Genomic DNA, 72,089 nt, shown 5'->3' with positions numbered 1-72,089 from the left:
AGCACATCTGGTACACAAACGCGATCACGAAACATCACAACACCGTTCTCATCCAATCTAAAGTCTCCACCTTTACCTTGATTAACCAAACACGTACTTCAAACTCTTGTAGTCACTGAACACTTTAAACTTAGAACCATATAGATAATGCCTCCAAATATTCAACACATACACAACGGCCGCCAATTCCAAGTCATGAGTCGGATAATTCTTTTCATGCACTTTCAACTGCCTCAACGCATAAGCCACAACCTGAAGATTCTGCATAAGCACACCACCAAGATCCATCTTAGAAGCATCACAATACACAACGAACGATTCCTTCGGATTCGGCAAAATCAAAACTGGAGCTGAAATCAACCTCTTCTTCAACTCTAGGAAACTCTTCTCACACTTAGCATCCCAAACATAAGCTTGTCCTTTCCGAGTCAACTGCGTCAATGGCAACGCCAACTTAGAGAATCCCTCAATGAATCTCCGATAATACCCTGCTAATCCAAGAAAGCTTCTAACTTTAAAAACAGACTTAGGTGATTCCCACTGCAACACTGCATCAACCTTCGACGGATCCATGGCAATACCACCCTTAGAAATCACATGACCAAGGAAACTCACTTCCCGCAACCACAACCCACGCTTCGACAACTTAGCAAACAACTTCTTCTCCTTCAAAACACCCAACACAATCCTCAAATGCTCGGCATGCTCTTCTTCCGACTTCGAATACACCAAAATATCATCTATAAACACCACCATAAAACGGTCCTGAAAAGGATGAAATATTCTATTCATATATTCCATGAAGACACCTGGCGCATTAGATACTCCAAATGGCATCACAGAATACTCATAGGGTCCATACCTTGTTCAGAACGCGATTTTGGATATATCTTCCGCCTTTTCCCTAATCTGATGATATTCTGACCTCAAATCAATCTTGCTGAACACCTCCACACCAACTAACTGATCCATCAAATCATCAATCCTCGGAAGCATATACCGATTCTTAATCGTCACCTTGTTCAACTGCCGATAATCCACACACAACCTCATGCTTCCATCCTTCTTCTTAACCAACAACACTGGAGCACCCCACAGAGAAACACTCGGCCTGATAAACTGCTTCTCAAGCAACTCTTCCAACTGCTGCTTCAACTCACCCAACTCTGATGCAGACATCCGATACAGCGCAATCGAAATAGGACTCGTTCCCGGTACCAAATCAATTGCAAACTCAACTTCCCTCTCCGGCGGTAATTCGGCAATGTCGTCCGGAAAAACTTCAGGAAACTCTTGCACTACCGGCAAATCACCAACTCCTTTCTCACTACTCTCCTTCAAGGAAGCAAACATCATGAATACACTAGCTTCACCGTCCAAAGACTTCTTCACTTGCTCCGCGGTCAAGAACTTCCCACCTTCCTCAGCTACCGGCTTAGAAAACGTTATACTCTTGGTTAAACAATTAATGTTAACACCAAAAGTCAACATCCAATCCATACCAAAAAACACGTCCATATGCTTCAACGGAAGACACACAAGATCCAACTCAAAATCAGTGTTACCAAAACTAACAGGACACTTAGCACACACTAAAGAAGTAGTCACCGAACCACTAGCCGGGGTGTCAATGACCATCCCTCGCAACAACGGAGTCACAACCAAATTCAAACGCTCAACACAACTAACCGAGATAAAAGAATGAGTAGCATCAGTATCAATAATTGCAATCAAAGGAGTACTATTGATAAAACACATACCTCGGATGAGATTTTCCGAATACTCCACCTCTTCCACATTCAGTGCAAACACCTTTCTCGCCGCCTTCTTCGGCATGGTACACTTAGTACTGATGTGACCCTTCTCACCACAATTGTAGCAAGTAAACTACTTCTCAACATAAGTACACTCAAAAGCCTTGTGACCCGCTTTTCCACACTTGTAGCAACTATCACCCTTCTTGCAATCATTAGCAAAATGACCCAATGTGCCACACTTGAAGCATCTAACCTCAGCAACATTCAACTTAGAGCCTCCACCACTTTCTTTCTTCTTTCCTTTGTCCTTGTTATATGGTTTCCCAAATCCATGACCTTTTCCCTTCTTCTCATTCATCGCCTTATAATGGTTCACCTTGACCCTTCCAATATCATCAAACATACGACACTTGTGCACCAAAGTGTCAAAGTCTCGGATCTCCTGAATACACATATATTGGTAGATATTGGGCCTCAAACCACTCTCAAACTTCACACACTTAGAAACCATCGCATCCTCAGCATTGATGTACGGGCAAAACCTCGAAAGCTCCTCGAACTTAGCCGTATACTCAGCCACTAAACGGTTCTCTTGCTTAAAGTTCAAGAATTCCACTTCCTTCTTGGTCCTCAAATCCTCAGGAAAATACTTCCTCAAAAACTCAGTCTTGAACCTAGCCCAAGTCACAGCTTCTCCACTAGCCTCAAGCCTTCCCTTAGCATTGGTCCACCAATACTCAGCTTCCTCAGCAAGCATATGAGTAGCCAACCTGACCTTCTGATCCTCACTAGTCACCATAGCACGAAAGATCCTCTCCATGGCTTGCATCCATGTCTGAGCTCCATCCGGGTCATACCTACCCTTGAACGTCGGCGGACTGTTTCGCAAGAAACGATCAAGCGTCTGCTCCTCAACTTCTCCAGGATCACGATGACCAACCGCCGCCTGCTCTTTAGCCTGAGCCAACACCTGGGCCATCGAAGCCAAAGCCTGCGCAATCACAGCATCATCTCTACCACCAGCCATCTCACTTCTACGCCAAAACCAAACCAACAGATAAGAACAACAGCACAAAAAACAAGTATCGAAGGTAACTCATTACCATTCGCATACTAACAGGAAAATTCAACGGATGCTAGTTCGAACAAGACTAACCAGGCTCTGATACCAACTTGTAACGCCCTATTTCTATTAAAGCGATAAAACACGCGAATATAGCAGATATTCAAGAAATAGACTCTACGTCTCAACAGTAATCCGACAAACAGTATATATAAAACATCTCAATAGTTGCAGCGGATACAAATCATATATCTCCAACATATACATGCCATGGTCAAAATATATCATAATATAACATCCTCCAAGTCTCGACAAATGGGAAAATCTCAACAAAATAAAACAGAATCCAACAATAACATAAAGACACGACAACCTAATCAGATCCTAAACCTACGACTCCAAACGATAACGGAGAAAGCTCCCGCTATCCAAGCACTCACCAAAAGCAACTATTCCTGCACAACGTCTACCCATCCATACAGACAGGTAGGTGGCAAAAACCACTGGGGGTAAGCTTTACATTAATCATAATCAACAAATAATAAATTGACATAAAGAAATCAATTCAATTCTCAAATAGTTTACATAAATACTTAACTTTCATATATACATTCATACAACCAATTCAAGTATCACAATAACACTCATCAAACACCCTTATCACCAACAAACATCATTCACATACTACAACAAGATAATATTTCAATATGCAATGCGCCTATACTCGACACATATATGCATGTGGTACCAAATCTCCTCAAGGTCGTCACCCATGATGCAACAAAAACATCATATGTAAGAGTACAGCTCCTCTTACAATTCACCTATGTAAAAGTACATCTCCTTTTACATTTCAACATATGACTCAATGTGATCATGATGCATGGACATATAACACGACCCGATAATGCACAACTCCAACATAACAACTACCAACGACAATGTAAAAGTACACCTCCAATTACATTGACTAGCTCAACAACATTTACATTATCAAGTATTCATGTCCACACATTCAACAAAACACACTTTAAATAAGAGTCATCATCATGGATCAACATACATCAACATCAACTCACAATAGATCTCCACATTCCAAATACTTTCAAAAATCAAGTAAAGTGGAACAATACAACACTTTATGACAAACACCACATTCAACCATCAACAATCATCCACATATCCTCAATTAACCATATGAAACCATTCACGAAAGATTTATAAAGTAATTGGCTCAAAGGAACCATTTTCAACCAAGTTCGTCTATCGTTATCCCATTTTCAAAATAATTGAGCTATTGAACCAAAACCAAGTAAACAAGATCCAATGCCTCAACTAAGTATACCTCTAGGCCACATATAAGTGCAGTAGAGAATACTTTGGCGTTTCACACGCTAATTATAACGGAATCATGAGATTCACCAAGTTCGTCTCTTGGTAGCATTTCACAAAACCATACATTTATAAAACAAAACCAAGTTAGAACCTTCACACCATAAGTTGAATACTCTAAAACACCTTAATTGAACTCATAGAACATAAGTTTGAAGTTAAGAAACAATCCATGAGGTTTGGGTCGACTTAGAAATAATTATGCGGATTTTTCGTAAAATTTCACTAAGACCTCTTAGGAGTATTCTCCTCATAACTCAACAACCAAAAATCATTTTCAATTCAAACCAAAGCCACTAGAAAGCTAACAAAATTATCTACAACTTTCATGTTTACACCAAACGCCAATTCAAAGGAGAAATGGGTGAAAAAGCACAAAAAACGCAGAAATCTAAGTTCTGTCAGCACGCACGGCCGGTGCCATGCACGGGCACGGGCGTGCCAAAAAGGGCAGAAAGTACGCACTGCCCGTGCCGTGCACACGCACGGCCGTGCTCGACTGACAGCACAGCTTTTTCTTCATTTTTTCATTCTCACCATATCGCGCATAAAATTCAAACCGTTAATCGGATTTCTATGTCGTTTTCACCTATACGCTCCTGACACTTAGCTCTATCATAATCTACAAAAAAATTCAAGTTTCAACCATCCCAAAATCATTTTCCAAAACCTCACATAATCACTTATTTGCAAAAATGCTTAAACACCGACATCTCACACGAAAAACCTGTTTTCTCCCAAACGACTCGACTAACACGATCACAACATGAAAACAGAAATTTTACCAAGTCCAATTCATCCAACAACATCAAAAACTCATTCAACAACTTCATGTTTCAAAAGTTCATTTTGGTCCTTCACATGAACAACTTAGCACAACTTCACCAATTCAAACAACAACTTCACAAAATGGAATACCCATGCTATAAATCAACAACAACAACAACATATCTAATTCAACAACTTCATTCAAACATGAATCCATCACAAATCAACCACAACAACACTAATTTATACCATTTTGAGCAAAATCAACAAAGTATACTTATAAACATATATTGAGCATGTAATTTCATCAACAACAACTTGATTATCAACAAATTCACATACCCAAACATTACATCAAAGCACAAGCACGAATTTCATCAATTAAATTCATAATAATCACTTATCTCAATTAAGCGCTTATGCATAGAATTAGGGAAGAAACTACAACTAAGTGATTATGATTAAAGTCTAACCCCCTTACCTTAATTCTTCACCAAATCAAGCCTAGGCCTCACTTTAGCTCTCTCTAGCTTTCCTTCTTCAAACCCTTTCTTCTCTTGTCTTTCTCTCTCTACCTCTTATCTCAAAATTGTGAAAATGATTATGTAACCTTATTTTCTCTAACAACTAGAGTTTGTATAGGCTCTACATAATTGGGCTCAACTCACAATGTCGTAATGGGCCTAACTCATTCACTAAATCAATTCAAAATGTTTCTACCCACTTAACGGTAAAATGTAATAATAACGGTCACCTACCGGTAATAAAACAATTACTACATCCTCTAATGCTTAGTAAAATAATAATGGCTCTCACTAAGCACTAAAAATAATCCTCAGCAAAATTACTAAATTACCCCTACTCACAAAATGACCAAAATACCCCTGAGTCCAAAATGACTAAAATACCCTTCTAACACCGAATTCTACAAATCCCAACCAAAATACACACAGAGGCAAATAATCACATATGAGCACATATAAACACACATAAAAATAATTAAATATAAATCTAACGAAAAATCGGGCTGTTACACAATTCATACATAAGGCTTCAATTGTTTCTGGTCTCGAACTAACACATAAGCCTTCCTTCAATTATGATTATTTCCATTATGGCAAATCTGATTGCTTTCAAATAAGGTTTTCCCAATATCTAGAGCTTAAGGGATTTTATTTTCTATGATGAAGAAATGCTGCAAATATGTGTTTAGTGATTACCACTAATATATCTTAATACGTTAGCATATAAGCCATAAGATAGATAGGACTCCCCTCATAGTTAAAAAATTTGTTTCAAAGAACACCTTAGCATGAAATATCCACAATTAGTTTTAAATGCCACATCAGATTTTTTCCTTAGCTATAATTACCACTATGACTTTAGCAGCAAATCTGAATGACTCAAAGGATTGTATTATAAAAAACCAGGAACACTTTATTTGGTGATAATATTTGGACCTTTACCTTCTCTACACTTAATCAGCATAACGCATTCCATTGAAGATAAAAACACACATAGATATAAGTAGGATAGCGAAAATGCTTAACACACACATATAACATGCTGCAAGGATAATTGAAATCAACATTAACAACTGACCATTCATGCAATTCATAGACGAATAAAGAAAGCAAACATAACATACGGTTTGTACAACATAAACAAACGAACGACCATAGATGGTTCATCATATTACATACGGAAAGACATAAATAGGTAAAGAAGAAACAGAAACACGTAAATAGGTTCAACATAGACATATGATAGCATCCATCTCCACGCGAATGATCTTTCTTCAGTTCAGATCTTCGGTATTGACACAAACGATCTTTGGGTCTTTAGTGGCTGACCCTTCTCCAAGGTCAATGGTGATCGCATTCAGCCCATCGATACTCTCAGTTGGCCTTTTTCCTAACATTTTGCTTGTTGTGGTGTCAGTTGAGGAAACAGCCTCCTCCTTGTTGCTTGAATCACCTCCTTCAAGAGCCTACAAAATTAAAATGGAACATTTATCACTTAGATTCTATGAGTAAGCTTAACACACATATGTATATACATGTTTGTATTTACACACGCAAAAGGGATGGTTATACTCCAATAAAGTACATATATATATATATATATATATATATATATATATATATATATATATATATATATATATATATATATATGGGGTTTGCTAGGATACACCCACTAGTTTTTATTAAGGTGTGTTTTAGCAAAGATATAACTAAAAGGTTGTTAAATATACCTTAAGGTGAATGTTGCTAAAACACACCTTCTAAAAAATAAGTGAGTGTATGTTAGCAACTCCTATAGGCATTTGCTAGGATACACCCACTTATTTTTTAGAAGGTGTGTTTTAGCAAGTTATAACTAAAAAGTAGTTAAATACACCTTAAGGTGTAGCTTGCTAAAACACTCCCACATAAAAACTAATGGGTGTGTTCTAGCAAATCCCTATATGTATATATATATATATACACACACACACACCAAAATAATGTTATCAGCTAATTCAGTGACTACGCCGACGCAAGCTCCTTCGTCTCCATTGTTTTCCACCTGGTAGACATGTCTCACACGATTATAATCTTCTGAGCTGCATAATTATATTTTTCGACATAACAAACCAATAGCAAATTCGGCAACTTACATTAAGGTCGTGCAATGTCAGGGAATTCTTTATGATTTCATCATCCTCAATTAATTTCTTCACGGTAAAGCTACGCCAATTGTGGAAACGATTAGCATCACTGACTTCTATTTTAAAGAGCATCCGTTTGTCAACGAATGCATTGTGTTCAGGTGGATAAGCAGCTGAGTCGTTCCTCTGCATGCAAAACAGTGTGCCAATATGTTTAATAAACTATGTGTTTTAGATTCAGGAAAGGAAATCTAAGGCTATGTGTGTTTTTGTGTTGTTGTTATCATGATTTGATTATAGTGAAAAATCCGTTAGAAGTGAAAGGGGACTGAACGTAATCTCGGGTTGTGGGGCGAATTGGTATAAACATATGTGCTAACTTTTCTCCCTTATCTCTTAACATTCAACATTTTATCTTCTGCCAAAAGAGTCACAAAAAGATACCAACACAATCCAAACCCTCCTTTCATATGTTTTTCTAGCTTTTTACTTTTAAGAGAATACATTTTACAGTATCATGTCATATTAGTTCATTCCCCATAATAGCTAACTTTTAAGGTATGAACTTTTAAATGTTTCAGTACTTGTTGTATTGCAAGGAAAGGAAAGAGCTTTATCCCTTTAAATGAGTCCATCAAGCTTGACAGGAATGATAACAAATTTCTTCAAAAGAAAATTTTATGATAATTACTTGTACTTAATAAATGTTATGCATTAAATTTCTTGAAATTTTTTTTATTTAAAATCTAAGAGGATAACAAATCAAATTTTAGGAAAGACTGGATAAAATAGGGTGGATGCAAGGGTGGGGGGACTCAATCAAGTCTCTACCAGGGGAACCTAAAAACATTATTGATGAACTTCACCAGTGGTTTAGATTTTTTTATGAATAAAAATAACATCATCTAGTAATTTCCACACACAATATTACTCTACCTCTTCGACAATTTTTTTGTGTTAACCACTGGTTCGTAACAATAAACGCTTAACTTATACAGGAAAATTTTGATGCAATTGAGGGTGCTTAGCTGGTTGCTGCTCACAATCCTAACTATATTGTTTCAAACCATGAAATTCAAACTTTGTCCTAGTTTCTCATTGTTTTTGTTTTGAATTAATGAATCAAAAGTAGAAATAGTTTATTGGAATGTGTGCATTTCATTTAATCTTTAACTTTTTAATGAATTGAATGCACACAATTTTAGAAAATATTTCTTCTTTTTGTTTTCTTAACATGTGTCATAAGGGTACAAGTTAACACTACCCTTCATCGTTTCAGTTCTTAGAGGTACGATGTATAATTAATTGCCACCTACATACACGCCTTGATTGATTCTAATTTCACTTACAAACTCCCTCTATTACTAAATATAAGTAAATTTGACTTTTTAGGTTAATTCAATTAATGATGTATGTGGTCCATATTATGAACCACATACATCATTAATTGAATGAATCTAAAAAGTAAAATTTGCTTATAGTTAGAAACGGAGGGAGTACATACTAATGAATTTAGGCTCAAACATTTAAGGGAGAATGACTTGTCATCTCCGATCGAACAAAACATAGGGTATTGGAAAAGGCTTCACTTATTGCCAATGATGCTTCTCACATTTTGTTTGGAAACTCTAGTAAAAAAAATTGGTTATTGAAAACCCTTGAACCCTTTAAAAAAAAAACTCTTGAAATTAATTTCAAGTAATTAAAATAAAATAATAGTAAGGTCAAAATTAATTGTTATGATTGTTAAATTTATTAAAATAATGCTCTCTCTATTCCATAATAGTAGTTGTCAAATTTGATAATATTATTTGTCGCAAAATAAATGTTATCATTGAATTTTGACTATAAATTATTATTTCACTGTTAAAGACAATGCACCCCTTGAAAATAAAAGGAGTACTATATTAAGAATGTATCGTAGTTGGAGGCATAATAATTTGACCATAGAACTAAGACTTCGACCATTTATTCTACACTTTATGTAAAAAGAGGTATCGTAGTTGGAGGCATAATAATTTGACCATAGAAAGTTAGATCTTAAAATAAATTATATTTTCAAGTACTATGCATGAAACCAATAGGCAATGGCCACTAGTAATCCATGGGAATCCGAATGTTTGATAACCTTTAATCTCATGACCCCAATTAAATTATGAAGTATGCAGAATTCAACAGAGGGAGAAAAAGCAAAAAAGGACAAACAATTCCAAACATAAAATAAATAAACAAAATTTACCACACAAGATTATTTCAGTTCTCATAAAATGATACGGTTATAGAGTGTTGTTCACCAAAAGCAAAAATCCACCTGATGGTGTGCATAACTATTAGTACCAAAGCAAATACTGAAATATTAATTTTCCTGGGAAAAAAGCGATCGCGACAAAGCAAAACTCATGATCTTTCTCTCGCTCCTAACATCCACAATCGAAGCCAGGACAAAGGGCAAGAAGAGCAATCGGAATCATGGAAAGTGTGATACCTACAACTATTAGCTTTTGCTTTACCGTCATAATTTCATGCCACAACTGCAAAATCAAATATGAATTGCGAGTTAGAGAAAAGATAACCAACAATTTTGTTTTTTAGCTCCTATAAAATCCGAACTAAACTCAATATTCAAAGGTGAAGAAACAAAAAAAAAAAAAAAAAAAAAAACAGTACGATGTCTGAAATAAATAGAATTCAAATCATCTCATAAATTTTATTGACACTATGATAGTGTAATAGACATGCTTGTCATGCTGATGAATTGTTCTTACAAACATACATTCACCAAGGGGATTTAAGCAAGTTTATTTTATTAAAGTTTTACTATATCACTCAACAATATTTTTTTACCAGACCATATATATCTTAAGTATTACTGTAATTCACATAAAACTAAAAAAAATGACATAGAACATACCCATATGAGTTGCAAACATATTACAACATTCCATATAACTATTACATTTATTATTAGGTATAATGTTTGCTTCTAAAATTTTGTTTCTTATTAATATATGCATATTTGGGTCTTTGATGCATTTGTCCTAAACCATATATTATTTATAAAAATTACTCACCGGATAGTGAAGCTTTACTAACAGCTCAATTTTGTCATCGTTGTCCATAATCTGTCACAATAAATAAATGTGTCATATAGAATTCCATATCTCATGAATTGCATAGTCCATTTGTTTTATCAAACGGAGAGGATCTTAACTCATCTGATGAAGAGATACCGACAAAGATATATATGTTTTACCTTTTCAATATTTTCACTCGTAACCTCTTTCGCTTTAGGAAGGTTGCTAATCTCCTCTCGATGATTAACGCAATATTGCATCTGCTTCCTTAAGGTATCTCTAAAACAATGAACAAAAAATACTTCACATTAAAAAATGTCATCATATAAAACAAACTAAAAAAAATTCTAGGATATGAAAATTAAAACCTAAATTCGCCATTCAGACTATTGGCAGCAAGATGTTCAGCCTTTCCTCCGGTGTATTTTTTGTTAAAAGCATCTTGAATGCGTTCCAGGAAAGCAATTGGAATCTGAACTTCAGTCGATTCAACAGCCACAACACAATAAGCTACAACATTCAACATAATTTGAGTCAGTTCCAAACTATATAAACAAAGAAAACAAAAATCACCATGAGAAAACAATCAAGCTAACAAATTTCGATATAAAAATAGAAATTTTTAATTAAAATGATTAAATTTGCTACCGTTTTCATGATTATTAGATGGAACAAGGTTTGCCATTTTCACTTCCTGCTTTTGTCTATACATTTCATTATTCAAAACAACAAATTTCATTTTCAATAATTTTTCATTTTCGATTTAGAGATATACCATACTCAACAAAAGTGAAAGCACAATTTCGAAGTTGAGGACAAATGCATGTTAGATCAATGTAACCAATTTAATTTGATACTCAGTGAAACGTATGAATTACTTCATTTTAAGCTATCCATATCAAATCAACTCGATCTCAAAAGTTAACGTAACGAAATCAAATCAAGCAACATCGAATACCAAATCTAATTTCCTACAACATTTTTCATAATATTTTACCATTCCTACATCAAATTCGAAACAACTATCAAAACATTCATATCAAAATAAAAAATTTCAAAAGGAAGAGCTTAGAGAGTTACCGAATCCACCATCAATGAGGAAGTGGAATGTATAACCATTGCAGTTATAAGATAGATTGTCATCTGAGGAGGGGATATTTTGGAGACACTTCTGGACGACGTCATCAAAGTTCCCGATAAAATTCTTGTTCTTGTATTCGGCAAGAATTACACTCTTGCGTGCTACAAGACTGTAACACAAAGATCTTTGTTCCATTTTGTTTGAGAGAGAAAGTTGCGAAGAAGATGAAGGAATGAAGGAATAACGAGGAGCGTACAACGGTGGTAAGGGTTCCTAATTATTCTGTAATAGCTTCTCCCTCTCTTAAAAAATCTAAACTGACAACTCAAAAACAAAAAGGACTAGTTTTCTACGTGTTCACTATGTATTTCTTATTGTTAATCACATTTCCATTTATATAGCAACTACTCATTGACTAAATCCTACTTTTTGTTAAACGTGATTCACTTTTATAACATTTTCATCATTAATCTTTATATAATACAAAAGCTTACATCTTTGAGGAAAAGTACACGTGGCATCTTCATACTCCCCATTTCATTTAATGCTTTTCCATCAACCAATCAAAATGGATCTTGACTCATTCATTTTCTATTAGCCAATTAAAATTGAATCATGACTCACTTATTTTTCACCAACCAATCAAAATTGATCATGATATGATTTTTTCCCTATATATAGACAATTTGATTTTTTTTTATTATTTTCATCTACCTCTTCCTCCCATAAAAAATCACTGCTTTGAGCTTTCAACCTCATTATCTTTTTGTTTTATTTTTTATTTTTTATTGTTTTATTGTTTATTTAACATTTCTTATTGTTATGTTCCTTTTTATGTGATTTCTTAGGTTGATGTTTCTTATTCATATTCTCTTTTCAATTTTCTTTTGGTGTTTATATGTTCTTTGTTTTTGTTCGGATCTTTATTTTGGACATGGAAGCCAATCAAGAGAAAAGAAGAAATGCATCACATATAAATTAGAATATATACGAAGGATTTCTTTTACCATGTTCAAATATAATCACTTTTATCTCCCTTTTGTTTTATTTTAATCCCTCTATACTCACAACTTTTTCTATCTATCTATTCTTTTTTGTTTAATTTTTCTTATGTTGTTATTTTACTTTTAATATCTTGCTCTTTTATATGTTATTTTGATTTTTGATTTTTTTCTTGCTACTTTATGCTTGAGATGGAAACCAGTAAATAAACAAGAAGAAATGCATCCTATTTTCAAAAAATTGATTGAATCGATAACTTTGGAGTGAAAAAGATAAGAAATACGTAATAGAAAATCGATTTTATGGCACCTTTGATTTTTGTTTTTTGAGTCAAAAAGTTCCTTTTTCTTTAACTAAAAGGGAGCAAGGTGCTACCCTAAAATTTTAAGTGCATTTTCAAAAAAATAGTAAACTATACAATCATTTATATTTTATTTCCTTCATCCTAATTAAATATTTAAATGAGTATATACTATTTTTAAAATTAATATCCTAATTAAAGATTATTAAATTATTATGTTTTTTAAGTGAAAAAATATTATGTTAATTCAACGTCATATTTTTGTATCCATCATTCATTCTATTATTAAAATTAATAATCACATATGCTTTAAAACTGCATTAATATTTTTATTAATTACCTTATTTATAAGTGGAAAGTTGTAAAAGTCTTATAATGACAAAACTAAATGAATTTTTGATTTCTTATTAATGACTTTCAATGACACTTTGCCCCCTCAAAAAAAAACATGTTTCAATGACAACCATCAAATTATTATCATTGTTTGATTTCTCAGCCAATCAAATGGATTTATCCACCCTTTGTCTTAATTTTTGACCAATTAGATTTAACAAAATCATGAAAGGTCTCAATCATACATGTATTTTTTAACAATAAGCTAAATATAATTTTTTTTTCCAACAAATATAATTCTTATAACAATCAAATTGTATGTTTTTCCACTCAACTTTCAATCATAACATAGCATGTTTACATGACATTTTTTTCTTTTATTTTTCTACAAAAGATGCAAAACCATGCAAGAATTTAATGTTATATCAATTGTCTAATTCAATGTATTTATTGGTTTGGTGTGAATGTGTTTTTCCATGATGTTATAGGTTTTTGGTACAAAATTAGATGAAGAAGAAAACAATTAATTTTGTTTCGGGAAAGAAAAAAAATCTAACTAATTACTAACATTTGACATTAAAAAAGCATTTGTTTTATAGGATATCTTTTTTCTTAATTAGATATATAACTTTTAAACTATGATAATCAATAAAATCTTATGTCTTTCATTTTAAATAGTATTCAAGACATTTTGCTAATTCCCTAAAAAAAAGACATTTTGCAAATTAAAAATAGAAAATAATTGACATTTTAAGGATCTACACTAACAAGTTTTTTTAAGATAAAAATAAAATTTATGGAGAAAAAAAAAGTAGGGGACGTAAATCTAACTCGATAAAAAATTAGGGACATAAATCGAATCTAAAAAAAGAGCCAACACGGTCTTTTCTATTCATTTCAGTGATAGTCTTTGTCCCAATTGTTGTTTTTATCATCTTGAATTTCATTTGAAAATATTATGACGTTTAATCAAATGAACTTTGTTCATTGATATGACCACATATGCTAAAATTAATTTGTGATAAAATATTTCTAAGTATACAACAATGCCTTAAGCTTTTGTAAAAAAAAGTCTTAATTTTTTTACTAAAGCCTTAAATATTATACTATATACATTAAATTTTTTCAGCTTATTATAGAAGTTTCTTATTCATAGCACCATCATCACTAATTATAATTTACAATTTTTTGTCTTGGACCATGAGAATTGCTACAAAAAAAAAATTAAGCAAATTTGTTACTAATTTTTAAAAAGTTACTTTGAAATTAAACCAAGATTGTATTCCCATTTTTTATTAATATGGAATTTATATTTATATTATTAATATATTTCATGCAGTGACCTTTAACCACATAAATATGATTAATATCGGTATTCAATTGAAATTAAATTCAAATTATAAACATTTGTGAAGTAATTAATTTTTTACCTCTCAAAATAGGAATTTTTTTCTTTGTGAAAAAAAAATATTTTTGTTGTAAAGGACCTCTTTGTATACCGGAGTTTGATCTAAAGATTGTTCTACTGAAAAATCAAACTCGGGTTTCCTGATTAATTTGGAACTCACTAACCACTTGAGTTCAATCACATTACAATCAATGCTTTTTTAGTAAAAATATTTAAAATAAATTTCATAATTCATATTAATGCTCAAATAAATTTTACAGTCCTATAATTGCAACTCGGTTGGAAGCTCCATTTGATATTGATATGCATGTGTCAATGTTCAAACTTATACCCCTCATTGTGTGAATTTAACTGCTGGAGTACTTGAGAGAAAAAATACAAAATATCTCATGAGTATATTTTTCTGATTGCTCTAATTTATATAAATGGAAAGGATATTCTCTCAAAAAAAAATGGAAACGATATATTATAAAAACTATTTTTAAATATGAATGTCATGAGTGTTGTATGTTTTAGGAGTTTATGAAAATAGAAAGAAAATGCTAATACCAATATTGAATAAATAAATGTTAATTTTTTTAGAGGATAAATAAATGTTGATTAGTAATTGTTGTAGATTCAAACAAAATCACCACGATGTTAAATTAAAAAAATAAATAAATAAAACAAGAAATTTTGTTCATGTGGTCAATTAGCTCCATCAACGACGAATTATTATGGAGAACATGAGTTTGATTCTAGGTGGAACAGTTAATGGTCAAACTTTACTAACCTCCCGACTTAACTTAAGATTACTAGGACCCCTTTAGCTTTAAAGCCATAGGGCTAACACCATTATAAACAGTGGTGGGCCTAATAGAGAATAATGTTTATGAAACGACTCTCTTCACTTTTATACAGATCTAATTAAATAAATTATTTTAAAATAAATAAGTGTTGTTGGAATATAACAATATAGTTATTTGTGGAACTCATAGTTGAAGAAATTACATTCTTATGAAGTATTATTATTAAAAGATAAATGAGTAATGTATATAAGCGACTCATTCAAAATCTCAAATTGGCGAGAGCTTTTATTCATACAAATTGAATTCATGTTTCATTTAAAATTAATGTTTGAAAGAATGAATTAAGAATTATTTGAAAGAAATACATGACATCTAAAAACTTTAAAAAAACAAATAGTTCATAATTTTCTTACTACCGGGGATCATACATTTAGTTTAATCATCACTTTAGACTAAAAGAAACCACATAAGTGATATTGACATCACATCTTTACCCTAAATCTTAAGATATTAGAAATATTATGTTGCTCAATATCTACTCTTGAATTCAATGTTGAACTTTTACTCACATTTGACACAATATATATAACAACTCTCCCACTTGCGCTCCCGCTACAAAGTCGAACCGAGTTTTGTTACGATCGTTGGAATTTATGGGGGAACTCACGGTGGTGTGGATCGATCCATTGGAGCTAGAGCAATCATCCAAGTGAGAATGATATTACATTTTCACCGAATATTTAAGGTATTAAGTATATGAGTCTTCCAACTTATATGTTGTCCAACCTCTACTCTTTTATTCAATGTTGAAATGTAACTTACACTTGATACATACAACATTTTTTCACTTAAGTATGGTTGAATTCTAGCCCGTGCTTGGCACGGGTATCCATACTAGTTATATATATATATATATATATATATATATATATATATATATATATATATATATATATATATATAGAGGCCATATCAAATGAGAGGACTTTTATTGTGAAGGATGAGAGGGCTAAATTATGACCCTTGGATTAATATTAACGGATCAGATCAAATTTGCACAATTCTTTCCTTTCTGTACGTGAGCATTCTTCTTTCTCTGTTTCTCCCAATTCCCATTCTCATCCCCTTCTTTCACGTCTCGCCATCGCAACTCACAACAGTGAAGAAATAGTTCTCAATCCCATTCTTAGCTTCTTCCACTGCTTATGTCAATCTCATTCTTAGGGATTCAACAGTTTCAATTAGGGATTCAACTATCCTTCAATTTCAATTCCTCATCTGTGTTCGTTACAGGTTTCGAAGTTATTATCTATGTTTAAAAATTAATAGTAGAAAATTCAATCCCAACTTTCTCTTTGATAGTGTTTTTTTTGGATTCATTCTTTTTTTCATGGTTCAATTCCAAAAATGTGATTGTTTTATAGTAATAGAAAAAGAATAGAATCATGATTTAAGCCTTGAAAATAGAAACGATGGATACAGGAAAAAGAACTTGAAAATAGAAACGATGATTTAAGCCAAAAGAACTTGAAAATAGAGATTAGATCGGAAAAAGGAATTCTGCAATTTTAGCTTGGTGGGGAGAGAGGACGCAGAAAGGAACAATGGATACAGGAAGAAGCTCAACAGATAATCCGCTGCAATTATAAAAAACAAGTACCACCGTAAAGATTGATCCAAGGGCCATGATTCAAGCCTCTCATCTCTCATAATAAAAGCTCCTCTCACTTGATATATATATATATATATATTGATTATATTGTCATTGGGTGAAAAAAAACTTAATTAGTGCATGGCCTATAATTTCTTCAACAACAAGAAAAAGTGCATAGCCTATAAAATAGCCTTTTTAGCTTGAGTTTGATTACTTTGAAAAACCTTCTTTAAAAACTCAGGTAATGTTATGTTGATCAGATACTCAAAATTATTGTTCTTAGTTAACCACTTGAACAAAATAACTTAATTAACAAATGTTCGAAAGATACTTAGTTAACAAATGTTCCAAAAATTTCTTCAAAAAAAAAAAAAACAAATGTTCCAAAAATACTCTCGAATATATTTTGACAGCTCTAATTTTTTCATATCAGTAGATGTTTTAAAGAATTCTTACTCCAAAGATTGAATATTAATAAAAACATGAAAATAAAAACTTACCTAACATAACTTACTTAATCACAAAATAAATTCTACCGATTACCTTCTCAAAATATCAATAATCACCGGCAACGGCGCCGAAAACTTGGTGGTAAGAATCGATAAGTGCACCAAATCGTACTCAAGTAATAAAGTTGTAAATTATCGTCTCCATATGAATTGTCATTCAACTCGGTAAAGAATTCATTTGAAGTAAAAGAATTAAGAAAAGATGAAAGTAATTGGAGGGTATGACTTGTCCTGCATAATGCGAGTTTAGATTTTGTGAATCATAAGTATAACAGCAATTATGGAATCCTTAAATCTCTCATTCCGTCTTTGTTGGAATTAATTCGGCTGATTATCAGTTTATGACATGTCTTTGATTTAAGAAAGTAGAACATGTCCTCATATAAATCAATGAGAGTTTTATTTTAATATCCTTGTAGTTCAACCAGTTACAATTGTAGCGTTCCCTTAAGATGAGTCATAGCCCTAAATTCATACATAGATTTGATTAAAAGAATTTAATTTAGAAAATAATAGCAATTTACTACTGTCGGGTTCGGATGGAACTAAGGTTTTCAATCCTAGTATGCTCCATCTAAGATATGGTATAGAAAGAGAAATAATTAAGTCAAATCAAATACTTGAATCGTAAACTGAATAAAAAAATTATTAATTGAGTCTAGCAAAAATAAAAGGTTCATTATGAAACCCTAATCAAAGAGGTTTAGTTGCATATGAGAAACAATATCATTACAAAACAATATAAAAACATACCCTAGAGAAAACAAGAGCATGATGGAGATCATCTGCCTTGAAGTTCCGATGCTTGAACCTTGCCTTGTATAACTATTTTTCTGAATGATTAAAAGAGAGTGCAAGAGTCTCTATTTATAGTACATTACTTATGGTTTACGAGAAGAAAAACAGGGTTTATCCAACAAAAACAGCTTGAAAAACAAGCAACCAACACATCCTGCCCGTAACACATGTGCATGACGCATAAAGTGAGGCACAAGGAGTGCATGATGCAGCAAGAAATGATATCTCATGTGCAGGAGCGCATGGCCCATGCGCAAGGGCGCATGAGGTGGTGCCTCTAGTGTGAATTTTGTTGTTTTTAGTCCATTTTCGCCCGTTCTTCCGTCTTGCAATACCTTGGAACCTGAAATTAATTTTTTTTTTTCAACTTTTATTGTCTTCAAAGTGTTAGAACCATAATGGTTCATACAAGTCCTCTAGGGTTTTGATGATAACAAAGTATTGAAGAACAATTGGAATATTAACATATATATGTTCAAGTGTGCAGATCTAAGAATAAGTATATCATGAAGAATGAATATATGAAGGGCACCAGAAGGAACATGAGAAGCTTAGAAGACTCTGATAGAAGATCTAAAGGAAGGTCAACCAAAAGTCAACGTCCATAGAAGAAGATACCTCACAGAAGCTATAAAGTTATCTCAACAGGTTATGTGAAGGACATCAGACTCAGAAGCTGACCGCATAATTGGATCTGAAGGACCTGAAATTCTTGCACGCAGTAAAGATTTTACACACAATGTCAAGACAAGTGTGATGTCCAGTATTATGTCAAGACATTAAGATAACACAAATGACTGATGATAAATAAGACCGTAAATAAAGAAACATAAGATATTTGTTGACCCAGTTCGGTGCAACTTCACCTACATCTGGGGGCTACCAAGCCATGAAGGAAATTCACTAAGTAGTATCAATTCAAAGCATACATAAAGACCCTCGGTCTACTAGCTTCTCACTTAATCACTACTCGTGCAATTTCTACCTAAGACTTTCCCTAGTCCTAGATATGAGAACCTCCGCCCACTTCCTCAATATCAAAGATCTAGTGATTGTCTTTTTAATAATAACAAAATGGAGACACTCTCATAATCCTAAGAATCAACTCGTGCTTACAAGCTTTGAGTGATTTCTAAGAATTACAACTCAACTACAAAGTCCGGCTCAATGCATGAATGTGATACAAGAGTGGTTCACAAATAACAAAGAACAGACTAAAACCCTAAATGACTCTTTTGAAAATGACGACTTCAGTGAGCAATTAGGTCTTGAGTCTTCCTTTATATAGCCTGATGCTAAATGAACTTGATGCACAAAAACCGGCTAATCATCAGCTGAATCACGAGATTTCAGCACAAAATATTCTGAAGCATGTCAGATGTTTCCTTAAATGCTGCAACAACATTCTTAAGGATTAAGCTAAGTATGAACCGCCTATCTCTGCTTCTATAAACACACTTCTTGGTCAACTCTTTCCGTGAATTAAATCTTCAAAGAATATTCAGAAAATCTTCACGTTTAAATATGCAAGTAAGGGGAACAAGGCACACTATGATGTCGTACAAACATGTTAAGACATCTTGTCTGACATCTTGCTAGAACTATTGTTTTAACAAAATGTAGCCAACACATGTCAACAAACCCAACAATCTTCCCCTTTGACAATTTTTTGGCTAAAACAATCTTTGCATAAATCTTTAAAGGGTCTTGCTAACAAGTGCCCTAAGGGCATTGTTTAAGGAACCCACAAAAAGAAACTATGTCTTGAAAATACAAGTCCAACACATGTTAAAGTCATAACGGTACAATTTTCAATACAAAAGTTGCTACTTTTAGATGCTTAAAACTTTAAAACACCAAATAACTTGCATAGATAGGACAAAAGAGCGAGAGATCAATCAAACATTAATTCATTCTCAAGTCACCATGTTATCATGTTTACAAGACCATTTACAAGTTATCAGATCATAAAGGAGAGACGAATGTCACTTTAGTAAAAAAAAAATGAATGTCGTTTTAGTAAAAAAAAATTGTTTTAAAATGAACTTCAGTTTCAATTTCCAGTGCTATAATAACTTTTTCTTTTCAATTGTACCCTTCAATTAATACTATATTCACTACTTCTATTTTTTTTCTTTAATGAAAAACAATCCAATAGCTAATTAAGATAATTTGGTAAAATAACATATTTCTTTCTTTTAGTTAATACATTTCTTAACATGTGTGTAAAAACCATAAACGACATTTATTTTAAAACGGAAGAAGAAGTATTTAATCATGAATCAGAGATCTCTGGGACAACGAGGTGCAGAAAACTAAATGACAATAAGTAAACCATCAAATTTGGTCACTGACTCTATTAGTTGTTTTGTATTTTGAGTGTTAATTGTTCAATGAATTTTGGATATTATTTAATGGTTAATGACATAATGTCTTTTGAAATCTTATTTGATACGCTAATGACTTAAAATGTAAAACAACTAAAAGAGTCAAGGATCAATATGAGAAAAGTTTGACAAAGACAAGGATCATTTTATTTTAAATTATTAATAGAGTCAGAACCAATTTAGATACAAAAACATGGATCAATTTGGTGGTTTACTCAACGAGAATTTATTCAATAAACTAAGAGTAATGATATTTTGACATCCATTTGATGACAACTTTGTTGACAACCTTGTTTTTCTCACTTCTTATTGATCAAAAACAATGGAGAGAGAAAAAGGAAGAGAGAGGATAACAACATCATGTGAGTATGAGAGAGAAAGTTGTTCAAAAGTTGTCAAAAAATGGTTGTCAAAATATCATTTCTTATAGACTAAAGTCGTTTTTGGCAAAGAGAGTAGCATTGCACGTGATCTTAACCCTCCCAATACCAAACCGTTGTAGCAGCAAAAGTTAGACCAAAAAGAATCCTATAAAAATCCACCTTTTCCCTAACTTTTCTTTCTCTCTCTACACTCTCTTTCCACCAAACCCTCCAAAACCATGGCACTTCAACTATGGTCAACCTTCAAAGAAGCCATAGTAGTCTACACTGGCCTCTCCCCAACAACGTTCTTCACTGTCCTCGCCATTCTCTTCACCCTCTACTACATCATCACAAGCCTCTTCGGTTCCTCAGATACCCATCAACGCCATGGAAGTACAAGAGACTTTGCTGCTGAAATGGAGCCTCTTAAACCACCTGTTCAGATCGGTGAAGTTACTGAAGAAGAACTTAAGGATTATGATGGTAATAACCCTGATAAGCCTCTTCTTATGGCTATTAAGGGTCAGATCTATGATGTTTCTCAAAGCAGGTATTGTTATGAAGAAAAAAATAAAAACTTTTTTTTTTAATTGTTTTTTTTTACTTTTTTGATTGATACCCTTTTTGTTTTTTGTGATTTTGGAATCTGGGTTTGTGTTTGTTTTGTCAATAGAACTTTTTTGCTTTTTTGGGTATTTTTTTTTTCTTTCAGCCGAATATGCGGTTAAGGTTTTATTTTCTTGGTTTTTGTGTAGTTTGTATGTGTCCTTTGTTTCTGTTTATTTATTTAGTTTGTTTTATGGCCTTTTGGTATATGTTTGATGACAAGAATTGATTTTGAGTGAATAGATTTTGTGCAATTGATTTTAACTAATAGTGAGATGAAGATAAAGTAATTTGTATTTGGATACATTCATGTAAGGTGAATTGAACTATAAATTTGTTTGTAAAAATCAAAAGTTACAAATCCTAGCTTCCGGCAGAATTAATTCTTGAACCAAAATCAATTCTAGTCGAAAGCAACTAAATATGTCAGAATCAATACTACACATTTTTGGTCCCTTTAGAAGTGGAACCAAAGATACACATGATTTGTCTGATTTCAGTGTCTTAGGTTTGTTTTATTTTCTGCAATGATTGTTTGTTTCTACTTTTGGAGGCGTAAAAATTGATTCGAGAGATGCACAATTGTTTTTTAGATGTTTGGTTCCTCTAGAGTAGAACCAAACATAAATCACTTTACCTTTAACTCTCACTCAATTTTAGCCATAATCAATTTTACATAATCAATTTTCCTCGGAGCAGAACAAAAGATATAAAAAATTGATTTTAGTTAAAATTGGGATGAATGTGAAGTGGTTTATGTGTTATGTGAGTTGAACCAGACACACACTTAAAGGTATCTTTGTTTTTGCTCTTCATACCATGATATGAACCCAAAAACACATTTCTGTTATTTTTTGGGATCTTGGGAATGCTTTAAATTCTTTTGCTACATATGTAATCAAAAGAGGATGTGTTGTTCTCAAGTTTTCCCCTTTCATAATTTTATTATTAACTATAGCTTTGATGATTTAAAGATTGGAATTGATGGGTGTGTTTAGAGTTCTGCAATGTTGCTGTATAATGATAATTTGACAATTTTCAAAGAGTAAGTAAATACTGAAATTTTTCCCGACAAAAAAAACAGAGGCTTATTTGGTCCCTGAGAAACATAAAAATATATTTTAATCCTTTAAAAAAATATCAAATGTGAGTCGGATTACTCATTTTAACGATAGATTTTTTAGGGGCATTTTACTCCTACTATTATGGACTAATTGGGCTATTATTGAAGCCTATTACTGTTGGGGACCAATTTGATATTTAGTCATTTATTTTAATCTTCCATTTTTCAATGTTTGGTCCACACTTCTGCTGTGCCTAGCCTCATTAGGGCTTACTTAGTTTTGAGTAGATATAAATTAAAAAGTGGTTAGGTGAAAAAGAGTGCTGACTGAAAATTATTTTCAATCGTAATCGAAAATGACTTCATTTTATTTAGTTCCACCTTTTTGACAAATTTTTGTTAACAATAGCATTCAAATCACGCATGTGTTACGTGACTTTAACTTCAAATTTTGTGCGTATAGCATTGAGCAAGTCAACCAAATAGACCTTTGTAACATAGAAAATATATTTTAAACCATGAATTGATTCAATTTCAATCTGTAGTACATCTTTTTCTTCGTTTTACTCTAACGGCCAATCCTGGATTTGAGACTTAATGTTAAGTTTTTCAGCCTAATACATGAATTAGTCTATGTCACTTCTGGTCAAACTAAAGGTTGGATGCAAAATCAAATTTTAATCACAACATCAAGAACTTTCCATATTTCCACTTATTAACCAAGACCAAGTTGTTCAATAAGCCAAAGTTTTCAAACAATTTTTCTTTAGAATTATTTATGTGATTTTGAGTTTTTATTCTATGTTTAGAGGTCTTAGCTTTCTTTAGGCTCTGTTTTACCTAGCCTTTTCAAACTAAGGGTTGGCCATTTATTCAATCTTCCATTTTTCAATGTTCTGGTCCACACTTCTGCTGTACCTAGCCTCATTAGGCTTTGCTTGATTTTGATTAAGAAGAAAGTGGTTAAGGTGGAAAAGAGTGTCTATTGAAAGTCATTTCCAACAACCCTTCATTTAATTTTTTTTTTTTCAATCTTTTTGATGTAAAAATTGTTATTCAAACAAGTGTTAAGTGACTTTGACTTAAAATTTTGTGCTTATAACTTTGAACACGTCAACCAAGTAGACCCTTGTAGCACAATATACTGTTAATCATGAAATGATTTAATTTTCAATTTGCCATACAACTTTTTCTTCCTCTGACTCAAAGCCTAGATTTGAGACTAAATTTTTAAGTTTTCAGCCTAACACAATAATCACTTTTCTTCAGTTCTAGTCAAATTAAGGGTTGGATGCTAAATTAAATTTTGATCAAAGCATTCAAACATCAAAACTTCTCATCAAGTCGATGCTTAAACAAAGTGAAAATGATTTCCGAGCTTTCAAATGGTGGTCTTGAAACATACTAAAAATTATGTTAAAAAATAAGCCATTGTAGTCGCTGCTCGGTCCCTATTTTTGAATTCCAACCTAGTCTAAAAATTAGTCTGTTGGAAAGACTGAACATGAAATTTCCAAATTTCCACTTATTATCCAAGACCAAGTTGTCCAATAATTCAAGGTTTTCATCCATTTTTTTTGGTATGAATCATTTAAGTCTCTTATATAAGGAGTATGTGTGCATGACAAGTAAGGAGGAATAGGTTTTTTATGTAGATTTTTAAGACCTAATGTGCAGGTATGTGTTGTTTGTCACTGTGTTAGGTATGTGTTGTTTGTTAATGTAGTTTTTCTCTTCAGAAACTCAAATAGTGTTTTGATATGATAATTTTCTCAATATAGCCTAAGTTTGGTCCCACGTTTCCTTCTTCATTCTTGCATCCTTTTTTCTTGTTCACTATAATTCCTAAAGTAACAAATTGCTACTTTGAACCAGCTGCACTACGACATCTTGACTTTGTTAAAACCGTTTACCTTGACCTCCCTTTAAGAAATTATTGACCCCCACCTCTCAATTTTTATTGTTTTTGACCATTATTGTCAAATATTGAATATATTGCAATTAGTAGACACAGCTCATGGATGATTAAAATGTTTGCTTGAAATGCATATTCTACTTGATAAAACTCTATTTAAACTAATGTTGCTTGAAATGCATATTCTACTTGGTAAAACTCTATTCAATCTTTACAAAAAGTATCAAATATCAACTATCCATGTACATGAAAATCATTGCAAAAGGTTAAAAATTATTCTATTGATTTTTCTTTTTGGTCTATACTTTTGAGTGTCTTTGTTTTTCAATGTTCCTGTGATGTGTCTTTTATCAGGATGTTTTATGGACCGGGTGGACCTTATGCCCTATTTGCCGGGAAGGATGCTAGCAGAGCGTTAGCAAAGATGTCTTTTGAAGAGAAAGATCTAACCGGAGACATATCAGGTCTTGGCCCATTTGAACTCGAGGCCTTGCAAGATTGGGAATACAAGTTTATGGGAAAGTACGTAAAGGTTGGAACTATCAAAAAGACGGATCCAGCAACTAAACCAGCATCCACCGGTGAACTTTCAGACTCAACTTCTCGTAATGTTGATGCTTCTTCAATTCCTCATGAAAACCGCCACACTGCTGAAGCTTCTACACCTCATGAAAACCATGATGTTGTTGAAGCTTCTAAGCCTCATGAAAATACTCCTTCTGAAACTGCGCCTGTTAAAAGTGATGAAAATACACCTTCAAGTGTTGATGCAGATAAAGAGTGATGAGAATAAGGGTTGAATAATAAAGAATACTAATTCTACTCAAATAATGGAAACAAAAGCATAAGAGCTTCTGATAGAGACCGATCCTTTGTGAGTGAATTAAACATATAGGCCAACTCCTTTTGCAATTGAACTTGGTTTAAATATCTAGTTTTAAAAAAAAATGTATTTGTAGTGTTTAATTTCAGTTATTTTTTATTTGAACTTCCTCTTGTATTCTACTTTTAGAAGATAATGGTAAGAAGTTACATATATTGGAACTTTTGTGATCATTTACTGAGTCAAGTTTTGATTGCATTTGGTCTATATATGGTCTTTTTTATAATCATTGAATGTATTCATGCTGTGGCTCTCATTTTTCTTGGAATTATTTGATTGGTTTTACATTTTGATTTCTTGAATTCTGGCACGCAACTCATGTGATTTAAGAACTGATATTGTAAAATGTTTGTGGCTTTGTAATGTCTTGGTGTATCTTCCTTTGGCTGCTTGTATTTGCAAGTTATGAATCACATTCATAGATGTGCGTGAAGTTTGTCTCAAACTCCCACAACGAAATATTTGAATAAATTCAAGGTTTTTTTTTGTTTACATGACAAGATTATGGTTTTTTGCTTGCAAATTCTCATAGGTAATGGACCTTGATAATTTGAAATTCGATCGAGAGGTAAGTAAAGTCTGATTAAGATGATGATTTTTCTTTTTCCAACAATAAGATAATGGTTTAATAGGGGCTACTTTGACACAACACCGAAAAAAATATAATCAAGTTTTTTTTTTTTTTTGTTAACAAAAACAAAACGATATTCATTCATTCAAATTGATAAAGAAGAAATTAAGGCCGGCTTGTTGGAGTGAGAAGATGAGAAGCAATTGTTTATGATTTTATGAATCAAGTTTTAAAGCACATTTATTTGTTTTGTTTTTGTTGGCCTGCCAACAGTTTAGGTAACAATTGGAAACAACTTTTAAATATCGGTAGATATTATTATTTAAAGAGAAAAGTAGAAAGGTAGATGATGGTGCAACAATTATAGAATGTCGGAAGAGAAAATTCATTGGGGTTATTAAACAGAAGTATCTGTAAAACGGGGTAAATGGTTGTGGAGACTGATAACAAACCAAAATACACTATGTCAATGGCATTCTGTCTTCTCTCACAACTATGTTGGTAGTAATCCATGTTATTCAGTAAAAATAAAGAGAGAAACGTATTTAGTGTTGAACAATTATGATAGATTGTGGTTGATCGGTTTTCAGATATTTCGAGCGGTTAGTTCGGTTGAAAACGGCAGTTTTAGTATGGATTTAGTACATTTAGCACCAGTTTCTATCAGAAAGTCATCCAGAAATAGCCATACCCCATCTTACTTGCAAGATTATGTTTGCAATTCAATAGATGGTCACTACTCAATAAACAACTTTGTTAACTATTCAGCTCTTTCTCCCAAGCATTTAGCTTATGCTTACTCTTTGAATACTGAGCTTGAACCCACCAGTTTTCTTTCAGCTAGTAAAGATTCAAGGTGGTTGACTGCTATGCAAGCAGAAATAGAGGCACTCAATGTTAATCACACTTGGGTGTTTGCTGATTTGCCCCCAGATGCCAAACCTATAGGTAGTAAATGGGTGTATAAAATCAAGAGGCATGCAGATGGTACTATAGAACGCTTTAAAGCACGCTTAGTTGCACAGGGGTTTAATCAAACTGAGGGTCTGGATTATTTTGAAACTTTCTCTCCTGTTGCAAAATTGTCAACAATCAGAGTATTGCTTGCACTAGCCTCCATTCATGGATGGTATTTACATCAACTTGATGTAAATAACGCATTCCTTCATGGAGATCTGCATGAAGCTGTCTACATGAAGGTTCCTCAAGGTGTCACCTCTCCTAAACCTGGCCAAGTCTGCAAGCTCTTGAAATCTCTCTATGGTCTTAAGCAGGCTAGTAGGCAATGGTTTGAGAAGCTTACACATTTTTTGCATGCTCAGGGGTTCACTCAAGCCACTGCAGATCACACACTATTCACTAAAATCACTGCAACTTCCTACACTGTGATCTTAGTATATGTGGATGATATAATCTTGGCAGGAACATGTCTCAAAGAGTTTGATTCATTGAAACAGGCTCTTCATAATACATTTCGTATTAAAAATCTAGGAGAACTTAAGTTCTTCTTAGGTTTAGAGGTAGCACGTTCTTCTAGAGGGATCTCTCTATGTCAACGCAAGTATTGTTTAGAACTGCTTGCTGAAGCAGGTTTGACTGATTGTAAACCTGCCTCCACTCCTCTTGACCCTTCTATTCATCTTTCTCAAGATGGTGGCTCTCCTCATACTGATATCACTGGTTATAGGCGTTTAGTTGGAAGATTGTTGTATCTTACAACTACCCGGCCAGATATAGCTTTTGCAGCTCAACAACTAAGCCAATTCATGGCCTCTCCTTCTGAATTGCATTATAGAGCAGCTCTTAGAGTCCTACGCTACTTGAAACGTTCTCCAGGCAGGGGTCTCTTCTTTCCTCATTCATCTGAACTTCAACTGCTTGGCTTCAGTGATGCAGATTGGGGTGGATGTGTGGACACTCGTCGCTCTATATCAGGCTATTGTTTTTTCATTGGGCACTCTCTGGTTTCCTGGAAATCCAAGAAACAGCCAACAGTCTCATGTTCATCTGCTGAGGCAGAATACAGAGCATTGGCTTCTGCCACCAGAGAACTGCAATGGCTGTGTTTTCTGCTTCATGATTTAAAGCAAGCTCCTTCTCGTTTGCCTGTACTCTATTGTGACAATCAGAGTGCATTACATATTTCAGCTAATCCGGTTTTCCACGAGCGTACTAAACATTTGGATATAGATTGTCATTTGGTACGAGAGAAAATTCAAGCTGGAGTTATGCGCTTGCTACCAGTTACCTCCCAGCATCAAACAGCTGACATGTTCACCAAGGCATCGGGCCCTAGACAGTTTCATGAGTGTATGCTCAAACTAGGGATGGTAGATATCTACCAACCTCCAGTTTGCGAGGGGGTATTAACACATGCAGAAAATAACACAAAGGAAGATAACTTGGCGCGCAAGACAACTAGCTAAAATGCATTTGTAGTTTACAATTTCATTTCACTTGTAATTTCATGTGCATTTAGTTAGTTAGAGTTATCATGAGCTGGCACTATTGTATATATAAACTGTTTGTAACAACCTTTCACAATCAATGAAAACAGTTTATCTCTCACTCTCTCTTTGAAGCTTTTTCACCACCTTCAATGGCGGTTTCATCTTCTTACAGTTCTTCTGCTACTGCTTCATCAATTTTGAATTGGAAGTAATTTTTATTTTATTTTTTAAGAAAGCTTGAGTGATTTTGGTTCTGCTATTTTGTAAGGCAGTGTTTTAAACTTATGTATTTTTCCTCAGAAAAAAACTTATGTATTTGCTGTCTTTCTAAATTTTTAAATAAGTGTTTCTTTTCCAAAAATTAAATAAATAATGTAATGTGGGAATAGGGAGAAACTTCTTCTTCTTGTTTTTTTTTTTAATTCTTTTTAATAGAAGAAACTCAATTGTTGTTTTTTTTTTTAATTCTTTTTAATAGAAGAAACTCAATTGTTAAAACCATAGTATACAAATAGGGATGTTTGAAACAAAACAAATCCAATAAAAAACCGAAAATTGAACTAACTAAATTTTTTTTTTGTAGAAAACAATGTTTGATTTGAATGTGTTCAGGCCACTTTTTCGCTTAATCGTGCGGTTCGGTTTGCGTTTTTTTCTCTAGCCAAACCAAACCACAAACTTAGATAAACAATCACTTAACACTACTACAAAATACCCCCTTTAATAGCACTTATTTTGGCTCATAATAGCGCTTCTCAAGCGCTAAGAAAGCCCCCGCTATAAAAGGTCAGGAGCCTATAATAGCGCTTTCCAAACGCTATTAAATAGCAACACATCAATAGCGCTTTCAGAAAAGCGCTAATATAGCCTTATTCTAGTGCTATTAAAGTAGCCTTATTCTAGTGCTATTAAAGCGCTAACAAACTGAAACAAAACCTTAGCAAAATTCAAAGCTCGGTCACCATGAACAAGCATCAATGAAGGTGAATCACATTGCTAAGATTAGAAAACCATATGAAATCTTTGAAAATCACAATGAACGCAAATTGAATGGAGAAAACATTCATTGAAAGAATAATGTAGAAATATAAGTTGTGAACTCATACCAAACATGTCATTGTCATGAATAGTTAGAAATTTTAAATAATTAATAGCAGGTTAATGTTTAACCATGACTAACAACTTATGAACACTCACAAATTAAGGTTCTCTTGTAGCAATCCAACTATTTACTTGATATGAAGAATGGTTAGGACTGAGAGGATATATATAGTGTGAGAAGGAGCAAATGTTACTAGCAGCAGGAAACAATCATTATATTATAATAAATTATTAAATCATAAGCCAAATTGTAATTGTTGAGCTTAATCAACAACCAAGTAGTCCAAAAAGTCAAAACAGAAGGAAATTAGACTTTGGTTAATCACACCTAACAAATCCACTAACACTTTGTCTTGGATTCTCATTCCAAATTTGGAGATTAGTTTAATCAATAGAAAAACTTGAAGGATATTTGATTCACTTAGTTAACACTAACTTTCTTGATATTGTACATACAGAATAAGTAATACCAAAGATACACAAACATTAACGTTGCATTTTAAGGACATTGATAACAAATTTTCCAAAATTCTATGTTTGTGACTAGGAATACCAATCTAACAGTTTTACCAATTGAACTGTTTCAACAATTGAAACACCAGTACATCAATAAAAAAACAGGTCTAATGTAAGTGATACGTCGGTTTATGTTGTTTTTTAGACATAATAATCCTGAACCAAAGTGGTCATTAATATTTTTTGCTTTATGAGGTACAATTCTGAACCAAAGCCAACAGTGGACTTATCTGAAATTTTCGGTTCAATTGATAAACTAGCGACAAAATTAATATGTTATAAGCTAGCGTGAAATGTATATATATTACCAATTTATATGTTATAAGCTAACAATTTGGTCCTGTCATGCCAAACATAGTCTTAAAAAGCAACGAAAATACATGGCAACAACTGAATTTGTGCGGCTACAACTAAATTAGTTCATGGCATGCTAGATTAATCAATTCAACAAAGGAAGTTTATATATAAGAAGAGAACAAAAGAAAAAAAGGGTTAAAATTAAATATAAGACAACATCCCAAAATATGAAAAATAAAATGGGGATGAACAAGAAGAATAAGGAACAAAAGTAAATCAAACTGTTGTTTCTTGATGAGTAAGATCAGCTTCAAGAAGTTTTTCGACAAAATTAAACTTTTTCCATTTTCAATTTCAGAAATTTGCTGGAATGAACTCAAAACCCTAAGTTATGTAATTCATGCATAATAAAGAGAGACAAGATCAAGAGAATGAAGATCTAACCTTTCACAGACAGCGTTTTCGATTCGAACTTCGATTCCGAGTGAGCGAGTGATTTCCGACCTCGAGAGAGTGAGTGAGTGACCTCGAGAGAGTGAGTGAGTGACCAAGTGGTTTTGGGAGAAGTGGTTTTCAGTTTTGGGAGAAGGAATCTGACTTTGACCCAAGAGAGTGATGAGTGAAGGACGGTGGAAGATTTTTGATAAGGAAGGAGAGAGCTGAGTTTTGGACGGTGGAAAGAGGAAAGCTTTTCTGTGTTGCTCTTTTTCACACTTTTGTTATGTGCGCGAAATGAAAAATGTATCCGCCTTTTTTAATTTTCATTAAGCCCAAACATAGCGTTTGTGGGAAACGCTATCTATACCCCCTTCAACAATAGCGTTTTTCGAAAAGCGCTATTAGTGCGAACATGAATAATAGCACTTATAGAAAAGCGCTATCTAACCCAGTTTTTTACAAGGTTTTTTTAGCGCTTTCTGAAGAGTGCTATAACATGTCTCTAATTTTCATTTTTAATAGCATTTATCCAGAAACGCTATTAAAATTGTGCTATTAAAAGCCAAAATTGTGGTAGTGTAATGATTTGTAGATTTAGTATCTAGTTTGAATTTTATAACATAGCCAAAGAAGAAGAAAAGGTCAATGCCAATGCCTTTGGAGTTGTTAACAAATGAATTATGGATGCCAAATTCTTATTACATTAATTGAAGAGTGAATTACACTCATTTTTCTTGAAAGATGCTTGAATTCTTCTCTCTCCTCTTATGCAAAACAAATTAGAAAATATTGTTCTCCCCTCTACTAAGAGAAGCTTGAATTACATTCCGCACCTCTCATGTTAAATCTAGAAATGCTTTTTTCAAGCTTGAATAATATTTCCTCCCTTAGTAGGGAGGAAAGTTATTATAAATTATGTTAAATCATGAGACAAAAATAAATTTATTTTTTCAAGCTTCTCTTAGTAGATTGCAACATCCCCTAGAAAGCTTGAATAACTTTCCTCCCTCAATGCTTTTTTTTAATTTATAATAATCTAGAAACAAAAATTTAACACAAAAAATGCGAATAAAAATATATTTGTGGGTCCATTTTAGTATAATAAAAATTTGAATGCATTTTTTTCTCTACTTTTAATTCACTTTCTCTACTTTTAATTCACAATATAATTATCATAATCATATATTTTTTTTGGTAGTGGTTGGGGTTTGAACCCCGCACCTTGCATATTTTATGCATTGTCCCAACCAACTGAGCTAAGCTCACGAGGACTAATTATCTTATATTTCTAAACCCTATTAAAATATGAAAAAACACAAAATAAAATTAAAATATGTGAAAAGTTACTAAAGCTGATAAATATTGCTAGTTAAAAATGAATATTATATTCTGAATTATAAAATTATAATCAAATATTTAAATTTAACTATCTTTTACATTAAAACTATAAAGAAATGGATTTGATCGTACGTGATCAAAAATGATGTCGTACGGTGCGATTGCTTATGATTGTTTGTTAGCTCAGGAACGGTGGGGTGTGTGTACATGTAAATACTCCGATGCTCAAGTAAGTTCTGAGAATGATAGTGGGGGTTTAGGTTAGAAAGAGTATTGTACCTTTGGTGACTGTGTAAAGTCCCCTTATATGGAGGTGACATGTAGGAGCTGTTGCTAGTGGCACACCATGGGTTCAACCGTTATGGATTTGTGGGAATCGTAATCGTCGAGCGAGATTTTAGACACGTGGGGGGGGGGGGGGATGTTGCACCTCAGTTTGAATTGGTCTCACGATGTGCTACGAACACCTCCCTCGTGGATAGGGGTGTGTTAAAGAGAAGTTAACCCAAGTGCAATATTGGGCTAGCTTGGTTTGGGCCTAATAAAATGGACCTTTTTATGTGTTTGCTCGGTCTAGAACATGATTTTGTTAAAATTGTGGCTCAAAGTTGAAAATTGCTCTTCTCCCATTACAAAAAATTTCACTCCCAACCGAACATCCCAAAATACCCCCACGTGACTTAAGTCATGCAGGTGTTATACATAGCTTGATTTAAGTCACGTTGGAATACAACCTACGTGATTAAATCACATTTGATACTCCTTCAAATGCAGTTTCCTCTGTCGTTCTTTCTTCGATCCACCACTGTTCTCTCTTCGATACTCTTGTTACTACTTATGCGTACAAGCTTATGTGTACAAAGTATTGCTTCTTTTTCGTACCTCTAAAAAGAAAAGAAAAAGAATTGTTTCTTTCATACCTCTAAAAAGAATTGTTGTTTCTTTCCTTAAGTCATAAAATCATTATTCCAATCCTCATGGACAATTGTTTAAAATTTTAACTTCTCTGTGTTGTTATAAACTAATAAAAAAGAGGATTATTATGCCGCATAAGTTGAAATAAGCGACTAATCTTCTACATGCATCAGCTGCGAGGTTGCCTTTCAGTGACGATTGTACAACACCATGGCAGTAGGATGCGGATCAGCTGAATGAAGGGGAGCGGGATGCAGGGGGCCAGATGCTGGGCAGTTGGATACAAGGCATCTAGATGCAGGGTTGTTGGATCCAGGTGTGTCACTAGATGCAATACCATCATCTTCCCTTACAATTGATCCTTCCCCATCAGCACAGGGGTCACGACAGACACCAGATCCGAACAATCAATCAACTTCAGCCCTTGAAGACTTATTTTATGTTTTGTTTAACTTCATGTCAAACTTGTTATATTCATGTTTATTTCATTCGGAGAATTGTAGATTGATAATGATTGGGACTTGTTTATGTTAAAATCCATTGGAGTTATGAAAGTTATTGATTTTGTTTTAACTTTTGTTGATTACATAAAGGTGAATGTGATATATATATATATATATATATATATATATATATATATATATATATATATATATATATATATATATATATATATATATATCTGAGGGTGTATCAAGTGAGATGACATTTTATAATGAGAGATGAGAGCATTAAATTAGGACCCTAGGATCAAATTGAACGGTTGAGATGATATTTCACTTAATGTGGTGTATGACTACCTGATTATCTTTCTTTCCTTTTCCAGGTTTATGGTTAGCGTCGTATGTGATTTTTCAACTTCCCTTTCTTCTCCACTGTTACCTATTCAACTAATCTTCTTCGTGTTCCATTGAAATTCTTTTTCTTTTTCTTTTTTGAATTCGACTTCTATTTTCAAACCATTTTGTCTATTGTTCTCATGGCTATTCATAGTTTTGCAATTTTACTCTTTATCTTGATTTTTAATATGAAATTTGGATTTTTTATTGAGAAATAAAATTCTCCATTCTTTTAATTTGTAACAGAAACATTAAACGAATCCAGCAGAAACAAAATCCATGAAGATTTAGAAAAGATTGTTTTTTTCTTCTTTAAACTGAAAGTAGATTACAGCTAAAAGATGTACAGAATGAAAAAAAATCGTATTACTCAAACTTCTTTTTGGTGTGATTCCAAAAGTGGGATTCGCTTATTAATTAAAAACTAGATTTGATGCAAGGAAATTGCCTTGCCCAAGATCCGAAAAAGAAAGCCTAATAGCAATAGGGAGAGAAAACGGCGGAGAGAAGAAGCACACAAAGGGGAATGAAAAAGAATATAGGCTGCAGTTTTTAAAATTAGGTAGCACAATAAAGATTAATCTAAGGGTTGAGATTTATCCCTCTCATCTCTCATTTAAAATGTCCTCTCACTTGATACACCCTATATATATATATATATATATATATATATATATATATATATATATATATATATATATATATAATATATATATATATATATGTATATATATATATGGTTTTACTTTTCCCACCCTATGCCTTTCCTCGCGCGCCCTATTTTTTTTCCCAAAATACCCCTAATCTGGATTATGTAATCCGAACTGATTCCAGAAAATTTAATCCGGATTCTTTCGTGTATTTTGGCACTCCATTCACCCTGATGGATGATGATACCAGTTATAAATATATTGGTCCGGATTATATAATCCAAAAACGTTAGAGATATTCCGGAATATATAATCCGAAACATGTAAATCACCCCGTTGAAAGTCAACAAAAGGGGGTGGTGAACGACAGTTCCGGATTATATAATCTGGAATGCGCGAAACATGTCTGGATTATATAATCCGGAATGCATCAGTACAGAGGCAGAAGCCATCTGTTTTGGCCGAGCCTCTGTTTTGGCGCATTTTGCTTGCTTCCAAACAGACATATCATGTCGGTGACATGTTCTAACAGTAAATCGAACTCATAACATTAAAATCATCAACACAGCATAATTTTCGAACAAAACATTAATCAAATAACATTAAAAATTATCCAAGATTACATAACATTAAAAATTATCCAAGTGTTACATAATTCAAAATGTAACAAACATAAACATACAAAACAATACTATCAGCCCCTAATAACTACACCCGTACCACCGCCACCTCTGCCACCACCCCTGCAACTACCTCTGCCACCACCCCTGCCACCATCAGTAGCTGCCCGACGACGGTAAACTTTTGCATCATGCAACTCTCTCAAGGCATCCTCCAAATGCTGCCATTCCTCACTCCCTTTCGGCACCAGACCGCTTCTCATCACAGCATAGATGTGGTCTCTGATGTGGCTCATCCTTTCGCTAAGCTGTAACTACGCAAGGTCTCCATCATCTTGAGAAGCTTGGGCATCAAGGACCTGACGCTCTGGTGGCCTCGGCACCGGTACCGGCATGTCTGGAAGAATCATGCGTGGATGAGACACCTGGTAAAACCACTTGATGTATCCATCTACTACCTCCACACAATGGACTGCAGTCTCTCCCAACTCCTGAGGTGTCAGCGCATAATCAAGTGCACGCTGAAAGCGATTTGTGATCTCCGCCAAGTTAACATCAACATGTGCACTCTGAATGGGATGTCTCGGTCTGGTCTGAACAAACCCAAACTGGCGAAGCACCCTCTCCGGCAGATATTTCACCATGCGCTCTCCGCATCTCAGCCATCCAGAGTAAAGGCTGACCCGCTCAAACGGACGTGCCTGACGGTGTGCAGCATATGGGACCATGACAACCCTCGTCAAATCCAGCGTATCTAGATAGTCCCTGTAGTTGTCCACCGTGCCTAAACCATGCAGTGGCACAAAAAGCATTGCGCGTGGATACAAATTCTCCACATATCCGTCCCAGACATCCTTGCTTCCCATACCAATGAAGTGATGAAACACCCAAGCCTGCACCAAAGACAACCACATATAAATATACAAACCATATACACTTAAATTAAAAAAAATAAAACATAGTTCTTAATTTATACCTGCAACAAACTCAGGTATCCTGCCACCTGACTGGTGTTCCAACGTGCAGCATTGTTGATCTCCTTATACAACTGAGTTAGTGCCGCAGCTCCCCATGAATAACCAGCACAAAGATCAAGGTCTCTGAAGTACTTCAGGTAGACAACATCCACAGCCCACTGGCTTTTGTCACTGAAGATTGTGATCCCCACCAAGTATAGCAAATATATGCGGACAGCCTGGTCCCGCAACCTCTCCACCTCCTCAGTCACACCATACTCGTCCACCAAATCCCTCTGCTCCTTCAAACGCTCCTTGAATATCCTCTCCAAGTAGTTAAATCTGCAATGTGCACCTTTGGTCTTCTCGACCTCTTTGAGTGCATCACCTAGATCAGACCCCAAGTACTCCACCATCCATTCCACCGCCTCGTCCTGTGATATGGACCCGTGGGACAGGAGCATGCCGTCAATGGGGATAAGCAGCAAAGAGGCCACATCCTCAAGTGTGACTGTCATCTCCCCAAACGGAAGGTGGAAGCTGGAAGTCTCCTCGTGCCACCTCTCCACGAACGCACAAATCAGCCCATGATCAATAATCGTGTAGCTCGTATCCTGGAGCCAACCAAGGCCTGTGCGACGCAATCTGCTCTCCCACCACTGTGCATCCATGATAGGTCTGGTGTCATCATCATGCATCGCCTCTATCTTCTTTCCATTGTTGATGCATATTTTAATTTTCCACGCCACTGCAAATATTTAAAATTAATAAAGTGAGTTTAAACTCATGGCTCCGCAAACATATTTAACAATAAATAAACCAGTCAGATATAAACAGTACATAACCAAGCAGTTTCAGATATAAAATGAGCTTCAGATATAAAGTGAGTTTAACAGTACATACCACGCCATCAGCAGCCTTCCTAGCCATGTGCACATGGTACCTCCACATCAGGTCAGTCTGGTGTGGGCCACTGGGATAGTCATCTAGTGGCTCAGGGTCCACCACCTTCTCCTTCTTCTTTCGTCTTTGCTGTGGCTCGGCATATTCCATGTCCTCGTCCATACCCTGCAGCTCCTCCTCAAGCTCTTGCTCCTCTGTATGCTGCAAATCCATATCAGTATGCTCCTCCTCCATGGGCATCTACTGTTACTGCTCCGGCTGATCCTCGACATCAGGATCGACATCAGCATGGCGTGCTCTAGCACCCCGACGCCTTGGAGGAACAACACATTCAGCCTCCATCTGTTGCCTACGCGCTCTCCTACGGGAAGCATGCCCTGCCTCCCTTACGCGCTGAGTATTAGACTTTGAACCTTCTGTAACATTCAAATTAGGGTAATCAAACATCACAATCAAACAGCACAAACCAGAAGCAAAACAACATTCTGGGTTTGTCCAGATTTCGAAATCCGGATGCCAACAACCTAGTCCGGAAAACAAAGTCCGGATTGCATTCGAACAGAATTAAAAAAAAAACGAACTAATTGAACTTGCATGTGTACAGAAATCGAACTTACCTTCCATGATGTTTGACAAGGGTTGAAATGCGGTGCTTTTGAGCAAGAAAACTCCAAATTTGGACAAGATTTGTGGTGTTCGGAATTTGGGATAATGTAGAGAGAGAGAGAGAGAGAATGGGGAAAGTGAAACTGTAAAAATGGGGGGTAAAGTTCCTTTTATACTTCGCAATTGTCCGGATTCTATATTCCAAAAAATGTATAGATGTTCCGGAATATATAATCCGGAGGGCATGTTGGTCATTTGCATAGGGCGCGCGAGAAGGCCATAGGGTGGGAAAAGTAAATTAAGGCCCATATATATATATATATATATATATATATATATATATATATATGGTTCTAAAAATATAGCAATCTAGAAATGTGCATTCTATATATGAAACAAAAGAACCATCAATTGAATGAGATATATTGTGTGTATTCTTGTATACAGGGAAAAAACATTACTGAAGGCTTAGCCGTGGGTAATATTACTGACGACTAAGCCGTGGGTAATGTTACAGACGGCTAAGTCGTGAAAAATGTTACTGACGGCTAAGCTGTGGGTAATATATGACCAATAATTTGTTGTTGAAACCACGATTACCCCTAAATTATCCATGGTGTGACCGACGGTAAATACAGAGGGCTTTCATGGCCTTGGGTAACGTTACCGATGAGGCATTTTCCCACGGCCTCGGGACCCTCGGTAAGCAGTGGGTAATTGTTTTATCTTGGTTTTCGGGTGTCAAACATTGATTACGTTTGAACCTTTTTAACCTTTGATATCTCATTTTTTCTTGGGAAGGGAAAAAATAAGCAAAACCCTTGAGAATCGAGGTCTGGGAGTTGTTTTCGCTACGGGAAGGTGTTAGGCACCCATAACGACTATATATAGTATCCTATAGGAACCGTCTTTACTTTCTACGCGCGCGCTTTATTTTTAAATGCTATTTGAAAGTGATATTTACACCTAAGAGTTTTCTAAGTCAAGAATTGGAGGGAGAAGAAAGTGTTTGAATTTTTATGTTATTTGAATTGAAGGAATATTGGTTCCTTGCCTACGTACCCTTTTAAGGGATCAAATCCACCGTAGTTCTCTTCCAAAAAATGTTTTTGTTTTTGTTGGTTGATTTTAAGTTTGAAAATGGGATTGTGAAGAATGGAGATTGAGAGGCCTTAAAGGCATGAGACTTTAAGAAAAAGTGAGGTTTGATTAGTGATTTTGGAAAAAAAGTCAAGTATGATTAATTTTCATTGAAATTTGATTAAGAAAATAAAGAGAAAATGCAAAGGAGTTTTGACTCCTATATTTTTGGAAAAGGTTTTCAAGTGATGTTGTTCAAGTTTTTTGGGAAATTGATTTTTCTAAGTGTAAATCCTAAGCATTCATCTAAACATGCAATCCTAAACATACATCTAAACATGCATAACCTAAGCATACATCTAAAGTAACCAAGTGAGGTGTGTGCTAGTGTCGGTGTGAGTGTCGGTGTACATATCAAGAGTCCATTGTCTTTTACATCATTGGCCTAGATACATGCTATGGTCTTGCAAGAATTTAAGAGCATAAAGTAAAATACAAGGATTCCTAGGTATTACATTCTAATTTTTGCATGAACTTTAAAGTGTAAGAAAGATAAAGACTAAGAATATAAGATGGAGGATGGGATGCCTTATGGAATGCATGAAACATGAAGTAAAGTGGTTAGTGATAAAAGGCATAGTATAGTAGAAAAAATTGGCAAAGAAATAAGGCATAATACCATAGTAAAATGGCAAGAAAAAGTGGCAAAAATGCACTTAATAGAATACCAAAATTCCAAAGCAAGCAAGAGACCCATAACTCGCACATTTTGACATTTTTCAAAGGGTTTTATGTTCAGCCCCAATGTGAGAGTTATGAGAGACACAAGTCAAGGACTATGACACTTTATTAAGCCTATTTTGCACTAATTCACATGTTAAAGAATCAAGTAACTTGCCATATAAGGAATCAATTATCACATATCACAAACCAGCACCAAAACACCGAATCAATCACCAAACAATACTCCAAAATTATTCAACAAACCACAATTATTATGAACCAAACAATTGGAATTAAAACATGCAAAAAAAACTTCACAAAATTGGACAAAACAACACAAAATTCAAACAATTTCTCCATGCATTTCCTCTAACAATTTTCAGCATACAAAACTAACAAGAAACAATCCTAAATCATTCAACAAAAATACAATACAATTCACAAGATTTTTACAAGTTTTCTTAGCAAGGTTCTTCACAAAAAAGTAAAAGAAAAAGCATTAAACCAAGGCAAAATAATTTTCTAGTATTTCTTGATCAATCTTGACATGCAATATGTCAAAATTGATCAAAATATACTAGAAAAATTATAGGAATTTTCTTAGAATTTTTCAAAGAGATTTTAGGCATGCAAAGGTGTATTCAGCAGGAAGTAGTGTAGTAAACAGCAAGAAAAACATAAGAAAATAAAGTCTGTGTAGAAAAGAAGCCCAGGCCCAAGGTGAAATGGATCCTGGATCATCCAAACGCATTAGGAGCGTTGGATTGATCCAGCTAGATCTAACGGTTGAGGAACAAGAAGAAGAAACCAAGGTGAACCAGTCCGGTTCAAGTGAACCGAACCGGTTCGTTTATACCTATAAAAGCCATTTTCGGTTTATTTCCTTCATAATTCCTTCTTCTTCCTCTCTCTACAACTTCTAGTGAGAGAAGGTCTGCAAGTGCAGCCTTCTTCTCCGATCGACCTTCACCGGTCCGGCGCGGTGGCGGTACCATCGCGTCGGACTTTTTTTTTTTTGCCCGATTCAATTTTTTTTAGCTTTTTAACAATCCTTTTTCGTTCTAATCACGAATCCGGGCTTAGTTTTTCAAGAAAATCAACGGTCAAGCGTAGATCTAAGTTTGAAGTTTGAAAATTTTTGAAAGAGAAAGTAACAAAAAAGATGAAAGAAAGCTTCTAAATCTTTACCTCAAGTCGAATCCGGTTCGCAAGCTTTCTTCCCTCTCCGATTAAGCTCCGGCCGCGAGGTTTTTCCCCCTCTCCTTGTGTTGGCCGCGCGTCTTCCCCCTCCCCTTGTGATGGCCGAATTCGGCCTTGTGTGTGTGGAGGAAGATGAGTCCGAAAATGGCTTTTACCGGTGATGAACAGTGACGAATTTGTTATGTATGAGTGATAATGGTGTTGATTGATGATGATTTTTGTATGTGATGTTGCTGGAAAATTAGATGAAGGCTTGAATGTTCATGTGAAATTCATGTGATATTCATTGTGTTCTTGATTTTTTTTGTGACTTTTGGTGGTGTTTGATCCAAAAGAGAAGAGAGAGAAAAGTGAAAATGTGTTTGTGGTGTGATGTGGCAGAATGAATAGTGTAAATGATGAGTTGGCCTATTTTTATAGGTGCCATGCAGTGATTCTGAACCAATGAGAAAGTGCCATGTGGACTACAAGTGTAACAAACTTTGACTGATCTCTAACTGCTTTGACTTTTGGGATTTTTCTGCAAAAAAGGAAAAATACAAGGACTGGACTGCAATTTTAACAAACTGGACTAAAAAGTGCAATTTTTAGAAACTTTAGGACTAAAAATAAAAATTAAAAATAAAATTGAATTAAAATTGGTAAACGGAAAATAACGTAAAGTGAAACGATTAAAAATGACAAAACGGACTAAAATGAACCAACTACTTAAATGAGGTACTTCAAAGTAACCTCTCTCTGTCAAAATTTCGTGTGAAATGACCAAAATGCCCCTGGGGACTAAAATGACTCGAAACGACTCAAATGCAATTTTAAAATGGTTTTTAACAAGGAATTAAAGCAAGAGTTTATACAAGCAAATTAAAAGACTCAGAGACAATTTTTAGAGATTACACAGAGTTTCAACACAGGAAATGACTAAAATGCCCCTAGGGGCTAAACTGACTCAAAATAACTCCAAATGTAATTTTTGAAATGGATTTTAACATGAGAGTGAAACAAGAACTTATACAAATCAAATGAAAAGACTTAAACAATTTTCAAGGACTAAAATGAGTTTGAATGCAGGAAATGACTAAAATACCCTTTTTCATGAATTTTGTAAACAATATTGAAATAAGATGCAGAGGAAGGTGCAATTGATCAAAGACAAATTCAAATGACTTGAAATGCAAGAAAAGAAGAATTGAGCTAGTATTTTTAGGTCCAAAATTAGGATATAACAGTAATTAAGATTACCCATAACTTTTTGCCCATAGAGACGGATTTTGTCCTTGGGTAATAATAGATTTTCTTGTAATGTTACTGGTTAACTCAGAAACAGGAAAAGTCGCCAATTTGCTTTTATAGGATTTCGTACAGATCAGGACTCCAGGAAGTCGATTGAATTGAATGAATTGGATATGAACATAAGCGCGTGCAAAGAAAATTGAAATTGAATGAATTGGAATTTAATTTAAAGTAGCAACAACCAAGTAGTAACAAGAGTATTGAAGAAAGAACGACGGTGGATGGAAGAAAGAATGGCGGAGGAAGCTGTGTTTGAAGGTGTATCGAAGGTGACTTAAGTCATGTAGGACATGATGGGTTTAACAGCTGCGTGACTTGGAAAGTTCTGGTTGGGGGTGAGCAATTTTTGATGGGAGAAGAGCAATTTTGCTCAAAGTTAGTAGATATGTCATAAAAGTATTTATTTATGTTAAAAGGAACTAAAATGTAGTGAATATTTAAATATTAAGGGAGAATTTTGTAATTCAAACATCTCATAGGAAAGGGAAATAGAATTTACTCGTTTTTACTTCTCAAACGAGATGAGTGTATATTTTTTTTTTTTGGTACAAAAGATGAGTGTATATTTTAATATAAGAGGGAAGTGTAATTCAAACATTTTTTTTTTTTGAAGGAAGGCTAAGTTTGTCCTTATTAATTAGTTAATGAAGATAATGGAATATGAAATGTTCATAGTGTTATATTCATTTGTATTAATGTGTGGTTTGCATTAGCTCGTCTTGACTGCTATTTAACCAAATTATGCATTTGTTTCCTCACACTTATTCTCTGCTAATATATAACATTGATTTTAGTTTTTGTGTCACATTGGAAAATTTTCATATGCTAGTGTGTGTACATTGTTGTATGGACGGATAAATCAATGTTTTATGAGCAGTTATACATGTGTTCATCTTATATTTCAATGTTGTTTGAGTAGTAGTAATTCATATTAATTATTAGCAAGAAATAAAAATATTTTTTTTGGTAGTGAAAAAAAAAACTTTATTAAATTAAATTTTATTATAGAATAAACTTTAATTTAATATAAAAAACGAATAAAAAAATAAAAAAATTGGCAATCGTAGAAACAAAATTAGTCTTTCTATAAGAGGAGATGCGATCATATGAAATATATAACCGATTCTTTTCTTTGTTTTATTTACTGGCCATCCATCAGAACTTTTGGGGTTTGATAATTATATTTAAACAACAAATCTAATAAATCTATTAATGAATTTCTAAGACAATATTTCTATTAATGAATTCTTTAATCAAATGCTCTTAGAACACCGGTTAACGAAACCATCTTATAAAAACTTACTCTCAATATACTTGTCAGCATTTTTTTTTTACCAAATCATAATTCATAGTTTAAAGTTTAAACCGGCGTTTCTTTATTTAATTTTCCAAACACAGATGTACTTGTGGGGCTTCTGGGCATACAATATTAATTAATCTTTATAATCTTTTTGGCATCTATCACCAACATTGATCATCAATTGTTCAACTAGCTGGTAGAAGAATGCATGATTGACATCTAATTAATTTGGTCCATGTGTCGTCATTGTCGACACCATGTACCACAAATTGATTGATAGCATTTGTTTGTATCGATATCATTCCTAAATATCTTTGAGTGTCATGTAAATAGGGAACTGTTGTGTTTTCTATGATTGTGAAAAGTGAAAACTGTAGATTTCACTTTTATTTTTTTATTTCCTTTTCATTTTGATTCGTTGAGTTCATTTTTAGATGTGTTTGTTGAAGAAATAATCTGTTTCGTTTTTACTATTTGTCTTTTTCAAAATTTAATACAAAGTTTTGATAAATAGTTAAAAAAAATATATACAAAAAAGATAATTGATTTCATCAAGTATAACGTACAAAATTTATTTATTTATATTTGTGTAAAATACCAACAACTAAGAGAATGGAAGAAGTGATGTTTATATTTGTGGAAATGTTTCTTACAATCTTATATATTTAATAACAAAATACCAAATCCTCAACATATATCAATTACACTTATAGAATAAAATAATTATAATTTTGATATATTGGTGTTGTCCTTCCTAAGGTCCCTTCCTGTTCTGACCTTTGTGAAGTTTTGTTGTCCGATCGGTTTTCCGTAATCTGATCGCCTTGTCTTTATTGTCTTTGGGTTGTAGATGAAGATCTTGGAGTGATTGTCTTTCCTTGATCAACGTCGCTTGTGTTTGTTCTGTTTCTAGTTTGCTTTCACTCATTTATTATCTTTCAGATTTAGTTCTTTTTCTATGGATTCTCCTATGAATGGGTGGGATTTGTTGCTTATTTCACGTGCGTTTTCAATGATGTTCACTTACAAGTCAACAGATTTGGTAAGGTTGTATCTTGGTCTTTATGGATACCAGTCAATTCTTTTGATCATGAATATCTTTCTTTTATTAGTTAAGATTTGGCTGTCTCTTGAGTGTGAGTGCAGCGAGGCATATATGTATAGGATGTCCATCTTTGTTTGTACTCACTGCCTCATGAAACAAAGCCTTTACCCTTTTCTATTCATTACATTCATAACACAAATTTTAACCCTTCAAATGGAGAGCTTGAATCTTAACGCTGATCATGGAGCTGCTTCTCAAAGACCGAATCTCACTCAAGCTGAGCTGCTGGACCTGTGTCTTGTGGGTCGTGTTGTGGTGAACAAGCTGATTCATTTCGCTACTCTTGAGACCAGACTTGGCCCCATATGGGAACCAAAATATCGCATGACTCTCATTCCCATGGAAGGTAACAAATTCTTAGTCCAACTTTATTCTAAGGCAGATCTGAAAAGGATTCTTGAACGCAGTCCTTGGTTGCTAGACAATAATATGATCATCCTGAAGAAGGTCGAGATTGGAGAAGAGCCGCTAACAAAATCCATGGACACCACTGAAATCTGGGCACAGATTCACCAACTGCCCTTTGGTTTTATGGATGAAAAGGTTGGAGCTCTTGTTGGTACGCATGTGGGGAAGATGATCAAGTTTGACGAGGACAACAACTATGGGCCATGGCGGAGGTTTATGCGAATCAGGGTGGAAGTTGCGGTGGATCAGCCATTACAACAAGAGCTGGTCATTGAGAGGGAAGAAGGGGATAATATTCGACTGGCTATCAAATATGAGAAGTTGGGTAAGTTTTGTTTTGTTTGTGGCATAATAGGTCACTCTGAAAGTTTCTGCAGTGACAAGTTTGAAGAGGGTGGCGAGAGCAGCAAGAAGAAATGGGGTCTTTTCCTCAAGGTGGAGAACAATTCAGTGGGTGGCAATAACAAGGAGGCGAATAGATGGATCATAGGCGGCCGGAGTAACAATTCCGGTGATCAGAGGGATGAGGGGACATCAATTAATGCCAATAATTATCAATCAATGTTAATTGATGGCTGTGGTTTTTCCAGTCACAGATTATATGGACGCATTAAAGTGAAAATCAATGCGGAAACCAGGTCGTTAATTTTTTACCGTTATATGGAATGTCAACGGTCCGACGGGACCGGTCTGGTACGTTGGTGGACCGAAGTGGATCCCATGGAAATTCCTACTAAAGGAACCAATCAAGAGGAGGTCAGAACCAGTGCCAAAGTTTTTGCTCCGAATTTAACAAAGTCGGATCATGTTAATAAAGCTTTAGTAGAAGGGATGAATGAAAAGGATGAGTTTTTGTATGAACATGGGGGAGGTGCAGAAGCATTATGGAAGCTTGTGGAATTGGAGGCCCAAAAGCAAGTGAGCCCACAATCATATACAGCTGGTGGCAACAAGAAAGAGGCGCGTGGGAGCTTTCTTAGGAGGGAGGATGCTGATTTCAACAGGAGGGGCCCACCAGGAGACAGGCGCGGTCAGCAAGGCTAACTTGTCCCCTTTGACTCTTCCAACCAGCAGGTGGTCCCCACTAATCAACATTCAACACAACAATTAATGTTCAATCATAAGATGACCAGCGCGGAGTACAGGAAAATGTTTGACAAAAATGCTGTACCAATTAATGCTGTCTACAAGTCTAATCATACTGTTATAAAAGTGCAAAAGGTGGACCAGTTTCAGAATCTGTTGACAACTGGGAATGAGGAGCAGTCTATTGTGTCTCCTATTTTTAATGCTGGGACCGGTGCTGCAAGTGGGCCAGCGAAGGACAAAGGCTGTCCCCCAAGCCGAGCCAAGCCGCCTAGGAAAGACAAAGCTGTTGTTGTCTCCCAAGCTCATGGGAAGGCGCGCAAGCCTGCTGTAGGACGCAGCCCAATACAAGCTGGCTCGTTTATGGCTAGTGCTCGTGGGCTTAGCCGGACAGGTGGGTCCCCAGATGAAAATGGGCCCAAAAAAAGATCTCGTACGGACATGGTAGAGGAAGGTGATCATGGCAAGGAAGGGCAGCAAGCTGGAGCTGTCTACAACAATCCAGTCTTCGAAGATAAAACGGCGGGACCTGGTAACCAGGCCCGCCGAGAACAATGAGTATCATAGCTTGGAATTGCCGAGGCTTGGGAAACCTGCGCGTAATTCCTAAAATCAAATTCCTTGTCCGGTATTATAAACCGGATATCCTTTTCTTGTCTGAAACTATTGTTGAAAATAATAAAATCGAGGAATTTCGTTATCTTTTGGGTTATGATTCTTGTTTTGCTCCTTTTAGAACCGGTAGAGGCGGAGGCATTGCTTTGTTTTGGCGTAATACGGTTAATTGTAGTATCATTAATTACTCGAATAATCATATTAGTGCTAAAATTGAAGAGGGTGGTGATACGGCTTGGATGTTTACGGGATTCTATGGATATCCAGAAACTGCTAGAAGAAGAGACTCATGGAACTTTATTCGTAGTCTTGCTAGACAAATAAGCTTACCTTGGTGTCTGATGGGGGACTTCAATGATATCCTTCACGCCGATGAAAAGAAAGGGAGGGCTACTAGACCTAACTGGCTTATCAGAGGTTTCCGTCAAGCCATTCAAGATGCTGGGCTTATTGATGTCCATATGGAAGGGTACCCTTTTACTTGGTTTAAAAGTTTGGGTACTCCACGTGCTGTGGAGGAAAAGTTAGATCGAGCTTTGGCATCCAATTCTTGGCTGCAATTATTTCCCAATGCAAAATTAGAGAACCTCGTTGCTCCATCTTCAGATCATTTTCCTATTTTGTTAGACAAAACTCCAGTTACTCGTAGCCACAGAGTTGAGAGGACGTTCAAATTTGAAAATGCCTGGAGAGTGGAGGAAGGGGTGCTTGATGTTGTTCGTGATAGTTGGCTAAGTAGTGCAGGCAGTAATGTTACTATCAAGCTTTCAAACTGTGCAGAGGATCTAAAGCATTCGAGCAAAACACATTGCAACAAGCTCCAGGTTGACATAGAAAATTGTAAAAAACAACTCAGCCGAAGTCGTACTAGTCATGGAATCCAGGATGGAGTTCATTTTGATAATTTACGGCAAAAACTTAATCACTTGTTATTTCAAAAGGACATGTATTGGAGGCAAAGAGCGAAAACTCACTGGTATAGAGATGGAGACTTGAACACAAAATTCTTTCATGCAGCGGCAACTTCTAGAAAAAAGGTAAACAAGATTCTGTCTCTTGAAACTGAAGAAGGAATTCGTACTACGGATGACGCTGGAATGCGTTCTGTTGCAAAGAACTATTTTGAAGATTTATTTGCAGGCCATGAGAGTGTCCGTTCTCCGGTTATTAATATGTTGAACCAGGTGATTGATCATGAAGATAATGCCCAGTTAACTGCCCCTTTTTGTAGAGAGGAGTTCAAAGAAGCTATGTTTTCTATGCATCCTGATAAGTGTCCGGGTCCTGATGGTTTCAATCCAGGTTTTTATCAACATTTCTGGTCTATTTGCAGTGAGGATATTTTCAATGAATGTTGTTAGTGGATGAACGAAGGCCATTTTCCTCCTTCTTTAAATTCCACAAACATAGCACTTATTCAGAAAGGCAACGAACAGAAGACTATGAAGGACTGGAGACCCATAGCTTTATGCAATGTACTTTACAAGCTGCTTTCAAAGGTTCTTGCTAATCGGCTGAAGAAAATTTTACACAAATGTATTGCCGATTCACAGTCCGCTTTCGTTCCTGATAGGTCCATTCTGGACAATGCATTAGTGGCTATTGAAGTGGTGCATTACATGAAGACGAAGACTAAAGGAAAAGATAAAAGTGTGGCGCTAAAGCTGGATATCAGCAAGGCATATGACAGAATTGATTGGGCTTATCTCCAGGATGTTATGAGGAAGATGGGTTTTTTAGAAAAATGGATCCAGTGGATTATGATGTGTGTTGAAACAGTTGATTATTCTGTCACTTTGAATAAAGAAATGGTCGGGCCTATTATTCCAGGTCGAGGTCTAAGACAGGGTGATCCGCTGTCACCTTACCTTTTTATCCTTTGTGCTGAAGGATTATCAGCGCTAATCAGAAACGCGGAAAATCGAGGGGACATCCAAGGGGTTCGTGTCTGTCGTAGTGCTCCGAGAGTTTCTCACCTTCTCTTCGCCGATGACTGCTTCTTGTTTTTTCAAGCTAATGAGCAACAGGCAAATAGTATGAAGCAAATTTTGAATCAATATGAGGAAGCCTCAGGTCAAGCTATTAGTCTTCCCAAGTCTGAAATTTTCTATAGCAGGAATGTTGAAGAACCGCTTCGACAATCTATAACTACAATTTTGGGAGTCAGAGCAGTTTTGGGGACTGGGAAATATCTTGGCCTACCTTCCATGGTAGGACGTAGCAAAAAAGCAACCTTTAGCTTCATTAAGGATAGAGTTTGGCAAAAGATTAGCAGTTGGAGTAGCAAATGTTTATCCAAAGCATGTAGGGAAGTCATGATTAAATCGGTCCTACAAGCTATTCCTTCCTATGTTATGAGCATTTTCAGGTTACCGAACTCACTCCTGGATGAAATAGAAAAAATGATGAATGCTTTTTGGTGGGGTCATGGTGGTTCGAGCAATAGAGGGTTGAACTGGCTATCCTGGGAAAAATTATCCGTCCACAAAAATAGTGGAGGCATGGGATTTAAAGATTTAGCAGCTTTCAATGTGGCAATGCTTGGTAAACAAGGGTGGAAGTTACAAGTTAACTCAGATAGTCTCGTTTCAAGGATTTTTAAAGCCAGGTACTATCCTAATTGTTCTTATCTAGATGCAAAATTGGGGCATAACCCAAGTTTTGTTTGGAGAAGTATCTTTGAAGCAAAAGTGGTAGTTAGACAAGGAGCAAGATGGAAAATTGGTACAGGTTTTAATATCCCCATCATCAGCGAACCATGGATCGGTTCAGGTCTCATTATTCCACCAGTGGGGGATGATATGTTGGCTCTTCAACCTTTTTCGGTAGGACATCTTATTGATCAAGAAGTAAAAGCCTGGAATGAACCGTTGATCCGACATTTGTTTGCAAATGACACGGCACAAAGTATCCTAAATACTCCTCTACATAACCAAGTACAGACAGATAAGATGATCTGGAAAGCGGAGAGAAATGGGCAATATTCAGTGAAAAGCGCTTATAGGATTTGTATTGAAGAGGTTATAACTATTGATCACTTGCGCAAGCCTGGGTTTTGGAGTGGCATCTGGCGTTTGAAAGTCCCTCCTAAAGTCAAGAATTTGGCTTGGAGGATCTGCAGAGACTGTTTTCCGACTCGAGTGAAGTTACGAAGTAGGGGTGTAAATTGCCCCTCTGATTGTGTCTGGTGTAACGATCCCCATGAAGATAGTTATCATATTCTGTTTCATTGCCCGACAGCGATTGAGGTCTGGCAAACAGCCAGTCTTTGGCATCTGATTTCCCCATCCGTATCATAGCACGACAATGCTCCTGATATTATTTTTAACTTGCTGCATCGATTGACTGCAGCACAAGTTGAAAAGCTAGTGTCTTTAATTTGGAGTATTTGGAAAGCAAGGAATCTTAAACTTTGGCAACAGGTGTCAGACTCGACAGTTACTATTCTGGAAAGAGCAAGACATTTGCTAGAAGGAGGGAGGAGTGCTAATAGCAAGCAAATTCTTAATCCGAGTTCCTCTCACAATAATGTGAATGTTAATTTAAGATGGAGGAAACCGAGTAGCGGAAGATATAAATGCAATATTGATGCATCTTTCCCACACAATTCTAATAGAATTGGGCTTGGAATGTGCATTCGTGACTCTGATGGGAATCATATCCGCTCTAAAACTATGTCTTTCACACCAGCTTGTTCTGTAGATGTTGGGGAAGCACTGGGTTTATATCATGCGATTCGGTGGATTCATGAACTTCAACTAACAAATGTTGATTTTGAGGTTGACTCTAAAAGGGTTGCGGATTATTTCAACAAGGGCCGGGGAGATGTCACCGAGTTTGGGTCTATTATGGATAGTAGTAGACATTTCTGTAACACTCACATAACAAACTCTCATGTCGAGTTTATTAGGAGGCAAGCAAATGAGGTTGCTCATACTTTAGCTAGGGTAGCCTCATCTAGTACTGGCTTCCAGATCTTTGATGATATTCCAACATGTATTGCTGATTTGATTCTTAATGAAATGATATAAGTTATTTTCTCTCAAAAAAAAAAAGTGAGTTGAACCATGTGCATGTTAGTGCATATAGGTGTGTTGAGAAAGTGCGCAAACTTGAATCCAAACACATAATTGTAAATTACTACAGACTTAAAAGCTCATAAATTACTTACACAAATATTGTAGATTATCCATCAATAAGATTCACAAAGCAATAGCAAAATTAAAATCCTAGCTATGTAAAGTATATGTTTTTGGTGAACATCGAAAGCAACAATAGACTAACGATCACAAGCTTAAGAAATTGAATACATATATCACTTTTATTTTTATATATTTTTCCTTTAGTTCATTTGCTTATGCGTTAACTCCAACAATGTTCACATCAAGTGTAAGTCTTCCACATCTATACTTGATTGATTACACTTGAGTCCACTTCCGCTTCTTCACCAAACTAAAGCAAAAATTTGACATTAATTTTGCGGTGTCCACGCGAGCACTAAAGAGCAACAACAAACTAAAAATTACCAAAAGACATAGACCCCACATTTCCTTATAAAATCTTGGCTAAATTATATTATGGTTCCTATAAATTTGAGGTTTGTAACATATTGATCCTTTTAAGTTATTTTGTTCACACATAAATTCTTTAAGTTTGAGGTTTGTAACAGATTGGTCCTTTAAGTTATTTTGGACACATATAAGTCTTTTAAGTTTGTAAATGTTTTCGATTTAGTCCTTCTACCACATCATTGCTTAGTTAACAGAAGGACTAAATTGAAAACATTTACAAACTTAAAGGACTTATGTGTGACCAAAATAACTTAAAGGACCAATCTGTTACAAACCTCAAACTTAAAGGACTTATGTGTAACCAAAATAACTTAAAGGACTAATCTGTTACGAACCTCAAACTTAAAGGACCCATGTTGTAATTTAGCCTATAATCTTTAAACATTGAGTACATGAGTTAGATCTCTAATAAATCATTCATTTACCTCATTATAAATCAAATTTCATTTTCATTTTTATTTTCCTCTCACACTAATTTTCTTATTGTTGTTCTTGGTTTAAATATATCATCTACCATATATATTTAATTCTATTACTCTCCTTTTTCCTTCAAATATCGTATGCACTCCAGTGACCATCAAACTTCTATTTCTGTCTATATTAAACTAGTTAATTAAGTACCTCCCTCCTTTTCCCTTTTCCCTTTTCCCTTTTCATTTGGAATCATGAGAGTTCATAAATCTATGGTATTAATCATTATGTTCCTTCTTCTTTTAATACTATTAATACTCCATCTTTCAAGTTCCAGGCACATGGAAGAAAGAACAAGAGTCAAGTTCCCTTTTTCATTTCCACAAGCCTTTGAAGAATTCAAAGATAAAAAGGTCAGTAGATTTCAAATGGTTTCACGTACATCTACTCCAGGGGGACCAAATCCACTTCATAATTAAATCAGAATAAGCATATAATTGATTATGAAGTATCTATAGTGAAAGCAGATCTGGTACTATTTAGCTAGAAGATGTAGCGATTTCTTAGAAGTTCAATGAATGCCTAATTGGGGAACATCAAGAAGTATATGGCGACCAGACCAAATTATCTCGAGACCAATATTTGTAATCGGTCGCGAAATGAATATGCAACCGATTTAGATATTGATTTGTTGAACATAGTTAATGTTAACGATTGATTTAATGACCGATTTGATATTTTCAATCTCTAAATCGGCCATTAAATCAATCGCTACGAAGCATTTCGTTAGCATACGTATGAAAAATAAAGCATGTATTTCACAATTTATCACTTGAACATTGCTTGTAATTGTGGGGTTCATCTCAGTGAAAGAACTTATATCGTATGCTTATCCAAATTATATAGGTTTGATTACTTCACTACCAATGTTCTTTGTGTGTGTGTATATATAGCTCAATCATATCTATGATCTACAGTCAAGGTTTTGAATTGTGATCATCTTATAGTCATTGCCGTATTTATGTAATATTTGATATTGTAGAATTCTGGTTTAAGTTACCTACATTTGAAGTCGAATAATGTAAAAAAACCTTGACTCTACAAGCGGACTAGTACTGTTAACTCGCCGACATGTGTTCATAACTCTATCCACATGTTTGTGTGCTGGGAACTAAAGAATTGATTTGATATGAATGAATGAATGATTTATTTGTTTTTTAATTTAATTCGAAAGGAGAGTTAAGATGACAATACCATCTTGACCAAAAAAAATTACAATACCATTTTACAACTATCACTGAGCGAGGTTAAAGACTCAAGTGTTTGAAATATTTAATTGAAAGATTGAGAAAGGACAAAAGAGAGTAGGGGATAAATTTTTAACCTAGGGTCGTGGACTCGATCCAATAATCTTTAAATATAAGGGGAATTTTATAAAGGGAATTTTCTTGTAAAATCTAAAGCAAAATTATTTTTCTGTTAGTGGGTCTAAAGCGAGAGTTTTAGTGACTTTATGTTTGGGCCGACCTTGTCTAGGATTACCCCTTTATAATATGATGCAGTCACTACTCTTGTTACAAAATTAGTTATACATACTCTTTTTATTCTGGTTCACCCAACAATCCAGTATTACATCCAATCCCCTCACACTTGAGAGATTTTTTTCTTCTATAATCAACCTTGATTATAAAAGTATTTGGACACCACAACTAAGATTCCCCTCCTATCTTTAAAGACTTCCTTTAATCTGATGTTTGTTTACACTTGATGTGCGGATTAGGCAAGTGTACCAAATTGTTTACCAAGTAATAAAGTGATAAGTAGAGTATCGTATCCACAGGGATCGTCATTTCGTCCAAACAATTCACGTTAATTATTTTTGGTTTGACGATAAAATAAAAGAGATAAGGGTTAGAGATTTGCAATTTTTATCTGTTTGCAACAGAGCAGTTTACCTGTTTTTTGTTGCAGAAAAGTAAGCAGCGGTTAGGAATCCTCCCTACTTATATTGTTGGATATTAAATAACAGTACTGTCACGTTTATTTATCTTAGGTAGACTACGCAGGTGATTAAGCCGTTGGAATGTTACTAACCTAGTCAGTTGTCAAGATGCGCCTGCTGATCATACAGTGATCCTTACATGTGGGTCTATACTATCTCAGTTGACTAGGTTTATCCCTCCAATGTTTGTTTGCATCTGCTGGTTACACGGTGATCCTTACGTGTGGGGTCTTACCACCTCAAAGGTAATTGAAATCATGGAATTAAATTGGGTTTCCAAGATTTCCAAATGCAAAATGGTCACACTAAGGTTATACGCACGCTACAAATTATAGTTATTAATCCTATAGGATTCCGCCACCTTCGTAAGGATTATTAGTGTGGGGCCTGGCCAATGTTCCTGTAGGTCTACCCATCAATGAATTTTAGGACACTCATAGCACTCTCTCTCTCTCTCTCCCTCTCTCTCTATCTATCTATATCTCTCTCTCTCTCTCTCTCTCTCTCTCTCTCTCTCTCTCTCTCTCTTAGTAGTTCTATAAACGGGTACCCCTATCAGCGTCTACCTTACCAAGGGTTTACTAGAAAGAATCTACTAGGATATGTTATACCCTAATTTTGGACCTAAAAATACTTGCTAAATCCTTCTTTTCTTGCATTTCAAGTCATTTGATTTGTCTCTGATCAATTACATTTTTCTCTGCATTTTATTTCAATGTTATTTACAAAATTCATGAAAAAGGGCATTTTAGTCATTTCCTATGTTAAATTTTCTTTCAATCTTTGAAAAATTGTTTGAGTCTTTTCAACTGGTTTGAATAAGTTTCTATTTCAATTCTATGTCAAAATCCATTTCAAAAATTGCGTTTGAAGTCATTCTGAGTCAGTCTAGCCCCTAGGGGCATTTTAGTCTTTTCATGTGTAAAAACTCTGTTTAAACTCTTAAAATTGTCTCTGAGTCTCTTAATTTTGCTTGTATAAGCTCTTGCTTCAATTCCCTGTTAAAAAACCTTTTAAATTTGCATCTGAATCATTTTGAGTCGTTTTAGTCCCTAAGGGGCATTTTGGTCTTTTCACACGAAATTTTGGCAGAGAGAGGTTACTTTAAAGTACCTCATTTAAGTAGTTGGTTCATTTTAGTCCGTTTTGTGTCTTTTATTGGTTCCACTTTACGTTATTTTCCATTTACCAAATTTTAATTCAATTTTATTTTTAAATTTTCATTTCAGTCCTAAACACCCTAAGAATTGCACTTTAGTCCTCCAATTTTTAACAGTTGCATTTTCGTCCTTTTTGTTAGTCCTTTAATTTTTAATAATTGCAGATTTGTCCCCATTAAAGTCAATGTTTGTTTTTAGTCCTTTTTCAAAATTTGCAAATTGGTCCTTAAGTTCTTAAAATTGCAAAAAAGGGTCCAAATGTCCAAATTAGTCCAAGGCCGAGCCCAAACAAGTCCAGGGTACATGGCGAGCCCTCATTGGCCCAGAAGGCCACATGTCAGCTTATAAATACAGCCACATCACCAATTATACACAGGATCACCATTCATTTTCTGCCAACTCAACAAACACAATCACATTTTCTCTCTCCAGATCAAAAGGATCAAATCCAGAAATTTCACAAGAACACGATGAAGGTTTGAAGGATCTTCAAACCCTAACCGTTTCCCAGCAACACAATCCAACACCAATTCGTACCAAATTCATCATCAAATACACAATTCAACAACAAATTTCACCAGAAAACGAATCAAACAGCTTCAATTTCCCAATCAATTGAGAATCATTTTGATTCTCAGATATCTTCAACGAAGATTTCATCACTGAATCGTTCTCCTCTCCCTGCAATTCGAACAACAAAGTGATCACAGGAAGAAGATTGAGAGAGAAGAGAAGAAGAAAGAACGAAGAATCTCTAGGTAAACTCATCAAATCCTCTCGCCTTTTTGTTATAAATCATCATCGAAGACTTGAGAACGTAAATAAACAGTGAATCGAAGCAAGAACCATGAAAACATTCGAAAAACATCAAAACCGAAACCCTAAAAGTGCAATTCATGAAGATTCACCGTTTATTTGCAGAAATTGAGTTCAAATCCATGATCAGTGAAGAAGATAAAATAGATTAGGGTTTCGTTTCAAGAGGTTCGGAAAATTTTTTGAAAACCTAAGAACCGAATAGTTCAAGTGTAGATCTGCTCCGATCTATTCACCATCTTTGAAAATTGATTATGGATTTGAAAAGAGGAGAGAAACAGCTGTTTAAAGATGTAAAGAAAGTCTAGATCGGAACATTTCAAAACTCGCCGGAATCTGCACTTCTCGCCGGAGAAGATGAAGCTTCCGGCGAAGCTCTGCAACTAGAGAGAGAAGGAGAGCGTTTTAAGAGAGAGAGAGATGTGGAAAATGAGCCAAAAACCGGTTCATGGCTTTATATAGGCCATCGAACCGGTTCAACCCATTGTTTGACCCACTCCAAGCCCTAACCCGCCTTTTAGGCTCAGTTTCCATGACCTGCTATGCACACCCCCCCTTTTCCTGCGTTACTTGCTGATTTCTTGCTAATTACACCCCTGCGTGTTATTTTTGTCCTTTAAAAATTCTAAAAAAAATTCCTATGTGTTCTTGATCATTTTCTTGACTTTTTTGTGATGTTGTTATGTGTTAAATCTGGATTAAAAAAATAAGCGGCATTTTTTTAGTTAATTGTTCATTATATTTGTTAAAACTTGTGAAATTTTACATATGTTTGTGTCTAAAAATTCTCTAAAAACTCCAAAAATTTTCATACATATTTCTTGATAGTTTTCTGGTATTTTTGTGATAATTGTTGCATGTTAAAATTGATAAAAATAATGTGTTGATTTTCTTGCTAATTTTGTGATGTTTTGTATTAAAAAACTTGTGAAAATTGCTTGATTCTAGTTCCAATCTCTTGATAAATGTTTGTGGTCTATTACCATATGATTGTGTGAGGTTTTAGCTACTGTTTGCATGTGTTATTGCTGCATGTGTGTGGATTTTGTATAATTGCTTGGCTTACAAGTTATGTTTGTGAATGAAATGCCAAATATGCATAAAATGTATCATGACTCTTAACTTGAACCTGTCTTGTCCTTCTCATATCATTGAATGTGATAAAACCTTTAGCAAATTGGCATGATATGAGGATTATAGGGCATATACTTGGCTTGATGTCATGGTAAATTTTAGGTGTATCTTGTTACTTCTAGGTTAAAATTACATTACTTTTTGCCAATTCCTTTAGTACTTTCTTTTGCTTCTAGTTTCTATCCTATCATGCCTTATTCTACTAACCATTTTTGTTTCATGTTCCATGCATCCCATAAGCATCCCATCTTCCATCTCACATCCTTGGCTTTTATTTTCTTACACTTTAACTTTCATGCAAAAATTAGAATGTAAAACTTAGGAATTTTGTAATATTTTACCTTATGCTTTTAAATTTTTTGCAAGAACATAGAATGTATGTAGGGCATGATGTAATAAGGACAATGAACTCTAATGATGTACACTGACACAAGCACCGACACATGCACACACATCACTTTAGATATATGCTTAGAGTATGCATGTTTAGATGTATGTTTAGGGTTGTACGTTTAGATGAATGTTTAGGATTTACATTTAAAAAAAAAATCAATTTTCCAAAAAACTTGAACAACATCACTTGAAAACCTTCTTCCAAATAAACCTTGGGATCAAAATCCCATTGCATTTTCTCTTTTATTTTCTTAATCAAATTTCAATGAAAATTAATCATACTTGACTTTTTTCCAAAATAACTAATCAAACCTCACCTTTTCACAATCTCATGCCCTTGAGGCCTCTCAATCCCCATTCTTCAAAATTCCAATTTTCAAACTTAAAATCAACCAACAAAAAACAAAAACATTTTTGGAAGAGAACTACGGTGGATTTGATCCTTTAAACAGGTACGTAGGCAAGGAACAAAATTCCTTCAATTCAAATAAAATAAAAATTCAAACACATTCTTCTCCCTCCAATTCTTCACTTAGAAAACTCTTAGGCTTAACATCACTTTTTCAAATAGCATTTAAAAATAAAGCGCGCGCGTAGAAAGTAAAGACGGTTCCTATATGTTACTATAGTCGTTATGGGTGCCTAACACCTTCCCGTAGCGAAAACAACTCCCGGACCTCGATTCTCAAGGGTTTTGCTTACTTTTTCCCTTCCCAAGAAAAAAATAAGATATCACCGGTTAAAAAGGTTCAAACGTAATCAATGTTTGACACCCGAAATCCAAGATAAAACAGCTGGCGACTTCACTGGGGAGATTCGAGAGTTACGCCTAGTCTTTATTTCCACGCTTGCGCTCTTTTTTGCTTGTTTCTTTTATTTGCTTCTTTATGTGAATAAATGTTTAAATTCTTGCAAACGTGTGGGGTGAGAATATCAAAAGTCCTGCACCCGGGCTGAGTGAACTTAGGATTTAGGAGGGATATAATCGACAATTCATTCTGGGGGTTGCCTCGTGTTTTGGATTATGCGATCAATCCCACATAGCTAAGGCATTTTGGGGGTGATGTTGTCGGCGCGTGTTGTCGCGTTTAGGCACTTTACTTCTAATTGTTCTATGACGCTATGAACCATAGATAACCAAACCCATCCATGGCCATTTTCTAGGACCTAGTGCGGAGGCTAAATCGAGTGTTGTCTCGAGTTTTAGTCGTCACGCGATACTACACTCAAGTTAGACCTTCCACGTATAATCATGGAGCGAGTGTTGTCTCGTGGCACCATGATATACGTCGGAGAGGTTGCAACTTGGGAACCTTTTTAGAACCCGGTTACTATTTCCTAAAGCCTTAGTTTCACCGGACGCCGTGTCCACCCATGACTCCTCGATTTTGAACTTCAACCCACCATGTTTTCTCCGAACTTGAACATAATCATGCATTCATGCATACATGCATACATGCATAAACTTTTTCCATGCATTGTTATCGAAGGGCTTAGACAAGTTGAATTTGTAAACATTGTAGGAATGGGGAAGACTAAGTCCTACAAGTTCAAGGAAGTGGATTTGGCTAGTTTGAGAGATTTGGCACTCAAAATTGAGGATCCGACTGGTTTCCGACACCGTTACGGGGATTTACTTACTATTCTCCAGACTAATGTGGATGAGAAGCTTGTGCACACTCTAGTGCAATTCTATGATCGGGACTATCGGTGCTTTACTTTTCCAGACTTTCAGTTGGTGCCTACTCTAGAGGCTTATTATTCCTTGATGGGTCTATCTATTGCTAAGGGGGTGCCCCTCGCGGGACTTGAGAATCCTCCTACTCCATTGGTTATTGCTAAAGATCTCTATCTCAAGACCACCGATGTCTCCAAGAATCTTGTCACTAAGGCCCGTATCCGAGGGTTCACTTCAGAGTATCTTCTTGGGAAAGCCAAGCTCAATACCACTTGTCAGGACCTTCTCGAGGCTATTCTTGCACTTCTCATCTATGGGCTTATTCTCTTTCCGAATCTTGATGACTTCGTGGACATGAATGTTATTATTATCTTCCACTCCAAGAATCCAGTTCCCACTTTGCTAGCTGACACATACCATGCTATTCATGATCGATCCGGCAAGGGTCGTGGATACATTCTTTGTTGTGTACCTCTCCTCTATAGGTGGTTTATTTCGCACCTTCCGAAGTCTTTCCACGACAATCCGGAGAATTGGTCTATTTCAAAGAGGATTATGGCTCTCACTCCTAATGAAGTGGTTTGGCTTACTCCAGCTTCTAGGGTTAAGGAAATCATCTTTGGTGGTGGGAAGTTCCTTAATGTACCTCTTCTTGGTACCCGGGGTGGAATCAATTATAACCCGGAGCTCGCCTTGCGACAATTTGGTTTCCCGATGAAAGGAAAGCCCATCAATCTTGCTACAGCTCCTTACTTCTTCCACTACTCCAATGCACCCACAGGAATAAGAGAGGATTTCATGGAAGCTTGGTCCAAGCTTCGGAAGAAAGAGGTGAAACATATGGGTGTAAGGTCCGGTGTTGCTCATGAGGCCTATACGCAGTGGGTGTTAAACCAAGCAGTGGAGATTGGTATGCCTTACCCCTCTATGAGATATGTGTCTGCATCTATTCCTACCATGCCTTTGCCTCTACTCCCACTTACCCAAGAGATGTATCAGAAGCATCTAGCTATGGAGAGTCGGGAGAAGCATCAGTGGAAGACTAGATACTATGAGGCCGAGAACTTGATCATGACTTTGGATGGAAAGGATGAGCAGAAGACTCATGAGGTCTCGACACTGAAGAAAGAGCTAGCTAAGGCTAGGAGAGAGATTGAAGAGAAAGATAGGTTGCTTATGAGGGACTCTAAAAGGGCTAGGGGTGCCCCGTGACTTCTATGCACGATACTGCAGCTATGAGTCTGAGTCCGAGGATGATGCTTCCACTTCCTATGCTTGAGGATTTCTTTTTCCTGTTGTCATTTCCAGTTGTTTATGTTGTTTTACATTTCAAAGTCTATCCCTTGGCTTAGCATTTCAAAGGGAATCGTCTTGTAAAACTGTATGTTGGTTGTTTGTTTCCCGTTTGTGTTAATTGTTGTTTAGTAATGCTTACAAACTTCTAATTTGTCTAAAACCCTTCGATAACACAAAAAGAGTCTTTTTGCATATGCATTTACACATTTCATGCATCATATGCATTCATTGGCCACAAAAAGTTTCTCTCGTGCTCATTGCCTCCTGATTTTGTCCGCCGCAGTCTGAAAAGTGGCTCGTGTTCGCAAAGTTTACCAACCAGATAGAGTTCATCAAACAAGATTTCACAAGAGAAGGATTATGGCTAACTTTGAAGAAGAAAATGCTCAGCTCCGTGCCGAATTGGCTGCTATGAAAGAAGACTTGGCTAAGGCTCATGACACTATGTCTTCCCTGATGGCTGCACAAGAACAACCGGCCACATCTGTTCCAGCTTCTACTGAAGCAATTCCATCTATCCCACTGTCTACTGTGGCTACTGATGCTCGTTTTGTTATGCCCAATGGGCGTCCTTATGGACTCTCGGCTTATTATTCTCCTAATACTGCTGCTGGTACCTCTGGTTTTACTGGTCAAGGACAGATTCCTGTATCCACTGCTATGCCTCAGGTGACTACTGTTGTTACCGACCCTATTGTCCACACTGTGCAACAGGTGATTGATGTCGATACTCCGCGTGGACAAGATCCTGCAATGGAAGCTATGAAAAGACAGTTAAGGGAGTTGGCTGGAGAACTCCGTGAGGTCAAGGCTATCCGTGGAAACAATGTCTCTGCTAAGGCTCGTGATCTGTGCTTGGTATCCCGATTTGAGGTTCCTAAGAAGTTTAAGGTGCCAGACTTTGACAAATACAATGGATCATCCTGCCCACATAGCCATGTCATTCGGTACGTCCGAAAGATGGCCAATTATGCAGATAACGATGCACTGATGATACACTGTTTCCAAGACAGCCTAGCGAAAGATGCGGCAGATTGGTACACTGGTTTGAGCAAAGACAACATCCATACTTTCGAGGATCTTGCTGCTGCCTTTGAAAGTCATTATGAGTTCAACACCCGTCTGAAGCCAAATAGAGACTCTCTTAAGTCTTTGTCTCAGAAATCAGATGAAACTTTCCGTGAATATGCTCAGAGATGGAGAGGGGCAGCTGCCCGTGTTTCTCCTCGACTCGATGAGGAAGAATTAACACAGACATTCCTGAAGACTTTGAAGAAGGAATATAAGGAAAGAATGATAGTCTCTGCTCCAAACAACTTCTCCGATATGGTTACTATGGGAACTCGTCTAGAGGAGGCTGTCAGAGAAGGTATCATTGTTCTTGAGAAGGGTGAATCTTCAGCCAGTGCACCAAAGAAGTATGGTAATGGCCACCATAAGAGGAAAGAATCCGAAGTAGGGATGGTATCCGGTAATCAGTCTACACCTGTTAATGCTACTCAATTGCCTTTACCTTACCAATACATGCAGTACTCTCAACATCCCTTCTTCCCGCCGTTCTATCAGCAATATCCTCTGCCACCGGGTCAACCACCAGTGCCCGTTAATGCCATTGCCCAGCAAGTGCAACACCAGCCTCCTGTTCAGCAACAACAACAGCAACAACAGGGTCCCCGACCCAGACCTTCTTTTCCACCAATACCTATGCGGTATGCTGGGCTGCTCCCAACCTTACTTGCTAAGGGACACTGTGTCACTAGACCAGGCAAGCCTCCGCCTAATCCATTGCCTCCTAGGTTCCGACAGGATCTCACATGTGAATTCCATCAGGGTGCTCAAGGCCACGATGTTGAGGGTTGCTATGCTCTGAAATATATTGTGAAAGACCTGATAGAAAAAGGACGGTTGACTTTTGAAAATAGTGTTCCTCATGTTCTTGACAATCCACTTCCAAACCATGCTGCTATTAACATGATCGAGGCTTTCGAAAGAATCCTCGTTCCTCAAGAGGATCCTATGTTGGATGTCCGCAATGTTGTTACTCCCTTGGTACCGCTACATGTCAAACTTTGCCAGGCTTCTCTGTTCAATCACGATCATGCTTCTTGTTCAGAATGTCTTTAAAATCCTTTGGGCTGTTGTGTGGTACAAGATGATATACAGAGCCTGATGGATGACAAACACTTGATCGTCAGTGATGTATGTGTGATTGTGCCAATGTTTCATGATTCTCCTGCCGGAAATGCATCCCAGACAAGGAATGTTGAACCTTTGGTGATCAGGTTACCTGGTCCTGTATCTTATGCCTCTACCAAAGCAATTCCTTACAAATACAATGCAACCATGATTGAGAATGGGGTAGAAGTGCCTTTGGTATCCCCAGCTACAGTTGATAACGTTGCTAGTGAAATTACAGCTTTGAGAAGCGGGAAAGTCCGTTCACCCTTGTTCCAAAAGAAAGTGGTTACACCTGTTGCCACAATAACTCCACCAGTTGCTCCTCCTGTTGACAAGAAAGCCGGTCCAACAGGCCAATCTATTGAGGAGTCTAATCTAGATGAAATTCTGAGGCTTGTTAAAAAGAGTGACTATAAGATTGTTGACCAGCTGCTGCAAACTCCATCAAAGATATCCATCTTGTCTCTACTCTTGAGCTCAGAAGCTCACAGGAAAGTGTTGATGAAAGTACTGGAACAGGCCTATGTTGATCATGAAGTCTCTGTGGATCAGTTTGACGGAATAGCGGGTAACATCACTGCTTGCAATAATTTGGGGTTTGGTGACGATGAACTCCCCGAAGCAGGGAAACACCACAACTTGGCTCTGCATATCTCGGTACACTACAAGTCTGACATGATATCCAATGTGTTGGTGGACACTAGATCATCCTTGAATGTAATGCCTGAGTCTACACTAAGACAGTTGAGTCATCATGGAATCTCTCTGAGGGGAAGCAGCTATTTGGTTAAGGCTTTCGACGGATCTCGCAAAGATGTTCTTGGGGAAGTAGACTTGCCAATTACCATCGGTCCTGAGACATTCCAGATTACTTTCCAGGTCATGGACATCAATACTTCTTACAGTTGTCTCCTCGGAAGACCGTGGATTCACGACGCTGGGGCTGTAGCCTCTACTTTGCATCAAAAGCTCAAGTTTGTGAAGAACGGTAAGATTGTCATTGTGCATGGTGAAGAAGCATATCTGGTTAGCCAAGTGTCATCTTTCTCTTGTGTTGAAGCAGGGTCCGCTGAAGGGACGTCATTTCAAGGCTTGACTGTTGAAGGCGCGGAGCCTCGAAGAGCTGGTACTGCTATGGCCTCATTGAAAGACGCCCAGAAGGCTGTCCAAGAAGGGCAAGTTGCTGGCTGGGGCAAAGTGATACAGATTTTGGAAAACAAGCGTAAAGAGGGCCTTGGATTCTCCCCAACCTCTGGTGTTTCAACAGGAACTTTCTACAGTGCTGGGTTTATCAATGCTATTGCTGAAGATGCTGCTGAAAGTAGTAACGTGCCTACATTTGTTATACCAGGAGGCACCGTGAGAAATTGGGAGGCCATTGATGTTCCTTTAGTCATGCATGCTTCCATGTAATGTGTCTTGTTGCTCATGTTTTTCTTTGTTTTCAAAATAACAATCCTTTCGCTCTGCTCAAGGCGAAAGTGGTATCATTGTAAGGGCATGTTTGTTTCGGCATTGCCGTTATCAATAAAAGTTGTCGTCTTTCCCACGACTCTTTGTTTTTACTTTTTAGTGCCTTTTTCTTGGAAATAATGGTAATGCCAGAAAAAACCAAAACATCTGTATTTTCTTATTAATTTCAAAAATCTGCATAAAAAACATTTTTTCTAAAATCATCCCAATCATATTATGCAGATTGAACCATAATAAACCCGTTGAACACAGTGACCCTATGGTTCCTCCAAATTTTGAATTCCCTGTATATGAAGCTGAAGATGAGGAGGATAATGAAGAGATACCGTATGAGATCACTCGACTGCTTGAGCAAGAAAGAAGAGCCATTCAGCCTCACCAGGAAGAGATTGAGCTTATCAACCTAGGTACTAAAGAGAATAAGCGAGAGATCAAGATCGGTGCTGCATTAGAACCGGAGGTGAAAAAGAAGATTATTCAGCTTCTCCATGATTATCCAGATGTCTTTGCATGGTCCTATGAAGATATGCCGAGACTAGATCCCAAGATCGTGGAACATCGGATACCGACAAGACCTGAATGTCCTCCTGTCAAACAGAAATTGAGCAGGTCTCGTCCAGACATGGCTCTTAAGATCAAGGCTGAAGTGCAGAAGCAAATTGATGCGGGTTTCCTCATGACAGCTGAATACCCTGAGTGGATTGCCAATATCGTACCAGTACCAAAGAAAGATGGGAAAGTTCGAATGTGTGTTGATTACAGAGATCTGAATAAAGCCAGTCCAAAAGACAACTTCCCATTGCCTCATATTGATGTGCTTGTTGACAGTACTGCTCAATCCAAAGTGTTCTCTTTTATGGATGGTTTCTCTGGCTATAACCAGATACGAATGTCACCTAAAGACAGAGAAAAGACGTCCTTCATCACTCCGTGGGGAACGTTCTGTTATAAAGTGATGCCGTTTGGCTTGATAAATGCTGGTGCAACCTATCAAAGAGGTATGACCACTCTGTTTCATGATATGATTCACAAAGAGATTGAAGTATATGTTGATGATATGATTGTGAAGTCAAGTGATGAGGAGCAGCATGTTGTGTATTTGAAAAAATGTTTGAAAGGCTGAGAAAGTACAAGCTGCGGTTGAATCCTAACAAATGCACATTTGGTGTAAGATCTGGAAAGTTGCTAGGCTTCATTGTCAGTCAAAGAGGCATTGAAGTTGACCCTGACAAAGTCTGAGCCATCAGAGAGATGCCGGCCCCTCAAACTGACAAGCAAGTTAGAGGTTTCCTCGGACGTCTGAATTATATTTCAAGATTCATATCTCACATGACTACTACCTGTGGACCAATTTTCAAATTGCTCAGAAAGAATCAGCCTGTTGTATGGAATGATGAATGCCAGGAAGCTTTTGATAGCATTAAAGAATACCTGTTAGAGCCACCTATCCTTGTCCCGCTAGTGGAAGGAAGGCCTTTGATTATGTATCTATCAGTGTTAGATGACTCAGTGAGTTGTGTTCTCGGTTAACAAGATGAGACTGGTAAGAAAGAGCATGCTATCTACTATCTGAGCAAGAAGTTCACCGACTGTGAGACTCGGTATACAATGCTTGAAAAGACATGTTGTGCCTTAGCTTGGGCTGCCAAACGCCTGCGTCATTATATGGTGAATCATACAACTTGGTTGATATCCCGAATGGATCCAATCAAGTATATCTTTGAAAAGCCCGCTGTTACTGGAAAGATTGCTCGTTGTCAAATGTTGTTGTCTGAATATGATATTGTGTACAAAGCTCAGAAAGCAATCAAAGGAAGCGTCCTTGCTGAGCATCTTGCTTGTCAGCCTCTTGATGATTACCAGCCAATTAAATTTGATTTCCCTGATGAAGAGATTATGTATCTGAAAGCGAAAGACTATGAAGAACCGCTGATCAATGAAGGGCCAGATCCTAATAGCAAATGGGGATTAGTGTTTGATGGTGCTGTCAATGCTTACGGTAAAGGGATTGGAGCCATCATTGTAACCCCGCAGGGGCATCACATTCCTTTCACCGCTCGGATAACTTTTGAATGCACAAACAACATAGCTGAATATGAAGCATGTATCTTGGGTATTGAAGAAGCCCTTAATCTAAGAATTAAGCACCTTGACATCTATGGAGATTATGCGCTTGTCATTAATCAGATAAAGGGCGAATGGGAGACTTATCATGAGAAGCTGATCCCATACCGCGACTATGCAAGACGTCTGTTGACATACTTTACCAAGGTTGAGCTGCACCATATCCCTCGGGATGAAAACCAGATGGCTGATGCTCTTGCTACTTTGTCTTCCATGTTTCGTGTGAACCATTGGAATGACGTGCCTATAATCAAAGTACAACGTCTTGATAGACCTGCTCATGTGTTTACTATTGAAAATATGCCAGATCAAGCTGATAAAGATATGAATACTGAAAAGCCTTGGTATTACAACATCAAACAATTCTTGCAGAATCATGAATATCCACCTGGTGCTTCCAACAGGGATAAAAAGACCTTGAGAAGATGGGCTTGTAGATTCCTTCTGGACGGAGAAATCCTATACAAGAGGAACTATGACATGGTCTTGTTGAGGTGTGTTGACAAACAAGAAGCTGAGAAATTGATGCATGATGTACATGATGGCACTTTCGGGACCCATGCTTCGGGCCACACCATGTCAAGGAAACTGTTAAGAGCCGGCTATTACTGGATAACTATGGAGCGTGATTGCCACAAACATGCTAGGAGATGTCACAAATGTCAAATCTATGTTGACAAGATTCATGTGCCTCCACACGCTCTCAATGTTATATCTTCCCCATGGCCTTTCTCTATGTGGGGCATTGACATGATCGGAAGAATTGAACCAAAGGCTTCCAACGGACATCGTTTCATTCTAGTGGCAATTGACTACTTCACCAAGTGGGTTGAAGCTGCCTCCTATGCAAACATGACAAAACAAGTGGTAGTGAAGTTTATCAAGAATAACATCATCTGTCGATATGGTGTTCCCAGCAAGATCATCACTGACAATGGTTCCAATCTGAACAATAGCATGATGCAAGCTTTATGTGAAGAATTCAAAATTGAACATCACAACTCTTCTCCTTATAGACCTCAGATGAATGGTGCAGTTGAGGCTGCTAACAAGAATATCAAGAAGATTGTTCAAAAGATGGTCACTACTCATAAAGACTGGCATGAGATGCTACCGTTTGCCTTGCATAGTTACCGTACCACGGTGCGCAGTTCAACCGGAGCAACTCCTTTCTCTCTTGTGTAAGGTATGGAAGCAGTTCTCCCTCTGGAAGTGGAGATTCCATCTCTTCGCGTGATCATGGAAGCAAAATTAACTGAGGCTGAATGGTGCCAAAGTCGGTATGATCAATTGAATCTGATTGAAGAAAAACGTATGGATGCTATGGCTCATGGACAGTTGTACCAAGTGCGAATGAAGAACGCTTTTGACAAGAAAGTCCGACCTCGAGAATTCAAGGAAGGCGAACTTGTATTGAAAAGGAGGATAAGTCAGCAACCCGACCCAAGGGGCAAGTGGACACCTAACTATGAAGGTCCTTATGTTGTCAAGAAGGCTTTCTCTGGTGGTGCTCTGATTCTTACACACATGGATGGTGTTGAACTCCCAAATCCTGTTAATGCCGATATAGTCAAGAAATACTTTGTCTAGAAAGAAAAGAACAGCGTGGTAGGTCGAAAACCCGAAAGGGCGGCCTACGCAAAAATGCGCTTCCCGGTGGATCGAAAACCCGAAAGGGCGATCCAGGCAAAAGTTAGGGACAAAAAAATGAATATGAAAAAGCTCGCTGAGATTGTACGCAACTCAGGCAAGAATGAGCGCCTCGATGAGCCGAAAACCCGAAAGGGCGGTTCATGCAAAAATGAGGTTGACAATAAAAGACAAGTAACTATATCTGGCAAATCACCATCACCCTTGGGGCATTTACAGCTGTCAATGATTTTCTTCATCAGAGGCTTCTGTACTTGTGAATTCAAAATTTCTATGAAATGTAGCGGTCATCGTGTTCAATGTATCACCAACCAATAAAATTACCATTTTCCAAGCTTTGTAAATTCGTGGAGTTATGCCTTTGGCTGACTCTCACTCTTCTACATCAATTTGAGCCTGTGCTATTTGTTTGAAACTCTATTTTTCTTTCTATTGTCAATGCTATATACAAAATATTTTTCTCTCTATTTGATGATGTCAATGTCTGAAACAAACATTTTTGAAAGTTAAGAATCTTTTTCTGTCTATTTTGAAAGCAAACCTGAGCAATAAGGTACATTTCAATGAAACATGCATGAATGAATGAGTGTCAATGTCTATTTCAATACATGTTACAAGCAGGTTACTCCCCAGGGTGATCTGTGGTCAATGGCAAGAATGAAAAAACAGAATGAAAATAAAAAAAAATTGAAAAATGAAAATGAAAAGCTCGCTAAGTTGAAAACCCGAAAGGGCGGCTTAGGCAAAATGAGCACCCCAAATGAAATAAAAGCATTGACCACAGATGCGAACATCCAATGGTTTACTCAGCACTGACACGCCTAACAACGACGACCTGTATCCAAGAATCTTCCGAGAATCCCTCCTTTACAAGTTTATATTGCCCTCAGCCATGGTTTTGATACGTCTCTCAACGACGGTCTCTCCAAAGAGGTTTTCCCCCGTGAATATGTTGCAGCACGAGCCACTACGTGCCCAATCTTCCGATGTTTTGTCTATCTCTGCGAAACTTCTCTGCCAGATTACCAACCCCAATCATGCATTTTCAAGCATTCATGCATGCATAATCATGCATTTTATGCTCATACATTCAATTGCATTTCCAACTCCCAATTCAATTCAATCTCCATTCAACCCAATTTCAATTCCCAACTCAACTCAAATCCCAAGTTCAATTCAATTCAATTTCAACTGTCAAATTCGATGCAATCTCAACTCTCCAATCTCAATTTCAAATCATTTCAAATCTCAAATTCGATGCAATCTCAACTCTCGAACCTCAATTTCAATTCAATCCAATTTCAATTTTATTTTCAACTCAATTCCAATTCCAATTGTCAAATTCAATCCAATTTCAACCTTCAATCCAATTTCAAATGTCAAATTCAATTCAATCTCAATTTTCAAACCAATCTCAATGTCAATTTCAACTCTCCAAACCCAATGTTTATGTCTATGTCACTAATCAATCTCAACCCTCAACCTTCAATTCAATGTCTGTGTCAATGATAATCCACTCTCAATTTCCTTTTGGACCAACAAAAATGGTCATGTCTGTCTTCAAATCAAGGCAATGACAACTTACTCTCAATTTGTATCTTTCTAAACCCAACTTCCAATTTGTATCTTGTTATTGGTCAAGTAGCTAGTTCGATCCAAAGAACAACTTGTACCTGCTTATGTACCTATACTTCCGGGAAAACGACACGTTCGATCCAAAGAACAGTTTGTACCCTGCTTATGCTTTGTCATCAGTCAAACGACAAGTTCGATCCCAAAAGAACAGTTTGCACCTGCCTACATGATGTGGTGATGATCCAACGGCAAGTTCAATCCAAAAAACCTTGACTCTACAAGCGGACTAGTACTGTTAACTCGCCGACATGTGTTCATAACTCTATCCACATGTTTGTGTGCTGGGAACTAAAGAATTGATTTGATATGAATGAATGAATGATTTATTTGTTTTTTAATTTAATTCGAAAGGAGAGTTAAGATGACAATACCATCTTGACCAAAAAAAATTACAATACCATTTTACAACTATCACTGAGCGAGGTTAAAGACTCAAGTGTTTGAAATATTTAATTGAAAGATTGAGAAAGGACAAAAGAGAGTAGGGGATAAATTTTTAACCTAGGGTCGTGGACTCGATCCAATAATCTTTAAATATAAGGGGAATTTTATAAAGGGAATTTTCTTGTAAAATCTAAAGCAAAATTATTTTTCTGTTAGTGGGTCTAAAGCGAGAGTTTTAGTGACTTTATGTTTGGGCCGACCTTGTCTAGGATTACCCCTTTATAATATGATGCAGTCACTACTCTTGTTACAAAATTAGTTATACATACTCTTTTTATTCTGGTTCACCCAACAATCCAGTATTACATCCAATCCCCTCACACTTGAGAGATTTTTTTCTTCTATAATCAACCTTGATTATAAAAGTATTTGGACACCACAACTAAGATTCCCCTCCTATCTTTAAAGACTTCCTTTAATCTGATGTTTGTTTACACTTGATGTGCGGATTAGGCAAGTGTACCAAATTGTTTACCAAGTAATAAAGTGATAAGTAGAGTATCGTATCCACAGGGATCGTCATTTCGTCCAAACAATTCACGTTAATTATTTTTGGTTTGACGATAAAATAAAAGAGATAAGGGTTAGAGATTTGCAATTTTAATCTGTTTGCAACAGAGCAGTTTACCTGTTTTTTGTTGCAGAAAAGTAAGCAGCGGTTAGGAATCCTCCCTACTTATATTGTTGGATATTAAATAACAGTACTGTCACGTTTATTTATCTTAGGTAGACTACGCAGGTGATTAAGCCGTTGGAATGTTACTAACCTAGTCAGTTGTCAAGATGCGCCTGCTGATCATACAGTGATCCTTACATGCGGGTCTATACTATCTCAGTTGACTAGGTTTATCCCTCCAATGTTTGTTTGCCTCTGCTGGTTACACGGTGATCCTTACGTGTGGGGTCTTACCACCTCAAAGGTAATTGAAATCATGGAATTAAATTGGGTTTCCAAGATTTCCAAATGCAAAATGGTCACACTAAGGTTATACGCACGCTACAGTATATAGTTATTAATCCTATAGGATTCCGCCACCTTCGTAAGGATTATTAGTGTGGGGCCTGGCCAATGTTCCTGTAGGTCTACCCATCAATGAATTTTAGGACACTCATAGCACTCTCTCTCTCTCTCTCTCTCTCTCTCTCTCTCTCTCTCTCTATCTATCTATCTATCTATCTATCTATCTATATATATATCTCTCTCTCTCTCTCTCTTAGTAGTTCTATAAACGGGTACCCCTATCAGCGTCTACCTTACCAAGGGTTTACTAGAAAGAATCTACTAGGATATGTTATACCCTAATTTTGGACCTAAAAATACTTGCTAAATCCTTCTTTTCTTGCATTTCAAGTCAGTTGATTTGTCTCTGATCAATTACATTTTTCTCTGCATTTTATTTCAATGTTATTTACAAAATTCATGAAAAAGGGCATTTTAGTCATTTCCTATGTTAAAATTTCTTTCAATCTTTGAAAAATTGTTTGAGTCTTTTCAACAGGTTTGAATAAGTTTCTATTTCAATTCTATGTCAAAATCCATTTCAAAAATTGCGTTTGAAGTCATTCTGAGTCAGTCTAGCCCCTAGGGGCATTTTACTCTTTTCATGTGTAAAAACTCTGTTTAAACTCTTAAAATTGTCTCTGAGTCTCTTAATTTTGCTTGTATAAGCTCTTGATTCAATTCCCTGTTAAAAAACCTTTTAAATTTGCATCTGAATCATTTTGAGTCGTTTTAGTCCCTAAGGGGCATTTTGGTCTTTTCACACGAAATTTTGGCAGAGAGAGGTTACTTTAAAGTACCTCATTTAAGTAGTTGGTTCATTTTAGTCTGTTTTGTGTCTTTTATTGGTTCCACTTTACGTTATTTTCCATTTACCAAATTTTAATTCAATTTTATTTTTAAATTTTCATTTCAGTCCTAAACACCCTAAGAATTGCACTTTAGTCCTCCAATTTTTAACAGTTGCATTTTAGTCCTTTTTGTTAGTCCTTTAATTTTTAATAATTACAGATTTGTCCCCATTAAAGTCAATGTTTGTTTTTAGTCCTTTTTCAAAATTTGCAAATTGGTCCTTAAGTTCTTAAAATTGCAAAAAAGGGTCCAAATGTCCAAATTAGTCCAAGGCCGAGCCCAAACAAGTCCAGGGTACATGGCGAGCCCTCATTGGCCCAGAAGGCCACATGTCAGCTTATAAATACAGCCACATCACCAATTATACACAGGATCACCATTCATTTTCTGCCAACTCAACAAACACAATCACATTTTCTCTCTCCAGATCAAAAGGATCAAATCCAGAAATTTCACAAGAACACG

The 72,089-nt window shown here is 36.0% G+C and overlaps 2 protein-coding genes across 2 annotated transcripts; one reads left to right on the top strand and one right to left on the bottom strand.

Moving 5' to 3' along the window:
- Positions 1–9,840: 9,840 nt before the first annotated feature.
- LOC146916152 (putative vesicle-associated membrane protein 726) lies at positions 9,841–12,133 on the bottom strand. The gene is made up of 5 exons (XM_085718304.1): positions 11,788–12,133; positions 11,076–11,217; positions 10,887–10,986; positions 10,705–10,755; positions 9,841–10,164 (listed from the first exon to the last, which is right to left on the bottom strand). The coding sequence occupies exons 1-5, from the start codon at positions 11,981–11,983 to the stop codon at positions 10,051–10,053; spliced, it is 603 nt and encodes a 200-aa protein (XP_085574430.1). The 5' UTR covers positions 11,984–12,133; the 3' UTR covers positions 9,841–10,050.
- Positions 12,134–21,468: 9,335 nt separating this feature from the next.
- On the top strand, positions 21,469–25,973 carry LOC146916151 (membrane steroid-binding protein 1-like). The gene is made up of 2 exons (XM_085718303.1): positions 21,469–21,883; positions 25,272–25,973. Exons 1-2 carry the CDS (start codon positions 21,570–21,572, stop codon positions 25,699–25,701), a joined length of 744 nt encoding a protein of 247 aa, XP_085574429.1. The 5' UTR covers positions 21,469–21,569; the 3' UTR covers positions 25,702–25,973.
- The last annotated feature ends 46,116 nt before the right edge of the window (positions 25,974–72,089 follow it).

The sequence above is a fragment of the Medicago sativa genome, chromosome 6, assembly GCF_051527215.1.
Source record: "Medicago sativa cultivar Bolivia chromosome 6, Bolivia_mono, whole genome shotgun sequence".
Lineage (NCBI taxonomy): Eukaryota > Viridiplantae > Streptophyta > Magnoliopsida > Fabales > Fabaceae > Medicago > Medicago sativa.
Note: the sequence above shows the minus strand (reverse complement) of the source record. Positions and strands in the feature narration are given on the sequence as shown.

What these genes read in the sequence shown, in the direction of transcription:
- LOC146916151 (XM_085718303.1), top strand. Translation starts at nt 21,570, where the DNA reads ATGGCACTTCAACTATGGTCAACCTTCAAAGAAGCCATAGTAGTCTAC. An exon ending in TATGATGTTTCTCAAAGCAG is followed by an intron (nt 21,884 to 25,271) that starts GTATTGTTATGA and finishes GTCTTTTATCAG; the next exon opens with GATGTTTTATGGACCGGGTG.
- LOC146916152 (XM_085718304.1), bottom strand. Translation starts at nt 11,983, where the DNA reads ATGGAACAAAGATCTTTGTGTTACAGTCTTGTAGCACGCAAGAGTGTA. An exon ending in CCTCATTGATGGTGGATTCG is followed by an intron (nt 11,218 to 11,787) that starts GTAACTCTCTAA and finishes TGAATGTTGTAG; the next exon opens with CTTATTGTGTTGTGGCTGTT. An exon ending in TAGTAAAGCTTCACTATCCG is followed by an intron (nt 10,165 to 10,704) that starts GTGAGTAATTTT and finishes TTGATTTTGCAG; the next exon opens with TTGTGGCATGAAATTATGAC.